This window comes from Adiantum capillus-veneris, chromosome 7 (genome assembly GCF_014529385.1).
Source record: "Adiantum capillus-veneris isolate H3 chromosome 7, ASM1452938v2, whole genome shotgun sequence".
Lineage (NCBI taxonomy): Eukaryota > Viridiplantae > Streptophyta > Polypodiopsida > Polypodiales > Pteridaceae > Adiantum > Adiantum capillus-veneris.
In genome coordinates this window covers 155778023-155850111 of record NC_140937.1, presented here as the reverse complement: position 1 = coordinate 155850111, position 72089 = coordinate 155778023, and the positions used below count along the sequence as shown (strand labels likewise).

The 72089-nt window shown below is 42.3% G+C and overlaps 2 pseudogenes; one reads left to right on the top strand and one right to left on the bottom strand.

Moving 5' to 3' along the window:
- Positions 1–5381, top strand: part of LOC147454881 (uncharacterized) — a 7457-nt pseudogene extending 2076 nt beyond the window's left edge.
- Positions 5382–27187: 21806 nt separating this feature from the next.
- On the bottom strand, positions 27188–41597 carry LOC147454880 (phosphatidylinositol 4-kinase gamma 4-like; annotated as a pseudogene).
- Positions 41598–72089: the final 30492 nt, after the last annotated feature.

The following is a 72089-nucleotide window of genomic DNA, read 5'->3' as shown; positions in this document are numbered from 1 at the left end:
ATTAATGGATGGATTGGACAACAGTTATGTGATGTCGGTAGTTACTATTTTGGTGATGGAAGACCGGCATTTTTCAAGGTATTGCAGAATTTTTTGGTGACGTTGCAGCGGTATGATACCTGTAATGTCCTTTTAATTGACAACATTTCCTATAAATGTCATTATAATCCTCATGGTACTTACATCATAGTGCCTGGTATTGAGCACCACTCCAGCCAATACTTGTCAAAAGATCTAAAGGTTTGGCTGGAAGGGTGGCAGCATGCTATAAATCATCGTGCCTTGGCGGACACAAACAGCAAAACAAAACCTACTAATGACAACAAGTATGTATTCACAACAATTGCAAAAGGGTTTGAAAAGACATCATATGATGCGTACTTATGTGGGCTGCAGCTCATGCTCACAAAGTGCAAGCGAAGATGATGTCCCTTGCTTTTTTTTGGATGACAGATCCTTTATGTACCTTTTGTAACTAAACTAAACCCGAGGCAGAACCTTGTATATTTATATGCTACTTTCCATGTGGAAACCAATTTTTTGGATTCATTTTGATTGCCATTGTAACTCATGTAATGACTTGATGTCAAATTGATGAAGATGTAATATATTCCTTTTGGTTGGATGCGTTGTCTTTGTGTCCCAGCATTGAAGTGTCATTTTTCTGATTCAAGTAGTTTAAGACTGTTTAAGTGTCCTAGCATTGATGTGTTATTCTTCTTATTTTGTTATTGTTTTCTAGTTTTTTTTAAGAAAGCTTCCTACAGAAGCCACCTGTGGACTACCTGTAAGGTACTTTGGGTTGGCATACAAAAAATTAATAGATTGTTATGTAAAAAAACCACCCGAGGACTACCTATAAGGTACTTTGGGCTGGCATACAAAAACTTTTACAAGTCCTTGTTTCCTACATAGTCTAAGACCGTTTCCACCTATGAACTACTTGTAAGGTACTTTGGGCTGGAAGACCCGTAAAGTACCTATAAGGTACTTTGGACTGGCAGATCACAAATTTTTCAAGTGCTTGTTTCTTACATATTTTAACATACAGTTTTCTACAGAAACCACTTGAGGACTACGTATAAGGTACTTTAGGCTGGCATACAAAAAACTTTTAGATGTGCCTTTTCCTTCATAATTTCACATACAATTTCTTATAGATACCACTTGTAGACTTTGTTTAAGGTACTTTGTGCTGACAGACCTATAAAGTACCTATGACGTACTTTGGGATGGCATACAAAAAGTTTTACAGGTGCTTGTTACCTACATATCTTAACATACAGAAACCACTTGAGGACTACCTTAAAGGTACTTTGGGCTAGTAGACAAACTTTTAAAAGTGCTTGTTTCCTACATATTTTAACAGAAGTGCTTGTGAATTACCTGTAAGGTAATTTAGGCTGGTAGACTGGTACTTTGTGTTCCAGAATTGAAATGCTATTTTTGTTACTCAAGTAGACAAAAACGTTTACAAGTGCTTGTTTGGATTGGCCTGCAAGAGGTTTTGAAACCTATGATAGGCTCCTACAAAAACCACTTGTGGAATAGCTGCAAGGTAATTTGAAGCTCATTATGGGTACTTCTACAAGTTAGTTGGGAAGCAACCTATATCACTATTGGCATACTATTGTACAAAGTTTTGTATACCTCTGTAGCGAGTTTGAACTTATGTGGCTCTCCTTCTAAGGGTTCCAAGGGTATCTTAATCAATCTAACCGAGTGTGATGCCATAAGCACTTTTGGTTGACTAGCAGGTATGTAATAGATATGTTCGGCAACTTCCACTAGCTTGTATTAGTACCTTTCAACCAAATAGCTCCCTACAGAAAGTATGTTTCCCTAGGAATCACTCAAGGCTCTTGTTGTTTTGTATTTCTCCTCTGAGCACCTCAAAAGGTAGAAGTCAGCTCCATGTTCATTGGCAATGGTGGTAAAGGTATCATCGATGCATAGAGCATCACTAATTGTGTCATGGTGCCCCCATACATCGGCAGATATGATCCTTCATCATCGTTGAAATCTTCACTTTCTGCATTCTCATCATTCAATGCCTCAAGGGTTAGATACTCCCAATTCTCAACATGTGTGTTGTTCAAGCGTCGCCTCCAACGCTAGGACATACAAAATTCACAAAAACAAGAGAGAAGTCTGCAACGAAGTGCAATCTTGTCACTCTTGGAGTATCCATTGACACAGTGTATTGATCGTGAGCCTTCAACTAGCTTGCAGTTCCACTTATTCTCCCTTGGCACCTCAGTTGCTTGGACCTCCCAAAAAATCCGATTCACCCCTGTGTGACCACTTTCATCATTAAATTTATGCTTCAAGAAGCCATTAACATCCTTGGCACACTTCATGTGCCATGCATCAGGCTTTAACTGCTCATGTGTTAAAGCCCTCTTAACAAATGCCCCTTCCCCATCATGCTCCCCTTTGCCGTGGCCAGAGGCAAATAAACTCCACAACATTTCAATGCCAATCAAACCGTAGTACCTAAAATAATGACCCACCTTCAATACTAGGAAGAAACAAATTTTTGGAAACTTTTCATCAGAGGTGGAATAAAACCAGGCCTAGATGACACAAAGAAGAACGGTCTAGATGACTTGAATTGAAAATCACATCCATTTTATCACACCCAATGCCGCTTCAAGAAGTTGAATCCTTGATTTTGAAGCCAGACACTATGCAGCTGCAAGCAATGTTGCACAAGGAGCATGTCATGATCTTTGTCACATCAAAAATGTAACAATGTGTATATTTTAACACCTGGCTTTTTCGTCTCAAATGTATGTAATGTGCACCAAGATGGTGACTTGTGAAGAGTACCATTGCATTGACTGGATTTCACTTTGTTCCTTAAATGAGTAATTTTTCGTAAAGTCAATAACAGAGACCACTACATCTCTAGGAAACCTATGAATGCAATCTTTGAACTGCTGAGATTTCCATTGGGCAATAAAATTGTGTCGGATGTAAGTAGTTAGATGCTTTTGAAGAAAAGATGTGAAATCCTTGCCTCCCATTTCTTTCACCAGAAGATCCTTGTGCTTCTTGCCTTAAGAATGGGTTGGGCAACGTCTTCAAACACCTTAATAGAAATTTGGATTGCACTTTCAAGCGTTTTGTTTGGACAAAGCATTAATCTCTTTGACCCACATTGAGGACATTCTCCCTTCAAGCAAGGTAACTAATGAAATGTGGAGTCTATTGGTTTTGCACATAACACACTTTCAGCCAATGTGCTTTCACTAGTGTATGTGTACGTGGCAGCTTCACACTTACTTGGAGCCTCTTTTGGCAAGCATATAGCACACATGCAGCCACACCCATCACCGTGCATGCCTATATTACTGTGTCTCATGTTATTGAATGCTTCCTTGAGATATATCATCTGAATATGAGCAATACAGCAGCACGTGTAGCGATCCTTCAACTTACGAACAAACCAGGTTTCAATCCCTCAAAACATCTGAGTGGGATCTTGATGTGTGGATATTGCATTTTGAACCTCCTGTAAAGCTTTCCCTGTGCAAGAAAAAATAAAACCCATCAGAGGCTCATAATTTTTTCAAAGTAAAACCCATCAAAGTAAAAGCTCTGTGAGGTATTCAATGACTTTTTTCTACCTCGAAAGTACCTAGAGAACCTCTTTATTGTCATGGTACTTCCATGACTACCTTTGAAAAGAACTCTATGGTACTTTCAAGACTACCTTTGCAAGGTATCCTAGAATCTTTCAAAGATCTAGAGTACCTAAAGAGCCTCTTTACTGTCATGGTACTTCCATGACTACCTTTGAAAGGAACTCTATGAACTTTTTCTACCTCCAAAGTACCTAGAGAACCCATTTGAAATTGCATGGTACTTTCAAGACTACCTTTGTGAGGTATTCTAGAATTTTTCAAAGATCTAGAGTACCTAAAGAGCCTTTATACTATCATGGTACTTCCATGACTACCTTTGAAAGGAACTTTATGACTTTTCTCTACCTCCAAAGTTCCTACAGAACCTCTTCACTCTCATGGTAAATAACTACCTTTGAAAATATCTCTATGGTACTTTCAAGACTACCTTAGCAAGGTGCTCTAGACTCTTTCAAAGATCTAGAGTACCTAAAGATCCTCTTTACTATCATGGTACTTCCATGACTACCTTTGAAAGGAACTCTATGAACTTTTTCTACCTCCAGAGTACCTAGAGAACCCATTTAGACTCGCACGGTACTTTCAACACTACCTTTGCAAGGTATTCTATACTCTTTCAAAGATCAGAGAACCTAGAGAGTCTTTTTACTATCGTGGTACTTCCATGACTACCTTTGAAAGGAACTCTATGACTTTTCTCTACATCCAAAGTTCATACCTGTGAAACTTTAGGAGCATACCTGTGAATCATCAAGCAAATGTATTGGATGTTTTATGTAAGATTTTATGCCCAATCGTTTTTGACACACATCTTTTTTGTTTGGCGACACTCTTGTCTCAGTCTACCAAAAGGAAAAAACAAGATCTTTTGTCGCCTGTGTGATGGTGGAACTTTGATGTAGTTGACGACTACATTATTGCAAAGAAATGCACAGCCTCAGCCTGTTTTAACCGTGAATTGGCTGCTACAAAGTTTTGCCAATGCAATCCAATAAATCTGGCCATCTTGGAGTTGCTAATAGACCTTGATGGATCTCCTTCACTATTCACCAACATCATGCAGACAGCTCTTTTAATCTTCAGCTCCTCTTGAGACATGGATGCTTTGACTTTAGTAATTGTGCCTCAAATATTGGCTAATATTGACTTCTCATATGCATGATGCAAATGTCTAAAAGCTGGCAGTCTAGACATTGAAAGGCGGTTTTCTTAGCATCGCAAGTCATGCCTTTTGTTGCTTCCTGCCAGCATTTTGAGACTTTCATGCAAACCTAATTCACATCTTCTGTTGACCTTGAACCTGATGCATCACTTTCTCGTTGTCTCCTACGGCTCTCTCTTTTCATCATAGACCAATATTCTCGCATCCAATGATTACCTTCATGGCGAATTGTGACTGAGTATTCCCCTCCTGTGGTAATTGTGAGGCATGTCATCATGAAGTGGACTGTATTGTGCATGTTGCTAAAAGTACTCAGAGCCCTGGCAGTGTACTTGGAGGTGACTGGTCATGCACAATCCTCTCTTCCAAACATCCGACACCACAAGAAATGGCCAGCCATCCAACATGGCAATTGTGTGGAGGTTGTTGCTGGTGCGGAACGTGCTCTCTCAAACTACTGAAATGGACATTCTACAAAAGGTGACAATCGAGTGATGGCTGCTGCTCGGACACAACCTATTGGCCAATCTCCTACTGCAACATCTCCATCTTGATCTCCTGGACCATAGTCTCCAAACCTTATGACAAATTGTCCGCAAGGTCCCTCTACAACTTCTTGCTGCAATTTTTCCTCTTCTTGCAAGGGGGAGAGAGAGAGAGAGAGAGAGAGAGAGAGAGAGAGAGAGAGAGAGAGAGAGAGAGAGAGAGAGAGAGAGAGGGAGGGAGGGAGGGAGGGAGGGAGCTCGTAGATTGCTGAAGGATAGGTAGAGAGTCTTGCCTGTGAGTAAATCAAGAACCGTTAAAGTGGTTGGCACGAAGCCTTTAGAAATATTGAATATCTATCTTTTGGCTTTTGAAAACTGCCAACAAAACGCCATCCAAGAGTGCCTCACAAAAAGTGTCAAGGACACTAATTTTTGCACCACCAACCCATGCTTTAACCCAAATATCAAAGGAGCTTTCAAGGGATAGCAAGCCTCCATTACTCCCTTGATTGGGAAGTTGAGGCTTCATGTCCAAAGCTACGTCGACAAAGAAGAATTTTTTATCTCTCCTCTCCAATACATACAAGTGCGCTCACACACAACAAAGGAAAATTGCATCAATACAAAAACACATACTTATACATACATACTTGTATTTGGCACCCACATTCTCACATTCTTGCATAAACGCACATTCAGACAAACATAAACATGCATATATTCACACATGCAATTTAATATGCACACATCTTCTTCTTTATTAGTTTAATTTGTATTAAAGGGGTTTTGTAACTCCGGTCTAGCCTTGTTGTAGAAATAACGAGAACTTTATACATTAATGTCACTACAAGGAGCATAGTTGATCCAACTAAGGCATGGAGGCAACAAGAGTTTGACAGAATCTCAAAAAACAATATCATTTGCACTATAATCGAATACTCACTCTCTAAAATTCACCAAAATATTGAAAGCTAATCTTTGGCCGCTAGTCAATCTCAAGCATTTCACCTAGCATATGATTCCCAATTGTGACCAAACTTGCTAGGATGGTAGAAAAAACTATTTAGGCCAATCCTATGTCTCAAATCCATCAAACGAGGGTTGGTTGCAAAAATGATACTATATATTAACCCTAATTTGTGCAATTCAAATCAACATTCAAAGCATCATATAGCTTAGGAATTTGAGCTCTATCTAACAATAATCGATTTCTTAATCGGAGTCTTAAATCTCAAGATATGACACTATGTAGAGAGCCACAAAATAAAGCTAGAAATAGCACGAGAGTCTTACATCAATGCATAGAGCCTTCGCCTTAATTAGTGTATCATTTCTCAAAGTCTGAATGTGACTTTGCACATGAGAGAAATGTTGGAATTAGGGTTGCAGAGAAACACACACAGCTTGGAGAAGACGAAGGAAGCTCAAGGCACACAATAGAGAGTGTGTTACTTAGTGTGCAATGGAAAGATGGATAGCCCTAGAGTGATGGGCGTATATACAATGCACGGGGGAAAAAACCTCCTAAAGAGGGAAAAAATGCCCCGGCGGTCCTAGTGTGTTCACACACATCACTACCACATGTATATGGTAACAAATCCCCCCTCGAGTGATGCGGTGAACGAGAGCTGGCACATGAGTAAAGGGAAGTGCCATGCCCTGAGGACAGGATCAGTCCACAAAGGGGAGTAAGCCCAAAGCTTTGCGGAAAGCTTCAAGCTTCTCACGAGACAATGCCTTTGTGAAAAGATCTGCAAGGTTGTCCTGTGTTGGCACATAAGCCAAGCTGATCTCTCCTGCTGAGAGCCTCTCCCTGACATAGTGGTAATGCACCTCAATGTGCTTTGTGCGAGCATGAAAAATTGGGTTCCTCGCAACTGCCAATGTGCTCTGACTGTCAGTGTAGATAGTGTTGGCAGTGTCCTGTCCAACACCCAAGTCAGCCATAAGGCATCTGAGCCATACACACTCAACCGTAGCTGTGAAGACTGCCCTGTACTCAGCCTCACAACTCGAAGTGGCCACAGTAGGTTGCTTCTTGCTCAACCATGATATACATGAACTGCCAAGCATGAAACAAAAACCACTTGTGGACACTCGCGTGTCAAAACAACCAGCCCAATCTGAGTCCGAAAAAGCATGTAAGTCTGGTGGCAATGATCCCCCCTTGGGATAAAACAAGCCAAGATGTAAAGTGCCACTAAGGTAGCGGAAAATCCTCTTGACAGCCTGCCAATTCTTAGACCCTGGGCTATGCATAAATCTGCTGACCTGCGAGACTGCAAACTGAATATCTGGCCTCGTGTTGCATACATAAATGAGGCAGCCAGCAGCAGTTTGGTAAAGAGTGACATCAGCAGGATCGCCAGCATCATGTAGACTCAACTTCAAACCTGTTTCCATGGGAGTGGCAATAGGTTTGCAATCCTCAAGTCCAAACTTACATAGCAATGTCTCTATGTAACTTTTCTGACACAAGGCAATACCACCATCACACTGCTTAAACTGTATACCCAAGTAATGATGCAACAACCCCAAATCTTTCATCTTGAAAGTAGCATTCAAATCAGCCTTAAATTCAGCAATATGTCTCTCATTTGGTCCAGTGATCAGCAAATCATCAACATAAAGAACCACAATGAGAAATACATCATCCTCACGCTTTACATACAATGTGCTTTCTGTTGGACTGTTACGAAAGCCTCGTTTAACCAAATGAGTGTCATCTTTCTCATACCAAGCACGAGGAGATTGCTTCAACCCATACAAAGCCTTCTTACATTTTCACACTTTGTCCTCTTGTCCTTTTATGACAAAACCGCGAGGCTGCGTTACATAAACTTCCTCAAATATGTCACCATTCAAGAAAGCAGTAACAATGTCTGATTGATGTACATCCCAACCAAAATGAGTTGCCAATGCACATAGAAAACGCACAGTAGTCATACGACAAGTGGGAGCAAAAGTCTCTTCATAATCTATGCCTTTTTGTTGTGCATAACCCTTTGCAACAAGTCGAGCCTTATGGCGATCGATCTCACCATCCGGCTTGCGTTTCAACTTGTAAACCCACTTCGTACCAATGGCCTTTTTGCCAGGAGGCAAATCACATAAAGTCCATGTGTCATTCTCTATAAGTGCATCATATTCTGATTTCATGGCAGCAATCCAATTTTCTGAATTCTGTGCTTCATCAAAAGACAGAGGCTCCTCAACATCATGTAAACTAGACACAGCCAAAGCATAACAATCTGATGCATAAGATGCATGGCAAGAGCCTGAACGAGTACCACTAGATAAAGGTGCATCCAATTTACTGTCACGCAAAGTGTGCACCAGCCATTTTGGCATACCTCTAGCCTGCTCATTTTCAGCCCTTTCCTCATCAAGTACATCATGTACATCTGCATCAGTAATAGGCTGTTCTAAAACATTTTCAGAAACCCCCATAGGCTGTACATTTGCCTCATTGGAACTTACATTCGTATTTCCACCACTGAAAAGAGGCAACAAAGTGTCATAAATGTCCTGTGAGCTTACATTACTGTCTCTAGTACATGACAGCAAGGGCTGAACAGAGTCTTCCACAAACACTACATCCCGTGAAACCAGAATACGTTTTGTTTGCGGATGATACAACCTGTAACCTTTGCTTTCAGCACTATAACCAACAAAAATACATTTGACAGCCTTATCATCCAATTTTCTACGTTGCACTTGTGGCACCAAAGCATATGCCAAACAGCCAAAAACACGCATGTGCTCAATAGAAGGTTTTCTATCATGCCATGCTTCATATGGAGTAATAGACTGCAAAGCTTTCGTGGGACACCTGTTAAGTACATAAGTGGCACACATGATGGCCTCAAGCCAAAAAGAATGCGGCAAAGCTTGACTTTTGACCATACATCGTGCCATTTCCGCTAGTGACCTGTTTTTCCTCTCAGCAACACCATTTTGCTGAGGTGTATAAGGCACTGTACATTGTTGTTTTATCCCACAACTAGCCAGAAATGCATTAAATTCATGAGACATATACTCCCCCCCTCGATCGGAACGGAGGGTGCCCATAGTACATTTTGAGACATTTTCAGCCATAGCCAAAAATTGTTTGAAGCACATAAAAACTTCGGACTTCGCTTTAAGCGGAAATACCCATGCATGCCTGGAGTAATCATCAATGAAAGTCACGAAGTACAGGTAATTGCCCAAAGACGGAGTTTGCATGGGCCCACAAACATCACTATGCACAAGCTGCAACCTGCATGTGGCCCTAACTGAACCATCCTTTGGAAACTTAGAACGCTGCATTTTACCCAGAATACAGCCTTCACAAACATGTTTGACAGGTGCTTCAAGAGGCAGCAAAGAAGCAACCATATCAGATTTCTGCAAACGCAGCAAACTGGCAAAATTCAGATGACCAAAACGTGCATGCCAAAGTTTTGCATCTGAAATAGCCCTTGAATCTACAACAGCATTTGCAAAATTTTGTCCACACTTGTCATACAAAGTGAGCTTATACAGCCCACGGCACAAAAGCCTAGATGCAACAATTTCATCACCAAAACTGAGATCATGAACTGTACATCTGTCATCCACAAATTTGACTACAAGTCCAAGTCTAGCAAGTGCGGATACAGACAAGAGATTCTTCTTGATCCCAGGTACATAAAGTGCATCAACAAGTGTGAAGGAACTGCCATTAGCAGCAGTGAGCACAATCTTTCCAACTCCCTGAACTGGATAAGAGGCGTTGTTGGCACAAGTGACTGAATTCCCATGAGGGATAGACTCGAGAGAGGTAAACAATTCACGATGTGAGGTAATGTGCTTTGTAGCACCACTGTCGAAATACCACACATGTGAATCTGCAGCAACTGACAAGCATGCATCATGGACAACAGGATTGTAAGTGCACTCTGCGCTAAAAGCCCATTCTGCATCAACATCAGCATCACAATCTCCTTTCACAGAAGACTCAACAATGGCTGCATTTGTAGTGGAACCAGCATTTGCAGTGGAACCACCCTCTTTCTTCTTAGCCTCTTTGGCCTTCAACTTAGGACACGACTTGATCAAGTGATCATTGGCTTTACAATAATGGCAACGCATCTTCTTTTTTCCCTTATCACCAGAATTGCCAGACGAAGTGCTGCCACCAGAAGCATTAGGAACAGAATTTTTGCCACTCGCAGCAGAACCATAAGAAGTGGTTGCATTACTGTTACCACCCTTTCTTTGAGAAGCAATAAAATCCTATTCAACTGCACGCTGCCTAGTCCTATTTTTTCTAGAAAGTGACTCTTGCAACAGCAATGTGCATAATGCATCAAACTTGAAAACTTCAGGATTTCCTTGGGTCATCAGTCTCCAAGTACTAGCAAAAGTCTGGTAGGAATCTGGTAAGGCATCAAGAACAGTCTGCACAAGGGAACTGTCCGAAATGACTTCACCTGCAGAAATGAGTTGCTCATTGATATCCTTGACACTAGCAAGGAAAGTTTCCATATCATCTTCCTCATGCATAATCTTCGACTCTAGCTCTTTACGCAGCAAAGCAATTTTAGCCTCATTGAGGCTTGCATAAAGACCTGCTAGAATATCCCAAGCCTGTTTTGCAGATTTTGCTGAACGGATGTGAGGAATAATGGTGCGCTTCACAGACAACGCAATCAATGCATGAGCCTGCGCATCCTTAACATCCCAACGAGCTTGTTCTGCCGTAGGCAAAACAACTCTAACAGCTGCAATCCTTGCAGCAAGACCTGCAACATCCTCAACATCGCCTACATCTTCAGAACCAGGACGTACATCAATGCCCTGCACAATGTTCCAGACACCTTTTGACACAAGAACATGTTGCATCATATAAGCCCACATAGGGTAGTTGTCCCCATCCAACCTGTCCTCAGCAGCAAACATCTTGAACACATCTGTGTTGTTGTTGTCAGCCATGGTAAATGCTGCACCTGATGTGAAAACTGCCCGAAAATAGGAGAAATGGAGCGGGAACAACTTGTGCTATATAGCACAAACCGTAGAATACTATAAGGCACCTGTTATGTAGAAAACGGCACTGACAGAAAATCTGCACAAAATGACGAAATAGCCTGTGCAGTACTGCCCGTAGTGGAAACGGAGGCCGAAATGAGCCCAAATCAAAATTCTGAGCAGACCGAGCTCTTTTAGCTCACCCAAAATATTTGTCGACCTGCGAACGCTCGCCAAAGCTCACTGAAATCGGAGAAAGTGAGCAGGCGTGTGCTGGAGCAGCTGGCGACTAAGCCCGGGAGGACATGACCTGCTCTGATACCAATTGTTGGAATTAGGGTTGCAGAGAAACACACACAACTTGGAGAAGACGAAGGAAGCTCAAGGCACACAATAGAGAGTGTGTTACTTAGTGTGCAATGGAAAGATGGATAGCCCTAGAGTGATGGGCGTATATACAATGCACGGGGGAAAAAACCTCCTAAAGAGGGAAAAAATGCCCCGGCGGTCCTAGTGTGTTCACACACATCACTACCACATGTATATGGTAACAAGAAATAATCATATAAAGTCACGTAGACACACAATACTCAATAGTCGTATGCAAAAATCTTATTTAAGTTAAAACTTATGGTTCAAAGTTACAAAAGCGACCGTTATGCTTAGTTAAAAATCTAAAATTTGGTCCTTGGCCAACATGGCTCAACAATTTGGCACTCTAAGTGAAGAAAATATGATAATTATAAATGAGAAGCTTATAGCCTCAACTAAACAATAATGGCTCAACTATATATCCAAAAAAATAAAAATAAAACAAGTAGAGACGACAAAATAATATGGTTGATACCATATAAAATAAGAATTTACAAAAAGGTGTGACATGGTCTTCATCGGGTTGTTCATGTTAGCATAGCTACTAATATTCCACCTCTCATTGTTTGTGTCGTCCCTTGACATGAGCTTCATGGCGCAATGTACTGCTCAAGGGCTTTGGAAAAAACTGTTTCCTATACTTTTTGGAGGCCTCCTTGGCACCTTTTCTATTTCCCTTTGTCTTTGATGGACATAAAATCCATGTTGATGCAGTTGCGAATTCTATTGCAATGTATTTGTCAAACTTTTCTTGTATATTTGCTAGAATCAGACCAAAGATTCCCATGTGAAGAAACTTGCATAAAATGCCTCTTCAAAAGTTTGTATGTAATATGATGGAGTGAACAATAGGCGGGCATAGAATCCATGTAATATCTCCTTTCTAGGCTGATCTAGAAAATTTGTAGGAAAGTCCCTTGTAGACTTCGAGAAATGACATCTATGGGGCATTTGTCTGCTATATTTTGTACAACGTCTCTTAGCATGTGAGCATCATCTTTGATATCTTTACAAGCATGGAATATGAGAGATCTAGAATTCCTTTGAAGGTTTTATGGAATCCATTAGGGCTATCATAACATGTTCTTCTTTGGAAATTCCATATTTTGCTGGTGGCAATCATGAGTAGTTCGGTTATGATGAGCTCTTCCCTTTCAATCTAGCATGGACTTTTCAATCACTCGCTCTAAGCAATAGGCAATGTGTGGGATCTTCTTTAATATCTCCAGGTGCATTGACTAACAATATAATATACATGCAATGTTTTTTAAACCATTCAACTCTCCACTTTGGTTGGATTTGTGTCGTCATACCTTAAGAAATTACATGTGACTCTTTAAGCAATCTTTCTTTAATTTACACAAGTTCAAATTTGATTAGTGGAAAGGGCCTGTTGGTACCAATCTTAATTAATATATTCATGCATTATCTATGTGACATGGATAAGATGTAAAACTCTATATTCTCACTCCATGGAAAAATCCAAGCCTCATCTATCTCTATCAGAATGTTGGGGTGTGTGACACATCTGAACCACCAACTCATTGAAACTACCTCTAATTTTGAAGCCTACATCTCTGACATCATCACTTATGTCATTAGATGCTCTCACCCCCTACTCTATAAAACAAGCCTAAGCTCCACACTTTGTATTCAAGCATATCCACTCTCATTACCTATCATTAATTAAATCTGTGTTTTGCTACTTGTATTAGCATTAATCTCTCTCTCTCTCTCTCTCTCTCTCTCTCTCTCTCTCTCTCTCTCTCTCTCTCTCTCTCTCTCTCTCTCTTCTTATGTGATCAACTCACTAATTAAAATGTGAACGGTTCATTGTCATTTATGCCAAAACTAATCCCTTTCACAAAATGGCCTCTTAAATCTCCTTCTCTACTTTTGCACTTAGATTTTCAATAGGTTTGGAGGTGCTTGCCTCACCTTGTGTCAAGGAAACCTCAGGGACCTTCTTGACTAAAGATAATGGGGAGGTTGGGGGAATCCCAAAGGCGAGCTAAGGAAATGTGAGGTGTTGCAGAAGCACAAAAAGCCGAACAACTCACATGTGCGGCAATGTGTGTGCCAATTCCCAAAAGTGGCCACCTTCCTTCTTCCACCTTCAATGTCATGTGTAGCTTGGGCATAAAAATCAAGCCCACTTCAAACCTCTCCTTTTCCTAGCATGCATGTGTTGCATTTTAATTTATTGATGTAAAATTTGAAACGCTTACTAGAACATCCTTAATGGACAAAAAGGAGCCACCATCGACAAAGGAGCATGACCACAAAGTCTTTTGGAATCACATTTTAACTTCTAAGCACTCTGCACATAATGGTTTTTTCTCACTAATGCATTGTCCTAACCCATGGATGCTTTCATTTATACGAGGTGAGCAGCTTTTATGGAATTCTATATAGAAAGAAATTCATAATCCAAAATTTGTACTAAGAAACTCTATATCTTAAGATTGCTTTTTATTCTAGTTTCAACAAATGATAAAATCTCAAGGCCTTCCATGCAAAGGAGCAAGAACTTTTGGTCATAGTTGACTGCCCCCTTTGGTTTTCCGTTTCTATAAGCAAAAGCAACCAAAGATAAGATATGATTAAACTATTCAATAAGGCTATGGATTAATTTGAAAGAATGTATTAATGTGACCAGTCCCTTGATCCTTGGGATAGAGTGAGCAATTAGGGAGAGAGAGTGTGGAGTGTTTGTAAAGCATAGTTGGAGTGTCACCCAAACATAGAATATTTTAAATCAAGCTGAATTTGAGAGTCTGTGTGAATTGCAAACCAGGTCATAACCTAGTGGTTAAGGCGAATATGCGGGTGCATAGAGACCTAAGTTCAATTCCTAGGAGTGTCTTTCAAAATTTGAGTTGTACCTCTAAAGAAAAATCTATGTTTTTGTTTTTCTTATAGCAATGCTCACTAGTGAGCTATTTTATATTAAAACATATCAAAAAATGCACGTCATAGGCTAATGCAGAGGCCCTTGTAGGAGTGGATTTGTGCAGAGAGTGCAAGAGAGGGAAGGACAGAAGGGGGAAGGGGATGAAGCAGACACAACAAAGTCTGGGTTAGTTGGAGTAGGAAGTGAGAGTTGTTATCAACTCTCACTTTCTCTCCCTATATTCATTAGAGAGAAAAAGTAAATATGGGGTGTTTTCCATGGCCACTTGGCCTACAGCCCAACAACCTCCCGCTTGAAGGTTAGGGTGGCCAATAATGGCATCAATATAGTTATTCTATACAAAGTCGATGAAGCATCACCTAGGCTTCATCCTACACCCATAAGCTCTATACAGTGTGTAAACCGTTGCGAGGCTAGGCTCTTCGTGAGAGCATCTACAGGGTTGTCGTTAGTGTGAACCTTGACAAGATCAATGTGCTTGCTAGCCAATAGATCTTGTATGACATGGTATCTGACCTCTATTTGTTTTGACTTTGAGTGAAGCACTAAATTCTTTGCCAAAGCAATGGCACTCTGACTATCACAATGCAATACTGGAACCTCGTGAATACCCAAATCTCCCACTAGAGGAGCTAACCATCTGGCTTCCTTGCTGGTGTCAGACACAGCAACATACTCTACCTCAGTGGGGTAGATGAAGACGTGTAGTCTTGGTGACACGATCTCCAATAGATAGCCACTCCAACAAACATGAACACATAGCCAAATGTGGATCTTCTATTATCCACACAACCCGCATAATCCGCATCCGTGTAACCCACAATAGATGCATCGTTGTTCTCAAAGCGTAAACGCTTGCTGGCTATACCCTTCAGGTATCTGTGGATTTTCTTCACTACTTTCCCATGCTTCTTGCTAGGGTTTGATATGTACCTACTAACCACTCCCATTGCATGTGCAATGTCTGGTCTTGTGGCTACCATAGCGTACATCAAACTGCCAACTACTGTAGAATATGGCACTTTCATCATTTCCTCATTCTAAGCATCTGCCTTGGGAAAATCTTCCTTGCCAAGTTTTAAGTATGCTTGCATTGGGGTACTCAATGACTTCCCCCCCTGCATACTAAATGACGTTGCAACAACAAATGCCCTAGGGAAGATGTGGGCGACATGGAAAGTCACGCTTTTGTAGGTGCCTTGATTGAAGTGAAACAACATAGTGCATGTTAGGAAATAAGACGTAGCTAAATAGATAATTGAGTAGATTACTTAATGGAGAGAGACAAATTTATATACACGAGGTTATAGAGTAGAGAGAGAGAGAGTACACACAATATACGTGGTTCACCCAATGTGGGCTACGTCCACGGGAAAGCAGCCACTCAATGGCTTTAGTACTTCAAAACAAGAAGTAGTTTACAAAGGGATTATACCCTTAATGGAGCTCCCGCCTTGCTTCACTCTCACCACCTCACACTCACCTTGTTGCATCAACTTCACACTATGAAATGTGTGTAGAAATGGCCTCCTTTTATAGGCCAAAAGGGCTGCCCTCTCTTATGAGAGACAGCCATGTGTAGCCGCCCTTGTGCGAATAAGTCCAAATCGGACCCTCCAATCCGCCCATGTGTGGCCGCCCTTGAGAAGACAAGTCCGCTTTTGAATTCGGCCACCGGCCACCGACCATTGACTTCCGACCACCGGCCACCGGCCATTGACTTCCGACCACCGGCCATCGGCCATTGACTAACGGCCAACCGACCGGTTGTTTTCCGACCACTTTCCGGCCGCCGGCCGGACATAATATTCTGGCAAAAAAGAATATTCCGGCAAAAAAAAAGTATCGGGGGCCTCCGCCCCCGAGGCCTTTAAAGTTGCCCCTGATTCTTGTCCGTGAAAATTTTGGTTTCCGGTGAGTGATTTTCCTTCACGCACGATGGCTTCTCCTCATAATGGGGGCCTTACAAATGTGCACTTTTACCACATAAAATTACAAAGGTAAATCAAGGCTCCATACTTAACAATCTCCCACTTGGAGACTGATCTCCAAACCAAACATGTGACTGCTTTCCATTCTGGCTTCTTATCCTTGAATGCCGATTGAAGATGAGCAAAATCTCAACTTCTCCTTGTTGACCACCTTTGTAAACATGTCTGCAGGATTTTCACTTGTATGCACCTTTCCTAGCTTTAGTTGTCCCTCTTCCAAAAGAGTGCGTATGAAGTGATATCTCACCTCAATGTGCTTTGTCCTTGAATGAAAGGCTGAGTTCTTCGCAAGATGGATAGCGCTTTGGCTATCACTGTACAAGACACAATTGTCTTGTTTGAATCCAAGCTCTTCCAAGAATCTGTGAAGCCACTGAATTTCTTTGCTTGCCTCCGTCATTGCTACATACTCTGCTTCCGTGGTAGAAAGTGAAACCACTTTTTGCAGCTTTGAAGCCCAGCTTACTGTTGTGCCTCCAACCATGAACACATAGCCAATAGTGCTCCTTCGAGTATCTTTGTCACCTGCCATATCTGCATCAGCATACCCTTCTAGAAAAATATCAGTTCCTCCAAAATACAAAGCATTTGTTGTTGTCCCTTCTAGATACCTAAGTATCCACTTCACAGCTTGCCAATGCTCTTTACCTGGGTTGTCCATGAACCTACTCACAACTCCCACTGCATGTGCAATGTCTGGCCTTGTCCAAACCATACCATACATTAGAGAATCTACCGCTGCAGCATATGGAACTTTAGACATATAGGCTATCTCCTCTTGTGTCTTTGGACACATATCCTTCGTTATTTTAAAATGACCAGCCAAAGGTGTAGAAACTGGTTTTGCATTTTGCATTGCAAACCTTTCTAGTACCTTCTTGATGTAATCTTCTTGAGATAGCTTTATTGTCTTCTTCGTCCTGTCCCTTGATATTTTCATACCAAGTATCCTCTTTGCAGCACCTAAATCTTTCATTGAAAAAGATTTGGACAGCTCCTCTTTTAGGTCTTTGATGTCCTGCATGTTAGCACTTGCAATCAACATGTCATCAACATACAACATTAGGATGATGAATTTCCCATCTCCCAAATTCTCCGTGTAGACGCAGTGATCCGAGTTGCATCTTGTGAATCCATGATCCAACATCCATCGATCAAACTTCAAGTACCATTGTCTTGATGCTTGCTTTAAACCATACAAGCTCTTCTTTAATCTACAAACCATTTTCTCCTTACCTTTTACTTCATACCCCTTTGGTTGAAGCATGTAGATTTCCTCCTCTAAGTCACCGTGAGGGAATGCCGTATTTACATCCATTTGCTCGAGATTTAGATCATGAGCAGCCACAAGGCTTAAGACAAGCCTAATTGAGTTCATTTTTACAACAGGAGAAAATATTTCATTGAAGTCAATACCTTTCTTTTGAGAAAAACCTTTTACCACAAGCCTAGACTTGTACCTTTTCTTCCCACCTTCTTCTTCCTTTAGCTTGTACACCCATTTGTTTTGAAGTGCCCGCTTACCTTTAGGCAACTCAACCAACTCCCATGTTTGGTGGCGATGTAGTGAGTCCATCTCCACTTGCATGCTCTTCGTCCATTCTTCTTTGGATTCATGTTGCATAGCTTCTTCATATGATTCCGGCTCTCCAGAATCTGAGATCAAGAGATGGTTGAAGGAAGGAACAAACCTTTCTGGAGGTCTACTTTCTCTTGTATATCTTTGGGGAATAGGTTGAGGCTCCTCATTTGGTTGACGTTGTTGCACATTGTCACCGTTTGCAGTCCTTGAGTCTTCACCGTCCTCAAGCTCCATGTACTCATCACCTGTTTCTTTTGTTTGTTTTCTTTCCAAGTAATCTTTGTACATATTTTGTTCGTTAAAAATTACATCCCTACTCCTTAAGATTTTACCATCTTCAGGATTCCATAGGCGATACCCAAAGTCTCCTTCTCCATAGCCAATGAAGAAACACTTTTTGGACTTTGCATCTAACTTTGATCTTAGGCTTCTATCTATGTGCATGAAAGCCTCACACCCAAACACTTTCAGAAATGCATAATTCACCGGTTTACCTGTCCATGCCTCTTCTGGAACTCCCCCATCCAATTCCGTTGAGGGTGACCGATTGATTAAGTACACAGACGTACTTACAGCTTCCGCCCAAAGCTTAAGCGATAGGCCTGCATGTAGCCGCATGCTTCGTGCTCGTTCCATGATTGTCCTATTCATCCTTTCCGAAATCCCATTTTGTTGAGGTGTCCTTGGGGTTGTCCTTTGCCTCTGAATGCCATTGCTAGCACAAAATCTTTCAAAAGCTTGGCTGCAATATTCGCCTCCATTGTCGGATCTGAGGCATTTAACCTTGGTACCTGTTTCATTCTCCACAAAGGCTTTCCACCTTTGAAATATGGAAAATACATCGGATTTATTCTTCATGACATAAACCCATGTTTTTCTAGTCGCATCGTCTATGAATGTTACATAGTACAATGAGCCACCAAGTGATGGTGTACTTGCAGGACCCCAAACATCAGAATGAACCAACTCAATTTTTTAATTTTTTCTTTCATTTCTTTGAAATTTTACCCTCTTTTGTTTACCATATACACAATCTTCACAGAACTCTAAGTCCACTTTTTTCAAACCTGGTAGAAGCTTCTTTGTTTGAAGGATTTGCATTCATTTGGCACTCATATGCCCAAGTCGGTAGTGCCACACCGCACTGTCAACTTCTGTAGTTGCTGCACAAGCTGAAGGTTGCGTGCTAGCAGTACACAAGTAAAGTGTACCAACTTTTTCTCCCTTAGCAACCACCAAAGATCCCTTTGAGATCTTCCACCGTTTGTTTCCGAATGCAATGTTGTGACCTTCATCGTCCAATTGTCCTGTAGAGATCAATTTTTTGCGAAGAGAAGGAACATGCCTAACATCTTTAAGCTTCCATTCATTTCCATTAGCAATTTTGACAGAAACTGTACCTTTGCCGACAATCTCACAAGCTTCATCATCTCCCAAGTATACATACCCAAAATTACCTTTGGTGTAGTCTTGGAAATGTTGCTTGTGTGGTGTCGCATGGAATGAAGCCCCGGAATCTACTATCCAGGAATTAGACACATTGTCTAATGAGAGAATTAGAGCATCTTTCTCTACTTTACCTGCCACATTGGCCTCCGATGTTGGCTTGTTGTCTTGAGACTCTATCTCCTTCTTCTTCTTGGACCAGCAATCCTTCTTGACGTGGCCCTTCTTGCCGCAGTTTCAACATTCAAGAACTGACTTTGTGCGTGACTTGCTCCGCCTTGAGCGATCACGACCCTTTTGGTTTTTGAACCTCTCCTTAAGCCTTCCTCTTGTTTCCACTGATAGTGCAGCACTTGATGATTCTCATGTGCTTCTCCTTCGCATTTCCTCGCTTAGGAGAACACCCACAACATAATCAAACTTAAGAGTATTTGTGCCAGAGATAGAATTACTTACAGCCATCACAAGGCTATCCCAACTATCCGGTAGAGATGATAGTATAAGGAGAGCTCGCACTTCGTCAACGAAATTGATTTTCACTGATCGAAGTTGACTTATGTTTGTGTTAAAGTCATTTAGATGTTCTGCAACTGAACCATTCTCTGCCATCTTTAGATTGAACAAGCGCTTCATAAGAAATACCTTATTGGATGCCGATGGTTTCTCGTAGAAGTCGTCAAGTGACTTCATCAAGTCCTTCGTGGTCTTCATCTTCGAAACATTGAAGGCCACCGTTGACGCCAAGCTTAACCGGATTGTTCCCAGTGCCTTTCGATCAAGGACAATCCATGCTTCATCTGCCATTGTTGCAGGCTTCTTCGCAAGACCGCCTAGTGGCAAATAGAGGTCCTTCTGGTAGAGATAGTCTTCAATCTGCATCTTCCAATGTTGGTAGTTTTTGCCGTTGAACTTCTCAATCTTGAGCTTCCCTTCCTCCGCCATAACTCCCACTCAATTCAAGGAATCCTTTCCTTGAGATAATTTAGCTACGAGCAAACCTTGCTCTGATACCAGTTGTTAGGAAATAAGACGTAGCTAAATAGATAATTGAGTAGATTACTTAATGGAGAGAGACAATGTGGGCTACGTCCACGGGAAAGCAGCCACTCAATGGCTTTAGTACTTCAAAACAAGAAGTAGTTTACAAAGGGATTATACCCTTAATGGAGCTCCCGCCTTGCTTCACTCTCACCACCTCACACTCACCTTGTTGCATCAACTTCACACTATGAAATGTGTGTAGAAATGGCCTCCTTTTATAGGCCAAAAGGGCTGCCCTCTCTTATGAGAGACAGCCATGTGTAGCCGCCCTTGTGCGAATAAGTCCAAATCGGACCCTCCAATCCGCCCATGTGTGCCCGCCCTTGAGAAGACAAGTCCGCTTTTGAATTCGGCCACCGGCCACCGACCATTGACTTCCGACCACCGGCCACCGACCATTGACTTCCGACCACCGGCCATCGGCCATTGACTACCGACCACCGGCCAACCGACCAGTTGTTTTTCGACCACTTTCCGGTCGCCGCCCGGCCATAATATTTCGGCGAAAAAGAATATTCCGGCAAAAAAAAAGTATCGGGGGCCTCCGCCCCCGAGGACTTTAAAGTTGCCCCTGATTCTTGTCCGTGAAAATTTTGGTTTCCGGTGAGTGATTTTCCTTCACGCACGATGGCTTCTCCTCATAATGGGGGCCTTACAAATGTGCGCTTCTACCACAGAAAATTACAAGGGTAAATCAAGGCTCCATACTTAACAGTGCATCGCATCAAGTGCCACATTTCCAAGTTTAACAGACCTATGGGAGTTTGTTTTGTGCCAAAGCCCATTGATTGTGCTTATCACAGTAGAAAATGTCTTTTGGGAACTTGCCAACATTGTGGCATTGAAAGGCTCTCATTGTGTCCAGTTGAACACAATGATGGCATCTCTTTGATGACTGTGAAGCTTTTTGAGGAGGTTCCTATACAAGAAGTGGACAAGACAGATACAAGAAAAGCTCGAAAAGACCACGTGGTTCACCAGATCAGTCTGATGAGTTTCATTTCCTTGATCCCAAGCAAATTGGGGAACTTTATCAAACACAACTACAAGTATAGATGGCAAGCTCAACAGTTCAAGGAGTGCTTGGATAACTTTCCTGACGATGTAGTGGTGTTTGTAGTGGATTTTGCAGAGAATTACTCCTTCAAGGTGCAGAATGAGATTCAATCAATGCATTGGTATTCAACTCATGTCACAATTTTGGTTCACATTTCATACTTATGTGATGTGCTTGGTGCCATTCATAAGACGACCCACTTCTACATTTTTTTATGACAAGACGTATAACACTTTGTTTATGCAGCATTGTTTTCTGTTACAGAATGACTGGCTGAAACGTCAAGGCTATAGTGTCAAGCGACACTGGGTTTGGTCCGATGGTGTTGCTTCACACTTCAAAGCAAGATGGACATTCTATTTTGTAGCCCGCAACTTCAATATGATTGGCATCAAGATGATGCACAACTTCTTTGCTTTTGGCCATGGGAAGGGTGAACACGATGGGGCAGGTGTAGTGCTAAAAAGAGCACTCACACATAAGCAGTTGAAACCTAACGGATGGGTGCTGCATAACACTTCAACTATGGTCGCATTGCTCAATGCAACCCTTTGGAAACAAGAACTACAGATAATAAAGAAATTCAATCTTTTATTCTGGGAGGTCAAGCTTGGTGACATAGACAGAGACATAGAGTGGGATTGCATGCAAATCAAAGGGTCTTGATATTTTTATTGTGTCAATGGCTATAGCCAAGCAAATATGTACAGGCTAAGGTGCAGACTACTGTCTTACTTTTGCCATACGTGCATGAAAGGTCAATGGAAGAGATGTGCAAACAAAGACCATGTGGAGGGGTGGGAGTACTTGCAAATACAACCCATAATTAGGGATTAAAATGATAGTGTAGCATCCAACGATGATGAGGGTGAATATACTCCATATACGCTGGCCTCTGTGATGCTTTGATGGTTGGCCAGAACTTTGCAGTGACTACAAAAGGAGCCAGGCACATACTTCTAAATCCTCAAGTGCACTAACACAAAGCGCTTGAGCAAGAGCTATGAAAGGGATGAATGGCACAACCATATTAATAAATAATCATTTATTGTTGAGCGACTATTTTATGACAAGGTATATGGGCGAGACGATACCTATGTGCTTTTGGACAACAAACCCACTCCTCTTATCTACTCCCACCTAGTGCAATGCATCAGGTTCCCTATGTGCCCAATGGAAGGGGAGCCTAATGGATATGAACTGTCAATTGATGTGTTTGAACAAATCTATAATAGCATGCCCCTAGAGGAGAACTTGTAAGCTATATCTATGTGATCAATTTTTGGCTCACTATTAAACCACTTGTTCGAGACTTTCCAGCACTTCAAATCCACTTGAAAGGCACTATCTTGCACTTGTTAGTGACTTTCCACCACTTTCCACTACTTAAGAGTCTTTTGATAGCCACTAGGCTAGCACTTGTTAGGGACTTTCCGCCACTTTCGAACACTTTAGATCCACTTGGTCTAGTACTTGCTAGGGACTTTCCACCGCTTTATCGCACTTTAGATCCACTTGATAGGCACTAGGATAGCACTTCTTAGGGACTTTCCAGCACTTTAGATCCACTTGACAATCATTGGGATAGCACTTGTTAGGGACTTTCTACCACTTTTTAGCACTTAGAATCAACTTGACAAGCACTAGCTAGCACTTGTTAGGGATTTTCCACAACTTTCTAGCACTTTAGATCCACTTGGCAGGCACTGGTCTAGCACTTGTTAGGGACTTTCTACCACTTTCTAGCACTTAAGAGTCTTTTGATAGGCACTGGGCTAGCACTTGTTAGGGACTTTCCACCACTTTAGATCCACTTGACATGCACTGGGTTAGCACTTGTTAGTGACTTTCCATCTCTTTAGATCCACTTGACAGAAAAAAGGGTAGCACCTATTAGGGACTTTCCACCACTTTACAGCACTTAAGATCCACTTAATAGGCACTAGGCAAGCACTTGTTAGGGACTTTCTACCAATTTCTAGCACTTTAGATCACTTTACAGGCATTAGGCTAGCACTTGTTGGGTACTTTCAGCCACTATCTAGTACTTTAGATCCACTTTATAGGCACTGGGATAGCTTTGTTAGGGACTTTCTACCAATTTATATCACTTAAGATCCACTTGACAGGCTTTGGGTCATCACCATCTCAAACACGCTTTTTATATACATAGGTTAAATTAGCACTTAAGACTTCATCAAGGAATTCAAGAACCATAGACCTCAACATCCATTTCAATAGAGAGAAAAAATGGATAGGGTAGAGGTCCAAACATTCAAATTATTACCACTTGACCACTTGGCCATAGAAAGTTTTCAGAGTTTTTGGCCAGCACTTTAAAGCACCTTAAGATAAAAATCAGATTGGCATCAACACAAGTATTTGTGTATATTACATACCAATTACATTCATGTATATTCGAGACAAAAGCATTCGTGTATATGTGTGAACAGTTTTTCAACCATTATGACATAGAGACAATAACTAGCTACACATGGTGTCTATTATGGCCACTTTTGACTGCCTAGCATCTTCGACAAGTCTAGACTTTCCACAACTTCCTTGCAATGTACATTTTCAGTGACAATGTCCCAATTCCATTGTGCAAGCGTCTTGTTCCTTGCATCAAATGGGCACTCACTGACATCTTTCACTCTGTTAGCACTTTTAGCCCACTCGTAAACAAATGCCACCACATCCTCTTTCAAAATCTTCTCTCATTGCCTCCCATCCTGATTCTCCAAGCCAAGAAAAATGACCTAGCGTGCATGATCATTGAAGTACATTTTATACAAAGGATCATCTAACACTAATGTGTTTGACTTATTGAACCGAGGGAAAAGATACCAAAAGGTTTCTAACTTTTTGAATTACATTGGCCTTTGAGGGTTATCAAACTTCCAAGTATTAACATGACAAGCACCATGTGAGAGCCAGTCACTTAGGCATCTTTTTCCCTAGTTGAGGCACTTGTCAATAGCTTTTTCTAAGTTTCGGTGAGTGCATGAGGTCCACAGAAACACCTCTACTACCTGACTCAATGCAAGTAAGAATACCTTTGCATCATTCCGCATGTAATAGCTGATGTTGTCATCCCTAGTTATTTTGCTAAAGTATAGCATTGACACATTTGGGGGCAGCCTGTTTTTTTGGGATTTTGTGCACGTATGCAAGCACATTGTTGAAGTCAACAATGACTGCTAAATCTCGGTTGCCATTGAAGCATCTGAAGCGAGTAAACACTTTGCGCTCAATTTGATCTACCTCATATGTGGATGGTTGAGATTTTGAGCCAACCACGTGAATTTTAACTACATAGCACATGAATGGTCAAAACAACTAAAATTAAGAGACTGCACAAAAACTGAGAAAAAGCACTTATATATTATGTCAACGACTGACAATATGATAGCATGGTAAAGAAAGCTACAAAGCTACAAGAAGCTAAAGCTTCTTGCATGCTCAGGTTTTGGATGGGAGTGTGATAGTACTTTTTTTGGGATCACGGGCCTGTCTATCCTCCATCAGCTTTTTTTTCCTTTTGTATAGCTCCCGACAACAAATTGGAGCGTTGCTTCCATTTTGGGCTCCAACAACACTTTTTCCTTAGACGACACACCCTAATTTGCACTGCTTGGCTCCACAATTTGAGCATAAATAGGCTCATTAGTTTTCATGGGAGAACAGAGCCCAACAATAGCAGTCTCAACCTTCCTGATATCAATACCTTGATTTGCAATAAAAAAAGCATGTGAGAAAATCAAGTAATAAATGATAATCATAATGATCTCTCTAACCATGGATCACAAATGTGCGGATAACCTGTAGACAAAAAAGAAATCTAACCTTGGGTAGAACCCTCTAAGTTCTTGTACTTCCTCAGCATGGCATCCAGGTCAAAGAGCTCATCCACGTCATGCGTGAATGATGTGGAAGCGCTTGGGTAACAACCCTCGTCAACCACCACTCACTCACCTGACACAATGCAGACATTTGGTATACATACCAAAGTAGCTTGGCTCTTGTTCTATGAAATCACCAACTTACCTACGAGCTCCTGATACACATTCCCTTGTGCCCAACATTTTTCTATAGAAAGTATCCCGCATTGACAGTCAGGTACAATGCATTTAAGCTCAGATGCGTAGACAATTGAAAAGCTAAAGGGATGGTACTTGTGGCCACACGACATGTAAAAACCTCAACCACATGTTGGCATGATAGAACTTGGCCACATGCCACATAGTTCCCTCCAATTATCACAGTATCAGCACCCAACACAATCTTGGGTGGTGGTGTAGGCACAAGCAGGGCCCTGCCCTCTCGCTTCACAAAGTTGTAGGCATCCTTCATGAAAGAGGCCTACCTTTTAAGATCACAATGCACCCTCTCCATTTCTTGAACTGTTGTCTGTACAAAATGAAAAACAAAAGATAATTATGGATTAGATAATCAACCATGAAGCACTCCTAAGCACATCTAAGAACTTCTAAGCACAATGCACTTCAAGGCACTTCAAAGTACTTAGAAATGCTTCAAAGTGCATGGAAGTCCTTCAGAGTGCATGACAACTAATAAAAAGCCAAGTAAATCACTTAGATGTTAGCACTTTTGAGCACTTCTAAGAACTTTGAAGCACTATACAGCTTTTAACTTTAAAGCACCTTTAGGAACCTTTTAGCACTTCTTTGCATTTGAAAGCACTTCTTTGCATTTGAAAGCACTTCTAAGCATTTTCCAAAGTGCTTGGAAGTGTGTACAAGTGCTTTAAAGCGCATGAATATTGATAAAAACCCTTGTAAATCACTTAGATTCTAACACTTGCGAGCACTTCCAAGCATTTTATGACATCTTTAAGCGCTAAAGTGCCTCAAAGTGCTTAACAAGGGCTTTTTGAAGCACTTTAGAGCAGTTACAAGTTCCCTCAAGTGCTTAGAAGTCTTGACAAGCTTAAATAAGCACTTCTTAACACTTTGAGGCATTTTGAAGCACTTCTAAGGACTCTAAGGCTTTTCAAAGTGTTTAGGGTGCTTCAAAATGCCACGAAGTGCTTCAACATGTCCTTGTTAAGCACTGAGAAGCACTTTAGAGCAGTTAAATGTGCCCTCAAGTGCTTAGAGGTGCTTACAAGCTTTAATAAGCACTTTGAAGCACTTCTAAGGGCTTGAGGGCACTTCGAAACACTTATTAGCATTTGAGAGTTTTCAAAGTGCTTAGAAGTGTGCTTTGAAGTGCTTCAAACTGCCCTTGTTAAGCACTTTAGAGCAATTAAATATCCCCTCCAATTTTTGGAAGTGCTTGCAAGCGTTAATAAGCTCTTTGAAGCACTTCTTAGCACTCTACAGCACTATGAAGCCTTTCTAAGCACTTTGAGGCTTTTTAAAGTGTTTAGAAGTGTGCTTCAAAGTGATTAGAAGTGCTTCCAAGTGCTTAACTATTGATGAAAATTCATGTAATTGGTAAACTGTACCTGCACAGTAGTGACTTCCTCCTTCATATTTTAGCATCTGATGACACACCACTCAAGCTCAGCACCCTTGTGAGGACTCCGATCTCAACTTCTTTCTGGAGGACAAGAGCTGCATTCTCTATTGGTGGGGTTGCATCCAGAGCCCGCAGCTCTGCTCTCAGCCACTCCGTCTCCGCAATAATTGGAGCACAAGCACTGTGGATGCCTTCGTTATGCAGCCATAAATCGTGCTTCTCAACCAAGACAATTTGCAGTCTAAGACTCCTTATAAAGCATGGCATGATAAGAATCCATCTATTGATCACATGCACATTTTTTGTTGTTTAGATTATGCTTTGGTGCCACAAAAGTAGCACAAAGAATTAGATGATAAGGTTATCAAATGCATTTTTGTTGGTTACAGTCCTTAAAGAAAAGGTTACAGGTTATACCATCCTCAAACAAAATGTATCTTGGTTTCACGATATATTGTATTTGTGGTAGATTATGTTCAAAATTTGTTATCATGTACCAAAGATAGTAATGTAAGCTCACATGGCATTTATGACACCCTTTTTTCTACATATAATGCACATATTTTATCATTGTATTTAAGCGACGTTGGCACCTTAAAACTTGATAGCAATGGAAGCAAACATAGATCCTCGAGTTGCTTATCTTTGCAAGTGTTTTATGCATCATATTGAACTGAAGGGTGTGTTGCAAAATTGAGGGTGTGATGTGTCAGCATGTACTCTCTCTCTCTCTCTCTCTCTCTCTCTCTCTCTCTCTCTCTCTCTCTCTCTCTCTCTCTCTCTCTCTCTCTCTCTCTCTCTCTCTCACACACACACACACACACACACACACACACACACACACACACACACGCACACACACACACACATATATATATATATATATATATTAACCCACCAAACCCAAATTACAAAAGCAAACATTCCTTTAAGAGAGGAGATTGCATTCAACTAGTTAGATACTTCAACATATTCCCTTACATGCAATACGTACCATAACAACCATTTGGTTTAGCTCCCATTCCCTCCAATCTACAGGTGTGACCCATAAGCATGTATTCTCTCTCTCTCTCTCTCTCTCTCTCTCTCTCTCTCTCTCTCTCTCTCTCTCTCTCTCTCTCTCTCTCTCTCTCTCTCTCTCTCTCTCTCTCTCTCTCTCTCTCCCCCCCCCAAATTCCAGCTTATCCATAGATATTGAGGCCTCTTGTGATTGTTTCTCTCCTGTGGAAAATTACTCTAAAAACTTCTCTTTTGATGGGTATGTGTGTGTGGTTGGGGAGGCGCGGGGGGGAGGCGGGGCATAATGTATAGGAATAAGAAGAGGAAAGTTTTGAGTTGTAGATTGGTTGAGTTCCCACTTGAGTAGAACATTTGAGCTTAAGGCCCATCACGAAGAACTTATATGTCTCTTGAGATTGTTCCTACAACATTGAAACCTTCTCTTCTTAGCTTCTTCATCTTCTTCTCTACATATTGATCTGTTTAGAGACATGATTGACCACATGAGCACCAGATTTAGAGGAACTACTAAGAGATATTGTGCATGTGGATGATCTAGTAACAACATTGATATGATGAGGACAGTACTTATTGCTGGTGGAATTAGAAGCTGGTTAAAACTAATGGCTGAATTAATGGGGTTGATTGGGTTGAACATAGGATTTATGATTCCACCTCTTTTGCACCAGCTCAGCCAAAGAAAAGTAGTGTGGGCATGTTCGCACAAAAGGTCAAGCATGTTGGTGTCATTAACTGGACTCTCTCTCTCTCTCTCTCTCTCTCTCTCTCTCTCTCTCTCTCTCTCTCTCTCTCTCTCTCTCTCTCTCTCTCTCTCTCTCTCTCTCTCTCTCTCTCTCTCTCTCAGCAAAAACAACAGGTTTCACATTTGTAAGTTTCGACCCTATCAAACAATTTGGGCTTGCATGTACAATCTGTTATGTATTTTTTGCTAAATAAGCTAGCACAACTTATTTACAACAAAGGACTAAATTAACCCTTCTAGTGATGTGCACAAAAACAACTTATGAACTTGAAATATGTAAAAAAATGTATGCCAATTCCATAGACCTTAAAAAACAATTGACATGGATGTAGTGCACACATGGAAAATTCGGCGTGCATTTGGTGACACCACAAATCATCACACCAACTATTTATCTGTGCACATAAAGCCAATTGGTGGGGAATGTATGGAGCTGACATCTTGATGAAGGCATTGGTGCAAGCCGCAAAAAGAAGCAGAATTCTCCACATCACGTGTTGGCACCCTAAACCAGCTTGTAACCTTTCTCCTTCTTCCCGCATGCTAAATGTCCCTATTCATGTGAACGTGATAAAGGAGGGAGCCTCCATGATGATAAGATCATTAACTCACCTACTGCCATGTGTGTAGGGCTTGACCTACCTACATACCTAGTGGTTTCACCCTTTTTCATATAGCTAGCTTTTTGGCCAAATCAATGTTCATGATATTTTCCAAAAGATGCATCTGCCAAAGCTCCCAGAGTAGTTGCTTTTGCATGCTCCCTGGTATGAAAGTATAGTAGGTACATGCTCCAACTATTTATCAGCCAAGGAAGGTACCAATCCAAAAATCCAAATAATGCCAAAGTGATTAATTGATGCTCATTAATCCACTTGAGGATTGAGGGGGCGATGGAAGCTTTGGTGTTGTTGTCTACCATGGCTATCTTCAAGTGCAAATGGAAGAAAGGGGGAGACTGTGAGGCATGGTGGCAGGGAGCAAGGCCTAGAAGGCCTGCAGTATCCTCCTTCTCTCCTCTCTCTCTCTCTCTCTCTCTCTCTCTCTCTCTCTCTCTCTCTCTCTCTCTCTCTCTCTCTCTCTCTCTCTCTCTCTCTCTCTCTCTCTCTCTCTCTCTCTCTCTCTCTCTCTCTCTCTCTCTCTCTCTCTCTCTCTCTCTCTCTAACTGCTTCTCTAATTATATTTAATGGACATTCACTAAAAATAACACTTCTCTTTCTCTACATGTGTATTTTGTTTTGGACTACCGCATTAGATGAAGGGATTTTATGCTACCTAACCATATCACTCTAGTTGACTTTTATGACACATTGTACACACAGTAACTATACTATCACTATCCTCGCTGGCGGACTGCATTCGGACCTCTGCCACGATCGCGTAGAGGCCTTGGCTATTTTTGGCTCGTATGTAGGGTGGGCTCCATCACGCTTTGGCTTTGTTCGGCGGGGCATGGAAGGACAACTCCATGCGATACTCTCTGCTAAAAAAATGTTACAAGTGGCTAACACTATTTAAGGTGAGCTCTGAGCTCACTTAGCTTTCAATCAGCATCTATTGTTTGTTGCTTATGCATGTTAGATATAGAAAACTCATGCTCCTTTTGAGTCTACTTCTTCAAGCTTCAATGGCTCCCAGCAAGAAAGGTGTAGTTGAATCTTCTGAGGTATCTGTCCTGAATCTTGTGAGGTTGTTATATATAAAGAAGCCTTGTTGTTTTGTTTTAACTTCACCAACTATGCTCTCATTTCAAAGTAGCTTGAGGACACTAAGCAAGTATGTCTGTTGTTTTCAAGCTACTGGATTTAGTTTAGCCCTGATTAATATTCAAACTGTTGTTCAACACTGCTTATGGAGCCTATCTCAATTTTCTTTTTGCTAGGACAGGGAGGTTAGGATTGGGAATCTCCAATGAGTACCATATTGCCAGCCTATGTTGGTTACAGTATTCTGTTCCAGAGCTTTATGCTAGTAGGGACTCCTTACTTTTGAAATTTCCTACACTAGTTTGCTTATTATTGCTCTTTTTTGGTAAACTTCTTCATGGACTGGTCTCTGACTAGCAGACTGAATCTACACAGGCTGTATCTAAATGTATGTGTTGTACCTTTAACTAAAAGGAATGATTGCTATCTACAACATTTACCTTGACTGATGCTTATTGATCTACATGTTGTTTTTTAAATGAAGGATGGTATATTGATATTCTGTGATGAAGCTACGGGCTGTAACGTCTAGATGGTTTTCCTTACTTGTCAAGGGTTCCATAATGAATTCTCTTTGACTGGTTAGGAGGCTCGTGAAAGATAAAATTGATGATAATTTTGATAACATAAGGATTTTATATCAATTTTTCTTGAGATATATGCATTGCAAACCATTATTTTTTAGCAGCAATCGTCTTTCTTTTCTTCTAGTGCTTAGGTGACATGGATGAAAACTAGGGTCACCCCAATTACCTGTAATGTTGTTTGAAATCTAACCTCTTGGTTTTTTTCTTATTGTGGATGCAAGTAAGGGTGCTCTCTCCTTGGTTGCTAATTGAAAAGAAGAAGTGTTGTACATTTAATTGCCTCACTATACAGGACCATCTTACTTAGTTTCGACATGTAATTGCGGATGTATTTTTTAGATATCTATCTAATGAATTTGAACTATAATTGTAGGCAAAGGTCTTTGTATTTTTATCTCATGTAATATGTATATTGTTAATAATTAGAACTCTCTCTCCATAAGCACATGGTGCTCTATGGTCCGTTTTAGACCTAGGACACCAGGACCTACTCTACAATATTTCTATCCTTAGAAGAAGGTATGGCTTGCAACCATATCTTATGGGATAGGGGGTATCCCACACAACCATTATGACCTTTGTCTTGGTTGGTTTTAAGATGATATACCTACCAACTCCTCCAACCATATCTTATGGGATAGGGGGTATCCCACACAACCATTATGACCTTTTTCTTGGTTGGTTTTAAGATGATATACCTACCAACTCCTCTTTCAGATTTTTCTTATATTCTTATACTTTCATTTTGGCTTCAGATGGTCATTTTCTATGTCGAACTTGACCTTTCCACCCTACCCTTCTCCCCGACATCCCTCGTTGTGATTAAACTCATCCGGGATCCCATGGCCATTTCACTCATAAACCAGTACTCAAAGGTTAGAGATACTCATGATTCTATCATAGATCTGTTAACCTTCAACTACTGGGTACTTGTCCTTGCCAATTTGGGTGTTGATGCAAAGGAAGGACTACTTCGTCTTGAAAAACTGGCTTCCAACCTTTCTGTCATAGAAATGAGTCATAAATCAGATATGCAACAATTTTCAGCCAAGGGAGTAGATATGTCCAGCTTCATTAAGAAGCTTTGTGGCCTTACCTCTTGTTTTGCTACCACTAAATCGTTTGATCCTACTAAGGCCCCAAAAGGCCTCTTTTGTAGGGATGATGCAGCTTTGGAAGTAGTAAAAATATTTCAACCACGACTTAGCTCATCAAGTAAGACCTCTCCACTTGATATGGTTCCTAAGGTCTCCAAATGTTTTCCCTTCCTCCCACCTAGGCAGATTGCCAATGAGGGAATTGAGCTTGACCATCAGATTTGGGAGCTTTAGAATAGAGCCTTTGTTCCACCCATTTCCATTGAGACTTGGGTTTACCTTTGCAGCCCTTCTAGACTCCACAAGTGAAGATTGTCGCCTGGAGATCCTCAAAGGGGTTCAATTCTTGGACAAAGGAGATGTCATAAAAGCACCTTTTAGCATGCACTTCTTGGATTCTAGGAAGTTCCTGGTCATCTCGGGTATTTATGTCAGAACTAAGGGGACAATGACTTTTTCCAAGTAGAGCAGTGAGTTCTATTCGGAGTCTAATTGGAACATTTATCGACCTTACATCAAGTGTGCCTGCAAAGCTTTGGATGCAAAAGCTGATTGTGAAAGCAACATCCTCTAGTTCTACCATGCAATATGGCTCCTCCTCAATCATCTTGAGGACCATTTTCCATCACATACAGAGGAGCACTTCCTCCCTATGATTTTTTCTTGGCTTGGGGATCAAGCTAGAGAAGTTGTGCGAGCCCAAATTCCATATTTGCACTAGGAATTTGATGTATGAGGCTTTGAAAGAATTGAAACTGGATGCACCTAGTCATTTTCTTTCCAATCTTAGTGCTTCTAAATTATCAAACATATTTTGTCCCTGCTCAAACCTTCACTCGATACAGAGGAAACCCCTACTCTTAAAAGACCCCTTCTGACTAGTTCTGCTTCACATTCCATCACCTCCTTTCTGTCTCCTTCCTCTACACCTGGGGTCCTCTGAAGGATGTGGTAAATCTAGAAGTTATGTGAGAGGGAAAGGAAAGAATCTCCCTATCAAGAAAATGTTTAACTCTTGATTGTATTGATTTTTTAGATCAATTGGACCGCTTCTGGGAAGTTGTTTCTGTTCAAGGATGATAATCAAAGAAAACGGATTGTTCATTGCCACTTCACAAATCCTATCTTTGATTTCTTTACACCAAAATGTATGATTTAGTATGCTTTTCAACAAGTGCTTTGTAATACTGATAGGTTGAATGAACTGACATTTAATTGGACTTTTGACCCTCCATTGAAGAATTTGATCTATTCAATCGAATTTCTTACTTTTGAAAAGCAACCAGCTTGCAAGTGCTCTCTCTATAGCAAATACTATACTGAATTTAATGATTTTGGACAACACATATGCACTACTGATCTTTCTTTAATAAGCTCTAAAGAAGTCAAAGACCTGCTGGGAAAAGGATTAAGTCATATCCCACTTCAACTATTAAACCCACACTTGGCTTATGCTGCACTACTTGCTTGCTTAGCTGACATAGCCAAGCGATTGGATCTAGACAATCTACAACATGCTAGACTTTCGGATTCACTCTTCTCTCATTTTCAAACATGCATTGAGTCGATCCCACCTGCATGGTTAAGCCAGGAAACAACATGGATTTCTCCTACACTTTCTTCCATGTTAAGTAAATTGAAACAAGACTGGTTTGTGGTCGGGCTTGACAAAGCCCCTCATATACCCACTTTCATATGTAAACACTTAGCCAAGGTTGCGGCTGAGACCAGGCTAAAGGGTTCTGAATTCTTGCTCTCAAAAATGAATCTTGAGGAAGTCACTCAATACCTAGACTCTTCACTGAGTCATTTTAGATTAGACACTCACAGTTCTAAACTTCCCATAATTTTTCCAACTTATAAAGGTCACAAGCACAAGTTCAAGTGTATTTTGGATGCCTCGAATTGTATTATGTTACACGCCACAAATGTGATTACTGCCTGTCTTAATCTAATCCTCACTGACTTCAATACTATTTGTGATGAAAAAATCACAATGGTGAAAGCCTTCACTTGCCTTAAGGTTAATAACTTTTGGCTAGTAAAGAACGCAACTAAAGTGTTCATTAACCTTCCAAAATGCATATTTTCCATGTTTTCAGCAGATATCACTCAGTGCTACGAAAAGATCTCATTCTTTGAGTCTTCTAGGCTTTTCTTTGTCCTCCAACAGATTAGTAAAATGGTGTTTGGAAGGAGGAATGGAATGGGATATCATGCCATTTCCCTTGCCAAAAGTCTAAATGGGTGAAAAACACACTCAAGGACCACCGACCCATTATAATCTGTATAATCTAATTGATCTTATTGAATGGACATTTCAAAATTGCTTTGTTTAGCTAGGTGATCAATGCTATCAGCAAATCCATGGAATCCCTATGGGTTTCTCTTGTTCACCAGTCATGTGTAATCTATACTTGGATTCTCAAATAGCTAGAGATGCCGGCCAACACTATGGATTTGACACTCTTTCAACATACCTACAAGTATGTGGATAATGTGTTAAGTTTGAATAATCATGTCTTTGCTAATTGTTTACCACAAATCTATCCTGATAGTCTTAAGGTTGAACCTACTTTCATGGAATGCATGAATATCAGTGACAAAGGTTTTGTTACCAAACCTCGGTGGTGGATTGCATTTGGACCTCTGCCATAGTCGCATAGAGGCCTTGGCTAATTTTGGCTCGTATGCAGGGTGGGTTCCATCACGCTCTGGCTCTGTTCGGCGGGGGATGGAAGGATGACTCCATGCGATACTCTCTGCTACAGAACGTTACAAGTGGCTAACACTATTTAAGGTGAGCTCTGAGCTCACTAAGCTTTCATTCAACATCTATTGTTTCTTGCTTGTGCATGTTAAATATAGAAAACTCCTGCTCCTTTTGAATCTACTTGTTCAAGCTTCAATGGCTCCGAGCAAGAAAGCTGTAGCTGAATCTTCTGAGGTATTTGTCCTAAATCTTGTGAGGTTGTTATATATAAAGAAGCCTTGTTGTTCTGTTTTAACTTCACCAACTACGTTCTCATTTCAAAATATCTTGAGGCCACTAAGCAGGTTTGTCTGTTGTTTTCAAGTTACTGGCTTTAGTTAGCCTTGGTTAATATTCAAACTGTTGTGTTCAACACTGCTTTACGGAGCCTATCTCAAAAAACAATTGCTAGGACAAGGAGGTTTGGATTGAGAATCTCCAATTGAGTACCCTATTGCTAGCCAGTGTTGGTTACGGTATCCTGTTCCAGGGCTTTATGATAGCGACTGCTTACTTTTGAAATTTCGGCGTTGCTTATGATTTCTCTTTTCTGGTAAACTTCTTCATGGGTTGGTCTCTAACCTGCAGACTGGATCTATGTAGGCTGTATCTAAACGTATGTGTTGTACCTTTAACTAAAAGGAATGATTGTTGTCTACAGCACTTACCTTGACTGATGCTTATTGATCTACAGGTTGTTTCTTTTTTATGAAGGATGGTATATTGATATTCTGTGATGAAGCTACGGGCTGTAACATCTAGATGGTTTCCCTTACTTGTCAAGGGTTCCAAAATGAAAAAAAAATTATTGGTTAGGAGGCTTGTGTGATAGATAAAGAATTGATGATAATTTTGATAACAGAAGGATTTCATATCAATTTTTCTGGAGATATAGGCATTGCAAACCATTATTTTTTAGCAACAATTGTCTTTCTTTTCTTCTAGTGCTTAGGTAACATGGATGACAACTAGGGTCACCCCAGTTACCTGTAATGCTGTTTGAAATCTAACCTCTTGGTTGTTTTCTTATTGTGGCTACAGGTAAGCGTGCTCTCTCCTTGGTTGCTGATTGAAAAGAAGAAGCATTGTACATTTAACTGCCTCATTATACAGGACCATCTTACTTAGTTTCGGCCTGTAACTGCGGATGTATTGTTTAGATATCTGTCTAATGAATACATGACTTTGAAATGTTGTAGGCAAAGGCCTTTGTATTTTTATCTCATGTGGCATGTATATTGTAAATAATTAGAACTCTCTCTCTCTCTCTCTCTCTCTCTCTCTCTCTCTCTCTCTCTCTCTCTCTCTCTCTCTCTCTCTCTCTCTCTCTCTCTCTCTCTCTCTCTCTCTCTCTCTCATTGGCGCTCTCCACTAAATCAATATGCACACCACTTCTCCCCACACACAACCACACACTGGCTAGAGTTCCCTCATTGCATCGAGCCGTCAAAGTGAGCTCAAATAGTGCTAGGAAAATGCAACTATGTGTGGAGCGACCACCTTGAGTAGCTTTTGCATACCGTGGCTACAGGTGTAAGGAGTAGCTTGAGCTTGATTCTAGTGCTTGACATGTGGAATCCACTTTCCCACTGCACGTTTCTATTTTGAATCATCTGCTTCTCCAACATGCTGCTCCATTTGGAATCATCTGCTTCCTTGCAAGACAATATGTTTGTGCCATTTCTATTAGTATTAGCAAGGCGTATGTCAAGAACAACAATCTTGTGTACTTCTTCTATAGGAAACTGAGTCATTATAGTTTCTTCAAGAATGTACATACATTTGAAGAGGCACTATTTTTGAAAGGGTTGAAGTAGGTTTTTGAGTTTTTGACAGGCCAAAAGATTCATGGTGGCATTTCACCAAAGCTGTTGAGGGGGCTCCTGCAAAACCAGTTAGCTTTTTACTTGCATGTTTCATCATCATCCTTATGATCCAAAAGAAAAGCTGCAACTCCACACAAAGCACCCTCGCTTAAGATCTTCTACATTCTTAGAAATAGGTAGACCCTTAGGGTGATTTACAGCTATAGGTTTCTTGTCTCATTGGTTTGAAAACCCCAACAATGGAAGACTCAAATTCATCTTGCATAAAATATACACCCCGAGACCCATCACGAGCTAAAACACGAGCATGTCCCTCTTCTAGGATAGTTTTGACATGCTCCATGAGATCTACACCACTGACGATATGCTACACTTTGAGAAGCTTTCAACAACATCACCACTTTTTGTTAGATAAAGATTGTCAAATTTTGCTTCTACTTTGCTTGATGGAAGCCAGGCGCCCTCATTTTCCATGCAACATTGAGTTGTTTGCTCCTCACCTTGTGAGAACTTCTAATAACTTTTACATCAACCCCAATAGCATGACTTATTACTTTTACAGTGTTGCTTAAAAATAAGTGCACTATAGCATCATCCCCATTAAAAATTACCCAGTTAGCACGTCATCCTTTGAGATTCTGACCTTTTAGCACCACTTGTAGCTTGTGAGTTGCAAATCTCCCTTCTTTCATTAATAACCTATATTTCATGTCTTGAATGCTCTTCATTCTATCCATTCTAAAAGCATGCTCCTTGCCTTTAACTGTTTTGATTGCCACTACCTATTATTTTAAAACTTTCACAACCAAATACACAGGCTTCCCATTCATAAGACCATAATCCTTCACTAATTCATCTTGGCATCAAAGCTCACGGCCTCCATATATCAATCTCTAGTGCTTTACATAAAAGCCTTGCACACTTCAATCCAAATTTTTTTTAAAGCAAACCGTCACCACTTTGAGAGTCTAGGAATAGTATGATGTGATTAGTAATCATTTACTAAGCCATCATCATTGTGCTTTGAAGATGACTCTCTTCAATCCCAAGAGAGAGAAAAGACAAAGGGTGATGGTTACGCTTTGTTGTAATGGCCGTCTTCCTCTCTCTCTCTCTCTCTCTCTCTCTCTCTCTCTCTCTCTCTCTCTCTCTCTCTCTCTCTCTCTCTCTCTCTCTCTCTCTCTCTCTCTCTCCAAAATACCTTCTTTTGGAATTTTTAATAACTTTCCGAGAAAATCTAGAGGAATTTCCACACTACATTGAAGTTTCATACGATGAACATGCCAGAAAAGGGACTATCTAACATATCTCGTCGGGCGGCGGGCAAGCACAAAAAATGGATTATTATCAGTTCCATAAAAACCAAAGACAAATATATACATCTATTGAGCCACACTGTGTATGTCAAAAGATCACCACACATATAAGCTTTTGCAAGTAGGTGGCACCCACCTTTGAAAACCAAAAATACATAGAATATGTGAAGATACAGTGCGCTGAGATGAATTTGAGGTGCAAGTCTTCTTCAAAGAAGGGGTGGACAGACCAAGTGGAGGACATGCAAGGATTTTTAATTTAATCTCTCTCTCTCTCTCTCTCTCTCTCTCTCTCTCTCTCTCTCTCTCTCTCTCTCTCTCTCTCTCTCTCTCTCTCTCTCTCTCTCTCTCTCTCTCTCTCTCTCTGGTTCTCTCGCTTGCCACCAGCATCTCTATCAAGAACAACATAGGAGGCCTCTACTTTTGATGCCATTCTCTCACAAGCATGGCAAGCCATATGTGGTAAACTATTGCAAAAGTTGCGAGTGGGAGGGTTGTGAGTGGTAGAAACAGTGGGGATCTCAGAGGAGAGAACACAAGCAATGTGAAAGAGGTGGAATGCAGGAGAACACGAGCTAAAGGCAGGCTATCCAAGCAAGGGGGAGGTGATGATGCCCATGGAAGAGGGGGGGGGGGGGGGGGGGGGGGGGGGGGGGGGGGGGGGGGGGGGGGGGGGGGGGGGGGGGAACACGATGATGGAATATTCTCAAGTATTGATTTTTATTTAAAGTTGAGCAGAGGCCCTGGCTAGAACAATGTGTGTACAATGAACAATAAAATTCTATATTAAAATAAAAAAAATGACATGTGATTGTAAGCGCTCATTCATACCTCTCCTTGTAACTCTCATTACCCCTAATGATGACTCTTCACCTTGTTGGCATTGCCTGCTTGCAGGGAGTGATATAGGCATGGTGCCTATGAAATGTTGTACACTATTTTTAGGCTTTTTGAAGCTATTTTAAAATGTTTCTTTTCAGCGTTCCATGTTTGTAAAAACAAGGGAAGGATCACCAAGGCATGCTAAGGTTGTGGATGTTATGGAAAGGATTTTTTTGTATAATGAATGTTTAAGCTCATATTATTTAAGGGTTTGGAGTGGATGAAAATTTCTTGATGGGCATCCTCTCCGCAACGGCATGGCATCACTTAGAATATGTTGATTGCAGAATATGCCCAACATGGTTGTCGAAAGAAAACTCTAGGGTATCTTAACCAGATGCATGCTTAGAGATGGTTTGATCGATGCATATGGCAATTTTGGTGCCTTGGACAAAAGCACAAAAAGGTTGAGTATAGGCCAAACATGGCTATGACAAGAAACCTCTTGGCTATTTTAGGTAGATGCAAAGGAAGGCCTTTCTCCAATGCATTCACCTATGCTTGCACCTTGTAAGGCCTATGGCCTTACACAACATCTTCACATGGCTAAGAGAAAAAACTAGTAAGGGTAAACGTGCCAATAAAAGGACACTACCCTTTACCAGGACGCACCTCCCCCCCAAATCACACAATGACATCTGGTAAGATGGACTAGCCTATCTGACGTGGGGTACTCCCATTTTTTGGGATTTGAGTTCGAGTCTGGAATAATGCAGTCCTTCCTTCTGAGACACGACTGTCCTAAGTAAGTTTTTTTGCATCGGGAATTGTGTATTGCGTTGAAAAACCTGCACGCATTGCCAAAATGAACAATGCCAAGCTTGTTTGGAACCACATGATGTAGCGTATCTTTTGCGTCTGCCCAAGCTGAAATCAAAGAAGAATGGCCCCAACACGCAAACGCATAAGTTCAATGTCCTTAAGTTGGGGCCTTTATCCTAGAGACTATTTGAGAAAGATGTCAAGTTTGGCCTGGCTTTGATCAATTCGTATGCCAAATATGGTGACTTCACAAAAACACAAAGAATTCTTGATGAGATTTCAATTCGAAATGTGGTATCTTTGAATTGCACTAATTTTTGGATATTCTCAACATGGTTGTGGCAAAAAAGCTCTCGGCAGTTATAACCAAATACAAAGGGAGGGATTTCTCCAAATGCAATCACCTATGCTTGCACCTTGAAGGGGCCTGTGGCCCTACGCAAGCCCTTCACATGGGGGTTACAAATCACAATAAAAGTGCTAGTCGAGAACAGTCAAGAAATATGATGTGCTTGGCAATGCTTTAATTCATGTGTATGCCACACATGGTGCCCTAATTACTGTGCAAAATATCATCTCTTCGAGCATGGTAATTACATGACGTGCCCATCATGGATATCGCAAGGAAGCTCTGAAATGTTTTAATAGATGCAAACTGAGGGTTTTTTCCTCCCCAACTGTAATCAATTTTCCAATTGTGCTCAATGATTATAGTCTCTTAGGACTACATGAAATGTGCTCAAAATCTTTTTGATAGCATGAGGGGAAAATATGGCATTATAGAACCCTACAGCTGCATGGTTGACCTACTCATTTGGCTCAACGCAATTGCAATTAATGAAGCACTCTAGTATGAATGCAGGAGTTTATGAGAAAAGATCAACTCAAACTTTTCATGTGTGTCCCACCTTTAAGAGTTGGAACAGGCGAAAGCGCACTTTTCCAAACTAGAATTGTTTCTATGCTACGTCGCTTTTATACAATCTCATGTCTTATGATTCACTGGGTCAAATTCTTTGCAGCCTTGTAGGATATAAACCCCATTAAGGGGAGAGTTCACTCTAGCAACCTCAGATTAATCTTCACGATCGATTCCCACTGGCATTGCCAAGGCAAGAAAAACAAGGTGGACAATCGCAAAAGCATTCTATAAACCTTAGGTCCTTTATTGAAAATTGTACCTCCAAAATAAGATCCATCATCTTTATAAGCTATTCCCTACCTGTGAGTCAAGGAAGTGCCTAACATATATTGTTGCATTAGAAACATATTGCACGTATAAGTGGCTACAAGACATATGCACAAGTCGCCTTTTCATATCGGTAGATGCATCCCATGAGAAGCTCAAGTAAAACAACACCATAGCCATATACACCTTTGTTGTCAAATGCCCCATTAGCGCATACCTTCAAAACATATGGAAGAACATCAAGAAACTCTGTAGATCCAATAATGATAAAACCCATGGCCTTTGCTTTTGTAGCTTGTCAAAAAGTGTAGCACAAACCAACCCATGCAACTGCGACTGCATTGAACACTCACCACCTGCATGCGGAATTGTGTAGAGAAAACCAGAGAAATGCACATAAATTTGCAGTAGAAAGGGACCTTCAGTCAAGGTTGTTGATGAGGATCTCATTGTGGCCCTGCAGATGTGCACAAAATTCGCGGCTGCAAACAAAAACACAAGCACATACATGCGAACATAATCGCATTCAACACTCAGCATCGTCATGCAAAAATTGTGCAGAGCACCAGTCAACAAAAGGCACATTAGACCTCATCCTCACCCTACAAACGTTGCATAGTGTAGACTTTTCGTGCATGCACAGGGACCGACTTCAGCCACCATGGGCTCTCTACTGTCCACGTAAGGTGTAGGCGCGGCTCAAGTGCCGACATCAGCCACGGATTCTCCTTGCCGCACGGTCCTAAGGTTGTTGTTATTGAATGCTAGCATTTTTCTTCCAAAAATTAACCTGAATTGTGGCCGTCCATGCGACTCAACGCTAAGGCCAAAAAAAAAAATAGTGCTTCCGTAAAGAAAGCTTTGGCTGCGCAAGGAGACTCGAGCGAGCAAGAAGGAGCGCAAGGTATGCTTCTCTCTCTCTCGACACACTCTCTCCAATGCAAAAAAAAATGACTCTCTCTCTCTCTCTCTCTCTCTCTCTCTCTCTCTCTCTCTCTCTCTCTCTCTCTCTCTCTCTCTCTCTCTCTCTCTCTCTCTCTCTCACACACACACACACACACACACACACACACACACACACAGAGGCAGTGCCGCCTTTGGCAAGTTAGTGACGGCCTTGTTTTGGAATCCCCACGCTATTTTGGAGAACAAAGGGCTCGACTGGAACTGAGCTCGTGCTGCACAGAGAGAGAGAGAGAGAGAGAGAGAGAGAGAGAGAGAGAGAGAGAGAGAGAGAGAGAGAGAGAGAGAGAGAGAGAGAGAGAGAGACAAAGAGAGAGCGAACAGCTCGCCACATTGAAAGAGAGGCCTTGTTCGCCCTTATCACCAAGTGCGTTGAGAGAGAGAGAGAGAGAGAGAGAGAGAGAGAGAGAGAGAGAGAGAGAGAGAGAGAGAGAGAGAGAGAGATCCAAGACTTACATGCTCTGCTACAACAGTCGCACGAGGAACGTTGGGTCTTGCATTCTAGAATCAACATAAATGTTTTTGCAATAATCAAAACAGATATCAGGATAGATTTAAATGCACAAAGCATAAGATTAACAGTGATGTTGCACTAATAAAACTAAATGACATTTATGTTCTTAGTTGTATGAGCAATTTTTTGAGTCTCACTCTCAGATCTCAAGTGCACAAATTTAAATGTCCTAATTTCATGAAGTAGAAATTACTCAGAAAATAAGAAAGTAGTCAATTTAGCAACACTCTGCATGAGAAAGTGCTTCAAGGGAACAAAGCTAGGTGCTCCCGAAAGGTTGTCATGCCCTACGTTTGGGTTTAAATTCAATGATCAGAGAGTTGTAGGCTCTCAAGTCTTTGGCTTGGGGAATTGAGTTTCCCAAGGACAGACTCTATGTCCAAAACAAAACTTGAGAGTTGTTGGCTCTCAAGTTTTTTAATTGGGGAATAGAGTTGCCCAACGGACTCTATGTCTAAGATAGAACGGTAGACTGTTGTAGAGGACTTCGAGTTTAGAGGCGGATAATGGATTTGAACCAAAGGGTTTCCATGCCCTAAGAGATGAGAGCATTTGCCCAAGAGGATTCTGAGCAAGGAACAAAGGTTTCTCAGATTAGGTTTTTTTTGGAAAATCATCGTTTACCTGGAATTTTGTCCGTGGAGACTTCTATTGTGGTCATGCTAGTGAAATTGAGTTAGAGTAGGGGAATTTGAGTCCGATAAAAGTGGGAAAGCTTGTAGAAGTTTAGAGGTTTTTCTTGAGTGTATAAGAATAAAGAAATACCAAAAGGGGCGCCAGTCTTTGGGGCCAACAGGGTGTCGATGTCTGCTTGGAAGCGCTCTAGCTGCCAAGCCGTGCTTTATTTGAAGTGCTAATTCGAGTCACAAGGTTATTCGTGAAGTTTCTCTATGTTGTAAAGCCCAAGTAAAGTTTATGGAGTGAAGATTCGGATGAAAGCTAAAGTCTACAGCCCTACGCGCCGGTTACATGGTTTTGTTGCCGGCACAGAATCACTTTTTTCTCAAAGAGTGAGCCTTGGTTGGTTTGTGGCAAAGACACAAAGCACATGAGCTTGGAATTACACTATGGCTGATAGGACGAATGACACCAAGGAAGAGGGTTCCTCTTCACAGGACAGACAGGAAGTTTCTCTAGTTTTTGAGGTTGGTTAGAGTTCATGGCCACCCTTGTCTGTATCTTTTGTTCATGTGAATGCTCCACAAGTTCAAGGGGTTATGACTGGGAAATTAGAAGAGCATGCGTTTAGGACACCGTTAGTTGCTGCTGTGAATGTGTTTTCTTAGTTGGTGTAGAATCCTAGGTTTATGGAGTTTCTACAAGCGCCACCAGCGTCATAGTAGACAAGGCAACTTTCTCATGAGAGCCCGTTGAGGCTCAAGCCCAGGTGCCTTATGTGTCCCAACAAGGCAAGGAGCACTCGCATGTTGGAGAGTCAGTTGGGGCTCCAAGGCAAATTCCTTCTGTCCACGAACAAGTTGTTAGGACACCAGTTCCACAAGCTATACCAGTTCAGCCAGCCACCTTTTGGAGTCCATTTAAATGGACAGAGAACGAATTTACAGGCTATGCATCAGGTTTTTCCACCACCCACGGTATATCCTGGGTATTTCGGGGGTGGATCTGTGTTTCAAAGCATGGCTGGCTATGCGCCTGGAAACCAACAGTATATGCTAGGACAGTCTTTCGAGGTATGCAGGGCATGATGTCAAACCCCGTTATGGTAATATTGGCATGTAGCAAGGGTTTCAGTGCCATCAGGGCCAGTTTGGGATGCCACATGGCAATTTTGGCATGGCTGGTTTTTTCAACTAGCAGGCAAATATGGCACCAGTGACTCAGAATGTCAATGGCCAAGGGGCGCCGATGATCCCTATTACAGTGTTATGTTGCAGACACCTCCCTATGATAATTTGGGAGCACAGGAAAAGCCAAAACTATACAAAGAAGTGGTGCAGCTGTGAAGTTTGATACTTTCAACGGATTTGAGGAGAAGACGAAGGCTCTTACTTTCCTCCAACAATTTGATAGGGCTTATACAAAGGGGAATTTTACAAAAGCCTCCAAGATCAGGAAAGCTGCCGTTTTATTGAAAGGCAATGTACGTTCTGTTAAAGTTTAGGCATCTCAAGTGAAATACCCAATGTGATCCCATTATTTAGTTTGGTTTTTAGGTATTTATTTTGTAACAGACTTGGACAAGTCAAGATTCTACAGCGACACACCAGAGATTTACTTCAAAACAATTCACAATTCACAATTGATTCGACATGGCCCGGCTTAGTTTTGTGCCTAGAGATATTGGCCCCAAAAACTAGCGCCCCTTTCGGTATTTCTTTTTGTATTAGTCTGTGCTCAAAGTACAAGGGGATCCGAGGGGTCTCACTATGAGACTCTGCGTCCAGATGCTCTGCAAAGTGGGAGCCCAACCCACTTATTTAAAGGTTTACAAGGGATGCCAAAAGTAGAGCCCCAAAAGCTGCCAAAAACTCTTTTACAAAAACAATATAGCAAGCTTCCAAAAGCCTTGCTTAAACATCAAAGCAACTTTCCCAAAAGCTGCCTTGCGTAGGATTTTCCATACAGCTTACCATACAATTCAGCGCAAAAAGAGGACTTCCGTACGCTCAGCCACGTCAGCCTGCTGTCAACGGAATTTTCACCGCAAATCACGGTGAATTTTACAGATCTGCCACGTCACCACTACTGCGGATTTTCTGCCAGCCGGGGTGTGGGTGTGTCCTCTGTTGCCCCCTTGTCCAAGGCCACAACACGTCATGAATTTGTGACATACCCCCCTCTTGAAAGCATAGTAATCACCCTCGATTACGCATGCAAAACAGACAGAGGCCATAAACTGTCTTAGCAGACACTGACTGTTAGTACCGATGCACTAGGAACACACATCTAGCACATGTATCAATTGACAGTCACATCACATGACAAATCACATTCAAAAATTCATTCGGATCTGACCAGCAACATATTTAGCAATCGCATCTGGATCCACTCAGGACCTCATAGATGCTCGATTAACTAATCCTTATTGCAACCATGTCTACCAAAATGCTGCAATCATTTCGTCTATCAGTTCATGCACTTAGACAAGTCAAGAACAAATCAAAATCATATTATCGTTAATTCCAGTTCATAAAGTCATTACATCAGAATACTGTCAGCTCACCGTATCCTTGAAACTCAAAAGAGACATCAGTGACTTTAGTATAAAAAATCGGGGCAATCTGTGGATAAAGGAGTGGAGCGACTCCCCTCTTGTGCAAATTCCGCCCAAGCTGAATTCGAGGTTCTCTTTGGAATAGACTATGCTAAACCAAATGCTTCAAGGTAAAGGTTCACAATCTAAGGAGTATCTGCCAGGTCCTCCTCCTCCATCCACTTCGCATCCAATGTGGGATAGTTATTGAATTTAACCAAGAACCGCCTTATCATTTTACCTTTTACCTTTCTATCTTTATGTGCCAAAATCTATTCTAGAGAATATCTCCTCGTTTTCCTCCACTTCGGGTTGCTCATCAAGCTCCCCATCATCGGGCACATCGCCTTTAAAAGGCTTCAGAAGACTCACATGAAAAGCATTGTGAATCCTCCAAGTATTGAGCAGCTTCAGTCTAAAGGAGACATCATTTATCTTTTTGGAAATCTGGAAAGGTCCATAGTATCTCATGCTAAGCTTTGGAAAAGGCTGCTCGTTTCCCTTTTTCTTTCTCAGGCATGCCTTCTCAAAACGTAAGAGCACCCAATCGTTCTCCTTAATTTCAAATCGCGACGATGTCGATCTGCTGCCACATCGATTTGCTGCATTTTTATGTCTTTCCTGAGATTTTTGCAAAGCCTCCCGGACCTTGGCAAAAGCCATGTCTAAGTCCTATGTGTACTGGTCGGCTTCAAAAATCTTATCTTTAGTGCTTAGGAAAAGTCAAACCTTCGTAGCACCTTCATTAATCTCAAATGGCGCCTTCCCTGTCGAAGAGTGAATCCTGTTATTGTAGGCAAATTCCACCAAGGGCAAATACTTTTCCCATTGAGTCTTCTGATCCGAGATGTAAGACTTCAATAAATCCAGTACGACTGAATTTGCAATTTGCGATTGCCCATCTGTTTGAGGGTGGAAAGATGAGGAGAACTGCAACCGTGTGCCAATGTTCTCCCAAATAGCCTTCCAAAACAAACTCGTGAATCTGGGGTCTTTGTCGGAGACAATTGTCTCAGGCATGCCATGTAATCTGAAGATCTGGGCCACAAACAGTCTCGCTAAGTGATCCGGCTTGACTATCTTCTTCACTGGAATAAAATGAGCTTTCTTGCTAAATCTGTCAATAACAATCCAGATATTATCATGCCCACTCCGTATTCTTGAGAGATCAAAAATAAAATCCATTGCAATACTTTCCCAGAGGCAGGTGGTTATGGGTAAAGGCTGTAACAATCCCTATGCTTTATGCCTGTCAAACTTGACCTTTGGCATACCAAGCAATTGCGTACAAAATCGTTCACGTCCTTCTTGAGTCTCGGCTGAAAGAAGTATCTATCCACACCTTTCAAGGTGGTAGCAATGCTGCGGTGACCTGTAAATGGTGGACAGTGGCATTCGGTTAAAACATTTTCCCTCAACAGTTGTGTAACGCACAACATCGTTTTGTTCATCAAGTAGCCATCCCAAATGGAATATCCCGCTACTACCTCCCCATTCTGTATCCGTATAAAAATATCTGCAAAATCTGTATCTGTGGTATACTGATTGACCATATCCTCGAAGCTCCTATTATGTATCGCAAAATAGCCAGAACCAACGGCTTCCGGGACAAAGCATCTGCCATCAAATTCTTTTGTCCCTGCACATGGACAATCTGGAAGCGAAACTGTGACAAGATGTTTGCCCACCGCATCTGCTTTTCCGATAGCTGGTTCTATGACAAGAAGTAGCGTAAACTTTGGTGATTTGTGAAGACTGTAAAATCAACTCCGAGTAGGTAATGTCGCCACTGAGTAAGAGCATGGATAACCGCCAAAAGCTCTTTCTCATATATCTATGCTGTCAATTCCGGTCTTGAGAACAATCGGCTCTCGTAGGCAATGACATGGCCTTCTTGCATTAAGACCGCACCCAGACTACGACCACAAGCATCACAATATACTTCGAATGATTTCTGCAAATCCGGCAAAGTCAAAACTGGTCACGTAGTGAATTTCTCTTTCAATGTCTAAAAGGCAGTCACCTTTGTGGGTCCCCACAAGAAAGGGACTCCTTTCTATGTCAAGATAAGCAAAGGGGAAGCAACCTCTGCAAACTTTCTAATGAACCGCCGATAGTAAGAACATAAGCCCAAGAAGCTTCTAACTTTGTAGGCATTCTTCAAATCGGGCCAATCACGGATAGTCCCTATCTTGGCCGGGTTCATCTGCACTCGTGCTGTTAAGACTATGTGTCCCAAAAAGTGGATCTCTGGTAGGAAAAATTCACTTTTCTTTGCATTGATCACCAACTTGTGATCCCGCAATTCCTGAAAGACCTGTAGCAGATGTTCTCTATGTTCTGCCTCATCCTTGGAGAAGACAATTATGTCTTCAAAGAAAGTGCCCACAAAAAAATATGTCATCAAAGAAAGTGTCCACAAAAGATCAGTACTCTTTGAAAATCATGTCCATAGTTCGGTTAAAGGTCGCTAGAGCATCGGTAAGCCCAAAAGGAATAACCCAAAACTTGAATAAACAGAAGGTCGTCTGAAAAGCTGTCTTGTAGACATCTCCCGCGCGATTCGGATCTGATGATATCCGCTCTTCGAAATGATCCTGCTGAAACAAGCGGATCCCTGTAGTTGGTCTAGAATATTATCGATCCTAAGAATCAAAAATCTGTTAATGATGGTGATTTTGTTGAGAGCTCTATAATCAATGCACATTCTCCAAGATTCGTCTTTCTTCAAAACCAACAACACCGAAGAGCAGTAAGGTGAAGTATTCGGCTTTATAAGACCCTTTTCCAAGAGGTCTTTCACTTGTTCATAATCTCTTCATTCTGGGCTTGGCTCACACGGTAAGGTGGCCGGTTTGGTGGTGTGCTTCCAAGTATCAGATCAATGGTATGATCCTCAGGACGAGCTGGTGGCACCTCGCCTGGCAGGCCCTCAGAAAAGTAATAGACATGAGTGTGGAGAAAATCTTGGCGTTCTTTATCAAGTTCAAACATATTTTTCCTCTGTTCATCATTCAACTCTTTGAAAAAGATCAAGTAAACAAACAGGTTGGATCTCATTAATTTCAAAATGGCGGAAGCCGATACAGTAGGGACAGAGTGGCCCTTTAGTTTCACATCAAGTACAATGTTTCGGCCCTTTTGAGTGGTCAATGTCGCTTTATTCGCCCGATAATCGACCACGGAGTTGTTCTTATGGTACTAGGAAATGCCCAGGAGGACATCACAACCTTCCAAGGGCATTATGTAGAAGTCCCTGTGTCCCAAATACCCGTGACAATGCAACCGGAGTTTGCCAATGACAGGTGTAGTGGCTACGTCCCAGCTGGGTGCCGCTAGAACTGCCTTTGCTTGTGGTCCCATTAAATCGGGTGTAATCTCGAGCCGCGCCGCCAATTCAGGTGAAATGAAGTTGGCCTTGGCTCCTTCATCAAAGAAAATCAAGGCTTCTTGATCTTTCACTTTGCCCCAAGCTCGGCAAAGTTTTGTACTCTCATCAATCGTGCTTGGGTCAGTACCCATGCAATCTGGAACCAGTCCTGCTTTCATCTTGCTTTTCCGTCCACGTTCCTCAGGCTTTTGAACTCTTTGGCCTTTCTTCATCTTGTTCTTTCTGTTCCTTTTTAGGGCACTTGACGGAGATGTGTCCTTGTTCCCCGCATCTAAAACACTTTCCCTCTTTAATGTAGTTGGCTCTCTCCCGAGGAGTGAGCCGGGGTTGTGCATCCTTATCTTTCTGATCTTGGGGGCTCTTCTTCTTTCTACTTTTATTTTTAGAAGTCTTCTGTTTTCTGCGTCATGATCTCATCTGTGAGGTAAGTCAAACTGCCCGGTGTATGGTAAAGCCCCGTTTTGCATGACTCATCAGATCTTGAATAGAATCTGACTTCTGCTCTAAGCAGTGATCTCGGATCTCAATAGGAAGTCCCAAGGTAAACCGCTCAATCTGTTCTTTAAATGAGATCTTCTTAAATGAAGAAGCGGGTAGAAAAGAGCTCCCAAATCTCTCGCAATATGCGTCCAAGATATCTTTCTTGGTCATCAGGATATGGTTCCAAGAAGTTCTTATGTCATGTTCGTACTCCCAAGTCAACCAAGAAGAAATAAAAAGCCTTTTAAATTTCAGCCGTTTAATTGGCGCTTTCTTGTTTCAATAGAAGAGTGGACCACCATGTTCAAGCATTTCCCTTGAAGTAAGAGGTAGCCCTCCAAATCTTGGAGTGCTCTGAGTAATGTCCTCCAAAGAAAGCTATATCAAACTGCTTATGAAGGCCAAATCCCTCGAAGCATCTCGGAATCCAGAAAAAGTGTCAAATTTAATTGACCGTCCACCTTCTTTAAATTCTTGAACTTTCTTGCTTTTATCTTCCCAGAAAGTCATTGGTTGCCATTATAGAAATTCTTCTTCTTTGCATAAAATCTGTGATCATCGGAGTCCGAACTATGTGAAGACGAGTTCTCTGGAAAATTGTCAGAAACCGTGCAAACTTAGGCTTCTTTGTCTTTTTCTTGCCCTTTCCAAAGCTTTGCCTTTAGCTTTGCTTTTTCCCTTTCCTGTCTTCTTCGCTCGAGTCAGAAGAGCTAGAAGAATTGTCAGAAGAAGAAGAACTGGATAATCCTTCAAATTGCACATGCTTTTGCTTTCATGCCGAGGGAAAAGTAGTTTGACGACCCAAATAACCCGGGAAATCAGTTCCTTTCTTTTTCTTTTTGTCGTGCTTTTTGGTTCTGTTGGTTTCGTCAAAAAGCTGGGTGGTCCTTGTATCAACCGCCTCTTCCAATTGTTGCTCTGTAAACCTCCTCGGAGTAGGAGGTTTCTTTAGTGCCGATTTGAGGGGTGGTTCTGTGGCCTCCCGCCACTGAGAGTGCACTTCGTTGAAGGATGTCTGAGTCAAAAACTTGGCAAATTTGGGATCCTTCGCAAGATTGATCATCATCTTTGACACATCGTCAACCAATTGTCGACGCTCCATCTCTTCAATCTTTGCCTGAGTAGGTTGAGGTGGCGGGCCGTACTCCTCGTGAGAATCTTCTTCGTGATCTCTTTCGCATCCCCAGATGCAGAGGAAGTCGACTGATCTCTGTTTGAATCCATAAGTGTCGCGAGAAAAGGATTGGATTTCCCGGTAGAAGAGAAATTGGCCGTGCTCTGATACCAGTGTAAAAGACTTGGATACTTCAAGTCAGATTCTACAACAACATAGCAGAGATTCACTTCAAAACAGTTCACAGTTCACAATTGATTCGACACGGCCCGGTGGAGTTCCGTGCCTAGAGATATTGGCCCCAAAAACTGGTGGCCCTTTTGGTATTTCTTTTTATATTAATCTGTGCTCAAAGTACAAGGGAGGGGGAGGGGTCTCACCCTCAGACTCTGCATCCAGATGCTCTGCAAAGTGGGAGCTCACAACCTACGTATTTAAAGGTTTACAAGGGATGCCAAAAGCAGAGCCCCAAAAACTCTTTAAAAAATAAATAAAGCAAGCTTTTAAAAGCCTTGCTTGAACATCAAAGCAACTTTCCAAAAAGCTTCCTTGCATAGGATTTGTGTAATGGAATTGGCCTATTTAATTTGAGAGTAGCGAAAATTAATGAGAGTACTTTTGAGAAATGACTTTGTGAGCATAGTGGGTGAACATAATTGAAGATAGCAACATAATCATAGCAATTAGTTAACCTGGCATGAACAATACTTTTGCAAGAGAGAGAATTTAGAGAACATGACAACAGTTGAGGACCGGATTTCCGTGGAGCTGGTCCCCCCTCCAATAGGCATTTGTATTATGATTTCTCCCATTAAGAGAGACTTGTTACAATACAATCTTCGTGTTCCTTGTGACCTAGGTGATGCAATGAAGATGGAAAGATTTATGCATCACAAACGTAACATAAACTTGAAGAAAGCTTTAACTATCCCAAGCCTCAGTCCCAAGACCTCAAACACCTTCGAAGGTGGAGAGAGCTAGCAGGGAATGAGGGTAGGGAAGAGGAAGAAGAAACATTTCGTAGGAGAAAGAATTAGTTCCTCACTTATCGTAACTCTTGTTGATAGCATACATCATAGCATAGTAATGAAGAAGAAGGAGATGGCAAGCTTAAGCAGTGAAGCATGGATCTTGGTTGGATTTGCACTCCATATCCAAGAGTGTTGGTGTAGGCTCTCAACCTCTACTTGCATGGAGAAGGAGAGGGAGCTCTTGCACTTTGCATAGCACACAATGAGAGTGTTTGTGAGTTTATGTGGGTGAGTATACCCCCTAAGCAACCCCCTAGCTTGCTTGGGTCGACCCCCCCTTGTAGCTTATGCTTGAAGCTCATTGGACCCCTCCAGGCCTAGCCAATCACAAGCAGGAGGCATTATAAGCAGCAAGGGTAGCCTTAAGACAAGTGTCGCCCTTTCCCCTTTGAGAGAGAGGGCTAGATAAATGCTAAATCATTTAATTAAATCTCCTAAATTGGACCCCTTGGGTGGCCAACCAATAGGCTTCAGGCACACCATGAGGGCAACATGAGGAGGAACTTGACAAGTGTCCCTTTTGCTTTCTTTGTACCATGCATGCCTTGTGTGAGTGTATGGGTGTTCTCTCTCATCCCCCTTCATATAGGGCTCTCCCCCTCCTTGTAGGGATCGAATATTTGACTTTTTGACACCTCAAGCCCCTCATACATAGGCCCAGTTCCCACCACAAGCTTGGCCGTTAAGCACTTTAAGCTTGGGCTAGGTTCTCACCTTAAGTGCAACCCTAGCATCTCAAGCATGTCAAGCACCTCAAGCATCTCAATAATTAAGCACCTCAAGCATCTCGAGCACCTCAATCATCAAGCACCTCAAGCACCTTAGTCATCAAGCATGACAAGCAAGACAAGCACCTCGAGCTGGGTCGGGTTCCCGCGCCTCAAGCTCAGCCCTAGCTTACCTAAGGTCAAAGGCCTTTTACACACATTATTGGAGGTCTTCAATGGAGCTACCCCTAAGGTCTTATGCTCCATTAGTTAGCCTTGCTCTTTGATAGACCATCTCTCATTTGAGCCCCTTTACCATTGGCCCTGTGTTGAGATAGATCTATAAGCACATGTCTATATCTTAACAATTGTTCCCGTTTATTCTCCCACATTAAATGATCAATTTAATATGAGAAAATTATTTGGGTTGGTTAGATATTAGATACTAGATTTTATGACATTACCTCTCTCTTGAAATCATAGTCATCCTCGACTATGAGGTAGAAGAGATAAAGGCTTAGTCATTAGTCAATTTTACTGAGCGGGTAGAGGATCCCTTTTTACTCTACAACGTCTTTCCAAGATGGATGACTAATCCATTTGGTGCTTGGGAGACATAGCTGCCACAAGCATGTCTACTCTTTAGTCCATTTCATTCTCCCAAAGTAGAGTGACAAATTCTACTTGGTGTTTGAGAGACGTCATCATCACAAACATGATTCTAAGCATGCATACTAGTTAAATTTGTACACAATTAAAAAGAGGACTAGTCCAATAAGACAAAAACACGAGTCATTTAAAAGAAATTTGTACCTTTGCTTACTCTAATGTAGCATTGTAAGCATTGACAAGGTTCATACTATCCTTAAGTTGTTTTCCTTGCATCCATCTAGAATCTTCAAAAGGATAATTTTTGAATTTAATAAGATACCATCGGATAATCTTACCATGTCGTAGTACCTTGTCTTGATGCCGAAGGACAGCTGCGGGTTGTAGCACCTCTTCTTGGTCTTCAACTTCGGGAGGGTCTTCAATAATTGGTTCAGTTGGTGGCTCTACTTTATAGGGCTTAAGTAGGCTTACATGAAAGGCATTGTGTATGAGCCAATGGTTCGGCGACCTGAGTTGATATGCCGTCTCATTGATGGGCTTCAAGATTTGGAAAGGACCATAGTATCTTTTTGCTAGTTTAGCATAATACTTTTGATGGCCCGTAGGATTTTTGCCCGTCGTTTGCCTTAATCGAGCCTTAGGAAACTTGAGTAAGACCCATCATTTTCTTTGAACATTAAGGCTCTTCTGTGCTTATCAGCAGCAGCTTTTTGCCTTTGTTGAGAGATGGATATAGCCTCCCTAATCTTTTGAAAAGATTCTTGTAGGTCACGGCTATACTCATCGGCGGTGAAGATCTTCCCATGTACTTTGAGCAGCAAGGGACTTTTAGGTCTTCCCTCAATGATCTCAAAAGGTGCTTTTCCCGTAGAAGTATGTACAGTATTATTGTAGGCATACTCTACAAGAGGTAAGTACTTTTCCCATTGTGAGCATTGATCTACTTCGGTAACATAAGTCTTGAGTAGATCGAGTATCGTAAGATTGGCTATCTCACTTTGGACATCCGTTGGTGGGTGATAGGCCGAAGAGAAATTCAATCTTGTTCTTAGATTTTCAAAGAGACCTTTCCAAAAATTACTAGTCATTCTAGGATCTCTATCTGACACGATGGATGTGGGTAATCCATGGTGCTTGAAAATCTAAGATATGAAGAGAGTTGCCATTTGATGTGCCTTAATAGTCTTTTTGACAGGAATAAAATTTGCTTGCTTGCTTAACCTGTCAACTATTGTCCATATTCCTGTATTCCCATGGATAGACTTGGGTAATCCAAAGATGAAATCCATGGATATACTCCCCCATGGTGAATTTGGGATAGGCAATGGCTGGAGTAATCCAGGTTGCTTCCCTCTATCATCCTTGGTCTTTTGGCATACTACACATTTTGAAACATACTCTTGTATGTCCACTTTCATGGTAGGCCAATAGAAGTACGTCTCTACTCCTTGGAGAGTAGGTTGAATACCTCTATGCCCTGCATATGGAGGAGCATGGGATTCATACATAACTTTCTCACGAAGGGAATGGGTAACACATAGCCTATTGCCGCGGAGAAGATAACCATCCTGCAAGGTGAATGGTTCATCTTTCTTCCCCAAAGCAAGGGCTGACATTATGTCTCTAAAGTCAGGGTCAGTAGCATACTCATCTATCATAGAGGATAGATCATTGTGAGTAGCTATAGATACCACATTAACTTTGGGTCGTCGTGAAAATGCATCGGCCACTTGATTGTGCTTACCAACTATGTGAGCAATATGGAAATTAAATTGCGAAAGAAAATTTGCCCACCTCATTTGTTTGTCGGAAAGCTTGGTTTGCGTCATGAAATACTTGAGACTTTGGTGGTCGGTTCGTAGGATAAATGGAGTTCCCAATAGGTAGTGCTTCCATGTGTCTAGGGCATGTAGAACAGCTAAAAGCTCTTTCTCATAAATTCCCAAGACTCGTTCATCAATATTGAGCCTTCGGCTCTCATATGCTATGGCATGCCCTTCTTGAAGCAAAACTGCTCCAAGGCAATCACCACAAGCATCACATTGGACCTCAAATGGCTTTGAGAGGTCCGGAAGCACGAGGATTGGTTGGGAAGTAAGCTTCTCTTTGAGCTTTTCAAAAGCATTTTCCTCCTGAGCAGTCCATACAAACTTAATGTTCTTCTTAGTTAAGTCGTGTGTATGCGCACATACCAACAAAGCTTCTTAGCTCATGTAGATTTCTTGGGTTAGGCCATGCTTTTATTACCTCTAACTTTGATGGATCCATTCGGATACCATCTTTAGAGATAATATGACCTAGGTATTGAATCTCTTGAAGGAAGAATTCGCTTTTCTTTTGGTTGAAAAAAATGCAGTATGGAATGAGCTCAATGCTCTTAAGCAAGGTTCTTGTCAAGGTGTTGACGCCTATATACAAGTTTTTATAGATTTATGGACTCGTTGGTGTGTTGCTCTTAAGGATGAGACCCCCCCTTGTTCATTGAAGAAAAGTTCTTTTGTTGATGGTTTGTCACCTTGGTTGCGGTTCGAGGTTGAGTTGAAGACGCCCGAGTCTTTTGAAGATGCGGTATGCATTGCAAAGCACAAGGAATGGAAGTTTAAGCGTCTTGAGGAACATGGTATCAGTACAGGTATGCATGTGCAAGATGGATTTGACATGGAAGATGAAGTTAAGCCTAAGCAGGTGAAAAGTAGCCTATTCTATGATGTTTCTCGTTTCTTCCCAAGGTCTATTGTGAAGCGTAAAGAGGTCTTGCAGGTTGACAGGTTTCTGGAAGAGCCTAAAGAGGTGAGTAATGCTTTGGATACAGGATTGAAAAGTCTTGAAGAGGATGCATTGGCTACTTGTGTACCTTGTGATTCTGAGTGTGAGTGTGAGGTTGAGGTTATTGATGATGAGCACGTATCTTTGGATACTAGTTCCTTGGAAATTAGGGAAGAGGGCAAGGTTGAGAGCCATTTTGTGGATTTGTTGGATGTGGAGCCTGTTTTGAAGCCATATTTTGATGTATGTGCAGTGATTGAACCGATTTGTGAGCATGATTGTGGTTTAGAGCAGGGATCTGTATTCTTGGAGACTGATGAACCCATGCTAGAAGCTATGGATAGTGGTGCTAGCCATGATTATGATGTGGATAAAGTTATGTGTGATGATGAGTATGCTTATGATGATGAGAAGGGGTTTGGCATGTATGAGTCCAATCTCAACTATGTGGATGCCTATGCTAGGGATATGTGTGCTGCGGGGATACTTTTGTGCTTTGGATATCAACAACATTACCTTCACACAATGATTTTAGCTACTTGGGTGCATGATTTGCAGGTTGTTTCTATGGCTGGTGAAGCCAAGATGCCAGGTGATGAGTCACTTGAGTTGTCTCTATCGGTTGGGTTGAATGTGGCATGCAATATTTATGCTTTTGGAACTCCAGACAGGGCGGATGTGTTAGTTGAATATGCCTATGGTGCATTTTGGTTGATTGTTGACAAATGTAGGTGTGGTGTTATGATGCTTCTTGTGAATCAGGCGATATGCCTTTGGCCTTTTGATCCAGGTGGAATGAGCATCTACTAGTGCTGCTGCTGAGCATGAATGCTCTAGCAGGCTAGGGGGTGGGCAAATTATGTCAAGAGTTTTTTGGAGCAAGGGATTGCGCATATGTATATACACATGCATGGTGCATCGAATAAAGGATTGCCCATTTTCCAGAGCCAGGTGGTTACGTGGGGCCCACATGTGTGCAGGTAGGACAACATGTACATAGTGCATCGATTTTCATCGTTACCAGTACTAGTGTGTTTTTTCTACAATAATGAGGAGTTGGTAGCGCGTAAAACTTCTCGAGGAAGCTATCCGCGGGCCGAAGACATGAGGTAAGTAGGTGCGTCAGATGGCATCTAGTGGCGTCAGGAGGGCGAACGAGGTCAATATTTGCACGCGGATGAGGACGGACACAACGTGGGTGTTTTCTTGTGAGAGTTATGCAGAAAGGTCATCATTAGGACCACTTTTTGGGGCCACTTCACGTGGTGGCGAGATGCATTATTGGAAAAAAGGTGAGTGCCAGGTGTGCGAATGATGCAAAAAGGTGACAACTATGCACTGCGAGGTCAGTTTTTGGCCTGTTCGGGGTCCGTTTGAGGTCATCTAAAAGGCCAAGGGTGCCCAACTAATAAAGCTAAGTGTGGGAATTGAAAAAACAGAGAGAAGACCAGAAAAAACGTGGAGAAGAGAGGAGGAACAGCCGCAGGTGTGTTTTTGCTCATTTTGGAGCCTGTTTTGGCCGTAAACTGCTCATCCGAGGTCGGATTTGAGCACTTTGACATTGTAGACTGGGGTTTTGGGCCGTTACGGACGCGATGGTGCTGTCCATTTTGCCAAATTCCTCACTCTTTTCCTGCTGTTTTTCTGTGTAAGTTTCTCCTATGAGCGAAGTTTCTGCTCTAGTTTGTGATTGTCTCTGGCTTATTTTACCTATATTGTGTGAGCTATTTGCCCCATTGGTGTTGGCCCAAGCTCAATTGTATCTAAACATCAGAAATTCTCCTCTTTTGAGCTGAGTTTTTTTGGGTGTGTGTGTGTGTGTGTGTGTGTGTCTGTGTGGAGTGGGCAAGTGGATAATCTCTCTCCTCTCACTCCATAGGTGTGTTTCCTGTCTCGGCCAGGTGTGTTGTGTAAGCCGAGTGGTGTCCCCTAGTGTGTGTGTGTATCTTCCCAAGAGTGTGTGTCGGGTCGTTATAGAGGCGCTGTGTGTGTTTTCATCCCGCTCACAACGTGAATGACGAGTTGCCTACGTGACTCAAAAGGTTGATGATTGGTGAAAGATATCCTCAAGGAACTAGAGGAAAGACATGAAATTCTCCAAATATAGTGGAGTAGAAGATTCCACCGTTTCTAAGCACCAAATGTAATATTTTTGAAGCAGATCAGTACACTCGAGATCTGGACACTGCTTTTGCTAAGGTGCGCGAGGCTCTTGAGAAGTCCCAAGCACGGCATAAGACGGCGGCAGACAAGCATCGACGCGAGTTACAGCTGAAGGAGAATGATTGGGTGCTTTTACGGTTTGAGAAGGCACACCTACGGAAACGAAAGGGTAAGGATGTAAAAGGTGGCAGCGGAAAATGCAATGAAGACAAGAACTGGCTCATGATCTGGTGGGTACCTCAACTCCGATCTAGAACACCTGCGATACCGAACACATGAACAAGGAACAAATGTGGAGAAGAGAGATCATTGGGGTAGAGAGAGACAGGACATCTGAGAGAGAGAGAGAGAGAGAGAGAGAGAGAGAGATTGAGATTTGGGAAAGGCTCTCCATGTTGATAACAATCTGCTCATACAAGTGACCAAGGGTGGTCTGGCATAGAACTGACATGCCCAATGGATAGACCCAAGATGCAGACAACTATGACTGCTTCTAACACTGCCAACTGGTCCTCCACATGAAACCACTGACACGGTCTCCACATGGACATCACCTTCAACATGCTCTGAAAGCATAGATCTCGTGCATCTCCTCCTGGCTAGATCTGGATGTGGATGTAGATCTCGGTGAAGGAAACCTACTACTACATGGGCACAAGGCTTGTGAAAGGCTGTCATGAGATAACGGTGCACCGTAGAGGTGATCTCCGAGCAATTCATTTGCTGCCCATGAAAAACGATGGGGTTGTCCTACTGAGCAAAAATGCTAGGCTAAGGTCATGCCAAAAACGCTAGGCTGTTGTCATGCCAAAATGCTAGGCAGCCCTGCCATCTGCTCCAACCCCCTCTTGGGCACGCAAGAGAGGATGCCCCCCACTAGGCTCAATTGTTGTTGTAACCGGCCAGTAGGGCAATAGACTTTAGCTTTCACCCGAATCTTTACTGGATAAACTTTACTTGTGAACTTTACGACACAGAGAAACTTCACGAATAAACCTGTGACTGGAATCAACACTTCAAACAAAGCACGGCTTGGCAGCTAGAGCGCTTCCAAGCAGACACTAACACCCTGTTGGCCCCAAAGACTAGCACCTCTTTCGGTATTTCTTTATTCTTATTACACTTGAGAAAAACCTGTAAACTTCTAGTCTCTAATGACAAAATCCCAAGTAAACAATGACTTTCCACGCACTTTAGAGCACTTTACAGAACATGGCGAGTAATTATAGCACGATGAATTCTCCGTTTTTTGCCCCCAATATACACCAAAACACCTGCTCAATGATTTTCTAGCTTCCCTGAAGCTCCTAGGACCTAAAGGCATCAAAACTGGCCAAAATCTTAAACCTGCAAAAAATTACAGCAAGCTGTAATTCTCTGTTGTGCGCTCTGATTTGCGTGCTCTGTGGGTAGCCCTCGACCTCCAGCACTTGTAGGGTCACTTGCCCTTTGAATTAGATGAGATTCCCCATGGGAAATCTCTCAAAATTGTCATGTACAAGCACCCGAGGCTCCCCTAGATTACTTTGCAGTTTAGGTGCAAACTTGCAGAAAAACACAGCAGGCTGTAATTTTTTGTTTCGCATCATTTTGAGCGGAGCAAACACATCTACGCATGTCTCAGAGGATCCCGTACGCAATGGGACAGTTCCCTTTTGAATCGGACAAGTTTTCACGCGAGAAAACTCTCTCTTTTGGCATTCCTTCGCGATGAAACTATGCGTACCTGTAGGGGGATTAGCAATTAGCGAATCCAGTTTCTGTACAGAAGGCTCTTGCCTTGGCAAACGTGCATAAAACCCCCAAAACTTTACATGGTCATCTGAGAAGCCCAACTAGAGGAGCATTATCATATGTGCAAAGGGGAGAGAGAGATGCACGAGAGCAAATCGTCGCGCTACATGAGACAAGGGAGAAGGCAAGTTTCCATTAAAGCTGTGATCACATGCACCCACTACTCACACACACACACACACACTGTGTTCACAATGAAGTCCAAAAATCAGCCTTCACTCAAAAATGGGCGCCGGATGAGACATTCTGGAAGTTGAGTTGGCCTGCAGGTTGCTCTCCTATTGCCATGTGTTTAATTTGCTCCTTTTGGTTAATTCCTAGTACCCTCCACCTTATAAAGTCTTGCCGAGGGGCCTAAATGAGTTTAACTGAGCCTAGCCACTTCTTTTCAAATTCCAGTGTCAATCAGCCCAACCATCTCGTGGTTGCCTGGCTGTGACTCCTGCGGGTGAAACTCTCGCACAACGGTCACACTTGCCATGCAATGTCCGGGCATTTGTAATTTCAACAAGAGGGTCCCAAAAATTAAATAAAAATCAAGGGAAAGAAACCAGTAAATATATATAGTGGTTGTCACAGCCTCGTGACATACCCCCCTGTTGAAATCACGAACGTCTTCGATTGCATGCATCCTATACATGCAACAGATGATTCAGTGTGGTTAGCACTCTTTTATCATCGCATGTATCCGCAGGAAAGACTATCAAACATGTGTACAAATGACTTAATGAGATCTTCATACTTTTGTCAAGCAATGTACACTTCTATTGCACCAAATCCTTAATGAAGTGCTAGCTCTATCATCACCTCTCTTTTGAGCACGTGTCAAGCCCTTTGAACTTTGCTCTACTGAAGCGATCTAAGTTGGAGACTACGTGGGTTGTAGACCAGAGGATTCAAGGTAAAAGTGAAATACATTTCGTGATTGTACCGGTTCACTTTCTTCCATCCACTTTATATCCATAGGTGGATAGCTTTTGAACTTCACCAAGTAATGTCTTGCAACTTTTCCCTTGACTTTTCTTTCTTTTGGCCCGTCCTCTAGAAGACTCGGCTGAGTCTTTACCCTTCTCTACATTTCCCGACCCCTGGGAAGCTTCAAGAGTTGCTTTTGCAAAGGACCTCTTTGCTGCATTTTTCTTTGACTAGACCCCTTTCACGTTGCCTTGGAATCCACTGTCTTCTCCCTTCAACAAGGCATGACCAATGTTGGCAACTTCCATAAGCTAAGTAAGGGTGGCCACTCTGTTCTTTAAATAGTAATTCTTGAGCCCTTTAGGCAGCCCACAACAATACTTCTCTATCTGCTCTCTCAGTGGCACAAACCTGTAGGAAGTTAATGAGAGCAATGCTTTATAGAACTTCTGATTGTACTCATCTAAGATTTTGCAAGAAGCCGCATTGAGTTAATGCCAATCCGTCATGACATTGGGTCAAATTCATTTGACAGCCATGCAGATGCAAACACTTGTTTGAAGTAAACCCATGGCGGGTGTCTGTCCTTGCATCAACAAAGTCGTCCACCATGAACGTGTCAAAGTCGACGATGCGGAAGCGTAGAGACCAAGGGGAGTGAGCACGAGAGAGAGAGAGAGAGAGAGAGAGAGAGAGAGAGAGAACAAGAGAGAGTCTTCTGAACCAATCAACCGTGGCCATGAATTACTGAATGTATATACAATCGAGGCAAGGGGTTGCTTATATAGCAAGCCTAGTAAATTGCCCTACCCAAGACTTTGACAAATAAGTAAAATAAATACCTAAAAGCCAAACTAAATAATGGGATCACATTGGGTTCACTTGAGATGCCTAAACTTTAACACACTCTTGCAGCTCATAGTGGACATCAATAGTGAGACCAAGTCGATGAAGAAGCTACCATCGACACCCCAGTAATGGCTACAAACTGGATACACCTCGGTGTTTCTCTCCTCAACTTTGTACCTGAAAGTAATGCCATCTTGAGCATCAGTTGCCTTTGTAGAAACTTTGAACCGTAGACCATGCTATGCCCAATAATCTACATCAGTGCATATACTGGTGCGTTTCTATTCTTATTGGATGGAATCTTCTAAAGTTCCCTTTGAAGGATGGAGAGTCTCCAAAATTCATTTGCTTGAACGAGATTGAGCTTGTGACCTGTAGTTTCGAGTAAAACTTTTTGAGCTAGACCAACCCACAATGAATGCTCTGAAATCTTTAGGAATAAAAAATAAAAAATATCTCAGCCTACTTTGTCGCAAAACCTCCCCTACCACCTGCCTTGCGCCCCTCTCGGGCCTACATCGCGCGAGGGTTGGGAGCTGCCCTGGCTGGCTGCGCCCTTGACTTTCTCCTTTGTTGCGCCTTTGCTGCCACACCACTTCTTCTTGCTCCTCGCCTCATGTGCCTTTGATGTGACAAAATGAATCTTCACAAGATTCTTTCTTTTTCACCATTTTCTGAAATGTAGAGGACATACTACGTCCAATAATCCCCATTTGTGAATTGTGAACACATCACGTCAAAAATATGAAACTCCAAGATAATGAACTGTTGGAACACATCATGTCCATAATCTGACCAACAACAATTAATTGGCTAGCCCATCCATAATGTTTTAGATGTCTGATTGGTTCCCTGCCAGATGCACGTGCATTGAAACCCGACCTATGGGTCCAAACACCAATAACTTGAACTCCAACACAAGGGTCCAAATTAGTTATAGGGAGCATGGATTGCCCCTCTGCCACTCACAAGCCTCTCTCTGGCTGAAGCTAGTGGTGACACCTGTCATTTGACTTGAAATCTGACGTTGAGGCCACTGTGGCCCAGTGTGACATGAAACGTTTCGGGGTTTCATGTTTTTTGGGGTTTCGAGGTTTCCAAAAAATTTCGTTTTGGAGCTCAAAGAAAGCAAAACACAGGTTTTGTTTTATATGTATGTTCGCATAATTATACATTGAATATACATACAAATTCATCTGTAAAGACATGAAATACCAAAATCTACATGTGAGACGTGAGTCACGAGTGAACAACGTAAGTCGGCAGCCAGCTGCAACAACGTGGAGGTAAAGACGAGGGGCCCACGATGACGTGTAAGGTTCATAGAGAGAGAGAGAGAGAGAGAGAGAGAGAGAGAGAGAGAGAGAGAGAGAGAGAGAGAGAGATTATTCGATGCGCGTGAGGGTTAAAAAATCTATCGATTTTTTGAGGCGGCCTTTGTGTTAAAAAATCCCCGAACGGGTGGTTTGAGGTTAACTGGTCAAAAGGGGGCCAAAAAAAAAAGTGAACTCGTTTCGCACGTTTCGCCGAAACATTTCGGCCGTTTCGAGGTTTCAGAAGACTGAAACGGGTTTTTATGTCACTATGCTGTGGCCACCGCCACGAGTGCCATGCCAATCTCCTCTACCGAATCTTTAATACCGTAATCTTTGTGCAGCTTGCCTTTGACTTTGTCTTCAAGTGAATTCTTGCTTTTACCTTGGACTTCAAACTCCCGAGCCAAAAAAAGCGTCGAATCACAATCATGATCGTGGTCGTACCTCCTGGATACCGAGGCAGCTAACTGAGTACCAGTACTGCCATCCTTGTCCAACTGACCTTTGCCGCTGTCCGCTAGCGAACACCACCATTTTCTTTTGACTTCACAAACTTGAGCCAAACAACCTGTTGGGTTCCTTGAGAACTGAGCCATTGCATAGGCCGCTAAATGGATGGTGACAATCCGTTATCCATAGCTTTTGGATGTCTTTGGTCGATGTCGTCGCACCTCGAGCAAGGTAGGGACATATTGAAGTTGCAAGATCTGGTAATCGGGTACCTTCTCGCACTCCAAAAAATGGCCGTACAAACCAAGCCGAAAGAGATCCAAGACGAATCAATACCACCACAAAGGGAACTCCACATGCAATGGGCTCTGCACAATCTGCTCTCCCTCTTTGAAATCCGAAAGTGTCGTTGATATCCGCTCCACACGTTTGCCCTGTGATAGGCCTCGAACAAATCCAAAGCACCACAATAGATTGTGCATAGCAATGGCTAAGAATTCCATCCAAGCCGATAAAAATTCCCCAAGCCGCTCCGCACTCACTGCAATCAGCCTTGACGTTGCCGTGTGGGAGCTCTCAAATCCTTGCTATTTTGCCATCCAAGCCGCTTCTTTACTCCCTCGTACAAGCCACTCAGGCTCTGTGATCCACCATCCAAGGCTCTCCAATCTGAGGCTACCAAATTCCTTCGTTAGCTGTCCAAAGGTGCCCTCCACACTCACTTTCTCTCAGAGCATTTTAAAACGCTGGTATATGACGAGAGAGGAGGGGGCACTTGGGTTAGCAATTAGGGGAGGTGATTGTCCAACGGGCTGCCAGACTGGGCGTCTCAAACGCAGGTGAGAAGGGGGGGTTGCCAAGTCGCTACGGGGTAGCGTTTCAAAACGCACACTGCAGAGGGGTTACGATGCCTGGCACTTGCTGCCTGGCAGCGTTTCAAAATGTCGGGAAAGAGGGGGACTCACTATCGACGACAGCAATAGGCTGGGTTGCTAGCGTTTCAAAACATTGCAGGGTGCTACTCCTTCGGCTAGCAAAAAACACCAACGTTTTGATATGCAGCTAAAGGGAGGGGGGGGGGGGGGGGGGGGGGGCAACGACAAGGGCTCCTCCACGCTAAGGCCGACGATGTGGAAGCGTAGAGACCAAGGGAGTGAGCGCGCGTGAGAGAGAGAGAGAGAGAGAGAGAGAGAGAGAGAGAGAGAGAGAGAGAGAGAGAGAGAGAGAGAGAGAGAGAGAGTCTCCTGAACCAATCAACCTTGGCAATGAATAACTGAATATATATACAATGGAGGCAAGGGGTTGCTTATATAGCAAGCCTAGTAGATTACCCTACCCAAGACTTTGACAAATAAGTAGAATATGTCACAAACTGGTAACGTGTCGTGGCCCTGGACAGGGGGCAGCAGAGGACACATCCACACACCCCGGCTGGTAGAAAATCCGCAGCAGTGCTGATGTGGCAGATCCCGCAAAATGCATCGCGATTTGAGACGAAAATCCCGTTGACAGCAGGCTGACGTGGTTGAGTGTACAAAAGTCCTCTTTTTACGCTGAACTGTACGGCAGGCTCTACGCAAATTGTCATAAAATCCAATATCCAATATCTAACCAACCCAAATGATTTCCTCATATTAAATTGATCACTGAATGTGGGAGAATAAATGGGAACAAGTGTTAAGATATAGACATGTGCTTATAGATCTATCTCAACACGGGGCCAATGGTAAAGGGGCTCAAATGAGAGATGGTCTATCAAAGATCAAGGCTAACTAATGGAGCATAAGACCTTAGGGTTAGCTTCATTGAAGACCTCCAATAATGTGTGTAAAAGGCCTTTGACCTTAGGTAAGCTAGGGCTGAGCTTGAGGCGCGGGAACCCAACCCAGCTCGAGGTGCTTGTCCTGCTTGTCATGCTTGATGACTAAGGTGCTTGAGGTGCTTAATTATTGAGATGCTTGAGGTGCTTGACATGCTTGACATGCTTGAGATGCTAGGGTTGCACTTAAGGTGAGAACCTAGCCCAAGCTTAAAGTGCTTAACATCCATGCTTGTGGTGGAAACTGGGCCTATGTATGAGGGGCTTGAGGTGTCAAAAAGTGAAATATTCAATCCCTACAAGGAGGGGGCGAGCCCTACATGAGGGGGGATGAGAGAGAACACCCACACACTCACACAAGGCATGCATGGTACAAAGAAAGCAAAAGGGACACTTGTCAAGTTCCTCCTCATGTTGCCCTCATGGTGTGCCTGAAGCCTATTGGTTGGCCACCCAAGGGGTCCAATAATAATTTAGGAGATTTAATTAAATGATTTAGCATTTATCTAGTCCTCTCTCTCAAAGGGGAAAGGGGGACACTTGTCTCAAGGGTACCCTTGCTGCTTGTAATGCCTCCTGCTTGTGATTAGCTAGGCCTGGATGGGTCCAATGAGCTTTAAGCATGAGCTACAAGGGGGGGTCGACCCAAGCAAGCTAGTGGGTTGCGTAGGGGGTATACTCACCCACACACACTCACAAAAACTCTCATTGTGTGCGATGCAAAGTGCAAGATCTCCCTCTCCTTCTCCATGCAAGTAGAGGTTGAGAGCCTACACCAACACTCTTGGATATGGAGTGCAAATCCAACCAAGAGCCATGCTTCAATGATTAAGCTTTCCATCTCCTTATTATGCATTACTATGCTATCATGTATGCTAGCAACAAGAGTTATGATAAGTGAAGAACTAATTGTTTCTCCTACAAAATGTTTCTTCTTCCTCTTCCCTACTCTCATTCCCTGCTAGCTCTCTCCAACTTCGAAGGTGTTTGAGGTCTTGGGACTGAGGCTTGGGATAGTTAAAGCTTTCTTTAGGTTTATGTTATGTTTGTGATGCATGAAGATTTCGATCTTCGTTGCATCACCTAGGTCACAAGGAACACAAAGATTGTATTGTAACAAGTCTCTCTTAATGGGAGAAATCATAATACAAATGCCTATTGGAGGGGGGACTGGCTCCACATAAATCCGGTCCTCAACTGTTGTCATGTTCTCTAAATTCTCTCTCTTGCAAAAGTATTGTTCATGCCAAGTTAACTAATTGCTATGATTATGTTGCTATCTTCAATTATGTTCACCCACTATGCTCACAAAGTCATTTATCAAAAGTACTCTCATTAATTTCCGCTACTCTCAAATTAAATAGGCCAATTCCATTACATTGGTATCAAAGCATTTGGTTTCTCTTTTCTTGCTTAAGAAGGAAGGTCCTTAAGTAGCCTATAAATGGTTGATGTTGTTAATTATATTAGGGTAAGTGGAACAGGGATCTATTATCGGTTTTGTTGAGCCCACTATGTGGGGGATGGTGCACACCTCGGGAGCTTTGGACTTAATAATGGAGTCTTTTTTAGACTTGCCTACGGCTTTACCATTATTGAGCCATAAGAAGTCCGAAAGGAGCTAGCCGTCGAGAACTTTGCTATGTTAGACCTACTCCTCTACTCTCTATAATTAACCACTTCGAGCCGTGGGTGTAGGTACTTAAGAGCCGATTTTCAAAGGCTAAGAGGAGTGGCAACTAAGGTTTTGAATTGCCAAAGCATACCCTAAGCACATACATAAATTTTGTTAACATAGTTGACAATAATCAAGAGAGTAGAATGAACATTGATAGCTTTGATTTTGCACATGAAGGTGCTAATGATGATGCTCCCATGTTTGTGAATTATCTCGTCACTAGGTTGCAGCAAGCTATGGGCAACCCTGCTTTGCAAGCCGAAGTTACTCAAAAACTTCGTGCTTATGGAATTTCCCTTCCTCTCCAAGAGGAGAGAAAGCTTAGGAGGCCTCTTGAAGAGACCCCCAAAAGAAGACTCTCTCCCATTTGAGAGGAGGAATCCAAAGAGCAAGAAAGCAATGAAAGTTTAAGTTCCTCTGAAGATATGGCTCCACGAAGACGGCAGTCTAGACGATCGCCCACTCCTCCCAAGAGGAAAAGATCAACACATAGTCCTTCTCCTCATCACTCTGAAAGGGAAGAGAGGAAACAAAGGAAGAAAAGGGCTAGGAAGAGGTCACCCTCTTCTCCTTCTTCTACACCTTCCTCCTCTTCTGACGAAAGTTATGGCTATTCTCCTAGAGAATACAAGAGGGGAGGACATCACAAATCATTTCCTGCATGGTGAAGGTCACAAAAGCTAAAGAAGTTTAAGGAGGGAGGAAAGAGTATCTCTTTTCTCACCTATGATGGCACCTTTGGTGCTATTGACAAAGTGTTGGCCTTCATCCAGCAATTTGATGCAGCCTTTGGAGATGAGGGCTTCACAGAGTCCTCCAAGCTACGCCATGTAGCTACGCACTTCCAAAAATCAGCTCGTCAATGGTGGGCTAGCCTTCATGGCAATGGTGAAGCCCCAAAGACATGGAAAACTCTACGGGTTTCCATCATGAAGCAATTCCTTGCAAGTGATGTGAAGGACAAAGTGCTTACCGAATGGCGCAACTTGAAGCTCCTCTCCCATGAGTCTATCCACAAATATGTAGACAAGTTTTGGGATTTACATCTCAAGGTTACTATCTTTCAAAAGATAGAATTTGCCGAGCAAAGGCAGCAATTCTGTGCGGGATTACTTGAAGAGATGGCCGAATACATCAACTCTCAATGGCCTGGTACTATTAGTGAAGTAATCCATCACACCATGGTTGCTTCATGCATCAATTTCCATCAAGGGGCTAGACGTAATGTCACGCCCATGGAAAACAAAGACAAAAATGATGTAAAGGGGAAAACCAATGTTCGAAATACTTCCCAAGTCAATTCCAACAACAACAACAATCGGTCCAAGGAGAAGGGAGTTTACAAAGGTAAAAACAAACTCTCCCCTGAAGAGCTTGAGGCTTTTCGCAAGGACCATAAGTGTTTCAAGTGTGGGGAGCAAGGACATGGCTATTGTTCTTGCCCCAAGAAGAATACTCGCAATGAGACTCTAGGGCTTCCACCATCGAAGCTCCAAAAGAGGATGCTCATTACAAAGGATCATCACTTTCCTATGCTTGGGGAAAGGTAAGAGAGGATGATGCCTTCATCTTGTTTGACCCTGGCTCTACTCTCAACTTCATATCAACGGAGTTGGCCACCAAGTTGGGCATTCAAGATTTTGAGATGGGAGATATAGTAGTAGCTGATGCAACTTTCAATGGACAACAAGCCTCTGTTACTCCTTTGATTGGGAAGTTGAGGCTTCATGTCCAAAGATATGTCGACAAAGAATACTTCTTCATCTCTCCTCTCCAACATGAGGATGTTATCCTAGGGGCACCATGGTTTGATCGCATGGCTGCCAACATGAAGTTCCCTGAAGGGAAAATCTACTTCACCTACAGGGGAAAGAACATGTATATAGATGCTAGTGAGCATGGCCGCACTATCCCACTTGTAAATCCTCTTGCTTTTAATAAGTCAATGAAGAGCTCAGTTTCTGCGTACATGATTTTTGTCAAAGAGTCTCTAAAAGATACTAATGTTTCATCAAATGTAAATGGTAGGAATCAAGAAGAGTTAGACTTGTCTAATTTTCTAAAAGGATTCCAAGATGTGTTCATCGATGATATCCCTATGGACTTACCTCCAAAAAGAGGGGATGATGACCATCGCATTGAGCTCCTTCCTGGAAGCTCACCACCTAACAAGCCTCCTTATTGAGTCTCACAAGCTCAACAAGAGGAGATCATGAGGCAAGTACAAGAGCTGGTAGACAAAGGGATGGTCAGGCCTAGTTCCTCTCCCTTTTGTTCTCTAGTCCTTTTAGTGCAAAAGAAAGATGGTACATACCGTATGTGTGTGGAGTATCGAGCACTAAACCAAATCACTATCAAAAACAGATTTCCCGTACCTACTTCAGTAGGATTGACCTTAAGAGTGGCTATCATCAAATAAGGATAGTGGATGAAGATATCTTAAAGACCTTAAAAACTTGGAAACGCTCTAAAAAAGCTTCTATAAACTTGTCAAGACTCAAACCATAAGAAGAAGCCACTGCTTCTTTAGCTTCCAAATCCATGAACCAAACACGGGCCTCATCTTTCAAAAGCAATCCAAATAGCCTCAAAATCTTGTCCTCATCACACATATTGTTGCTTATGCATGCCACCTCAACTTGCTCCAGAAAGTCTTCCGCATCTTCACCACTTCTTCCATGAAATTCCGGATAAGAGAAAGCCATGGCTACCCAAGTTACAATTCTTTGAGAACCCCTTCGATCACACGTGCCAGAACCCAAGACTTTTGACTACCCAATCCCCAGAAACTTCAATGGAGCTCAGCTTTAGATAAGGACAAACACATGCACATCAAATGAGTTTTCATAGTTAATCATCGGAATGACAACAGGCAAAGGACATTCCAGGATCTCTCTCAATCTTCTTGGCCCAAACATAAAGACTATGTGCTGCTGGAAAAAGATCTTCCTGGACACATGAACATTAATCTGAATTCTTTGAGTTAAATGAAAAGGAGTGAACTGAGGGCCATTTTGATCATCCATTAAAGCCAACCATGAAGCTCCCAAGAAAGCACACCTGTCTTATCCTCTGATTTTGCCAAAATTTCAGCAGCATAACAGCATAAAATGGCTCAAAAGACCAAAAGACCAGCCATCATAACTTGGAAAAATTTTGACAGAGTTTCCCCAGAAGTAGAGCAATGAGAACCCAAAATATAGACTGTATCTGTATGCATAAACTGCCAACAATAGAACCCGAGCATCAAATAGGACTCACTAGTACATAGCCTATGGCGAGGTCACAAAAAGGGTGCTCGAGCTACCTGTATCACCGAAAGGATCTCTACATTTGAGAATCCCCCAGCTCAATAAAAACCTCACACTATCGACCCTCACACGAAGGCTAATGCAAATCGCATATAGTCAAGTCTCAGAAATGACTATCTTCCAGACCAAGTCTCAAAAATGGCTGGGACTGCCAAATACAACCAAGTATGGCTCCACAAATGCGTACAATGGCAGTTTCCACAAGTAACGTACAATCCAGCAGACAATGCGCTCAAACAGGCGCCAAGTGATGCATACCCACGGCAACTGCAACTGACTCCCACTGTCAGTGTAACACTGAACTCCAGCTACCTGTACTTATGTGAATCACATGTACCTGTACCTGTCCCTGTAACCTGTAATCTGTAACCTGCAACCTGCAACCTGTAATCCCGAAGCTCGAAGCTTGAAGCTCGAAGCAGAAGGTACTCGAAGAAGATCCTCCGTGGGGACGCCAAAAGAATGTGAGCGGGATGAAAACACACACAGCACCTCTATAACGACCCGACACACACTCTTGGGAAGATACACACACACACTAGGGGGCACCACTCGGCTTACACAACACACCTGGCCGAGACAGGAAACACACCTATGGAGTGAGAGGAGAGAGATTATCCACTTGCCCACTCCACACAGAGACACACACACACACACACACACCCAAAAAAACTCAGCTCAAAAGAGGAGAATTTCTGATGTTTAGATACAATTGAGCTTGGGCCAACACCAATGGGGCAAATAGCTCACACAATATAGGTAAAATAAGCCAGAGACAATCACAAACTAGAGCAGAAACTTCGCTCATAGGAGAAACTTACACAGAAAAACAGCAGGAAAAGAGTGAGGAATTTGGCAAAATGGACAGCACCATCGCGTCCGTAACGGCCCAAAACCCCAGTCTACAATGTCAAAGTGCTCAAATCCGACCTCGGATGAGCAGTTTACGGCCAAAACAGGCTCCAAAATGAGCAAAAACACACTTGCGGCTGTTCCTCCTCTCTTCTCCACGTCTTTTCTGGTCTTCTCTCTGTTTTTTCAGTTCCCACACTTAGCTTTATTAGTTGGGCACCCTTGGCCTTTTAGATGACCTCAAACGGACCCCGAACAGGCCAAAAACTGACCTCGCAGTGCATAGTTGTCACCTTTTTGCATCATTCGCACACCTGGCACTCACCTTTTTTCCAATAATGCATCTCGCCACCACGTGAAGTGGCCCCAAAAAGTGGTCCTAATGATGACCTTTCTGCATAACTCTCACAAGAAAACACCCACGTTGTGTCCGTCCTCATCCGCGTGCAAATATTGACCTCGTTCGCCCTCCTGACGCCACTAGATGCCATCTGACGCACCTGCTTACCTCATGTCGTCGGCCCGCGGATAGCTTCCTCGAGAAGTTTTACGCGCTACCAAATCCTCATTATTGTAGAAAAAACACACTAGTACTGGTAACGATGAAAATCGATGCACTATGTACATGTTGTCCTACCTGCACACATGTGGGCCCCACGTAACCACCTGGCTCTGGAAAATGGGCAATCCTTTATTCAATGCACCATGCATGTGTATATACATATGCGCAATCCCTTGCTCCAAAAAACTCCTGACAACGTCTTTGCAACAGATTGGAAGTTTCCTTATCCAAGAATCCATTAACTCAATTCCACCTTCTCAATCTTGAGAAGAATAATCTTTCGAGAAATCAATATGGGTATTTGTAGTTCCGTGAAATCTTGTACATATAGTCTTGTGAAACCTCTTTTGTGAGCATGTCATTCTCTGGAAAATAGAGTATGTCATCTCACTTAAATTTTTTGTTCCTAGCCTTTGATCAGTGTAGGTCGATTGTTCCGATCCAAAGATCCCTTGTGCATTGCAACACCTCGTTCCGCGTTTTCCTCCTGTGGGTTGTTACCACCGGTAGTGTTATCCTGACGCCCCATCG